This window comes from Mercenaria mercenaria, unplaced genomic scaffold, assembly GCF_021730395.1.
Source record: "Mercenaria mercenaria strain notata unplaced genomic scaffold, MADL_Memer_1 contig_561, whole genome shotgun sequence".
Classification (NCBI taxonomy): domain Eukaryota; kingdom Metazoa; phylum Mollusca; class Bivalvia; order Venerida; family Veneridae; genus Mercenaria; species Mercenaria mercenaria.
In genome coordinates this window covers 7,175-79,263 of record NW_026463443.1, presented here as the reverse complement: position 1 = coordinate 79,263, position 72,089 = coordinate 7,175, and the positions used below count along the sequence as shown (strand labels likewise).

General features: G+C 34.9%; 2 protein-coding genes across 2 annotated transcripts; one reads left to right on the top strand and one right to left on the bottom strand.

Moving 5' to 3' along the window:
* Positions 1-11,790: 11,790 nt before the first annotated feature.
* Positions 11,791-32,744, bottom strand: LOC128554601 (guanylate-binding protein 2-like; the record flags this gene model as incomplete). Its single annotated transcript, XM_053535871.1, has 4 exons — positions 32,616-32,744; positions 12,854-12,984; positions 12,535-12,722; positions 11,791-11,924 (listed from the first exon to the last, which is right to left on the bottom strand). Coding segments are annotated over exons 2-4 (405 nt in total), but the record flags the coding sequence as incomplete, so codon positions are not given.
* Positions 32,745-34,025: 1,281 nt separating this feature from the next.
* LOC128554600 (guanylate-binding protein 1-like) lies at positions 34,026-47,971 on the top strand (the record flags this gene model as incomplete). Its single annotated transcript, XM_053535870.1, has 12 exons — positions 34,026-34,148; positions 35,003-35,053; positions 36,016-36,203; positions 36,455-36,597; positions 40,548-40,657; positions 42,221-42,642; positions 42,988-43,268; positions 43,523-43,741; positions 44,439-44,529; positions 45,221-45,814; positions 47,300-47,463; positions 47,951-47,971. Coding segments are annotated over exons 1-12 (2,373 nt in total), but the record flags the coding sequence as incomplete, so codon positions are not given.
* Positions 47,972-72,089: the final 24,118 nt, after the last annotated feature.

Below are 72,089 nucleotides of genomic sequence, written 5' to 3'. Positions count from 1 at the left end.
TGTTCTTTCCTTTCGTCATCAAACACAAGTCCAGTTTTCAAAACTTCAATGGCTGCTTTCATGCTATCCTGTGGAATTTAAACGAGACAGTATCGGAGGAGTGTTATGTGCCGCAATACGTTTTTTCATCTCTGTGTTTAAACTTCAGGGCTTTTTCAACAGCACATGCATTTTCAACGTCAGCCATTGTTCCCATGGCCCCCACTGAGACACGGTAGTTTTTCCATCCTGAATTGAGTTGACGTAGCTTGTTAGAAGTGTTGCGAGCACTGTGGAATATGAACATGAATACTTTTACAAGAAAATAAAATTATCCAAATGAAATATTTAAGGATTCATTATGTTTATCAGCTGGTCTTTTATATTTCATCAGCTGGGAAATAAGTTTCTGTTTTGCGGGTTTTCTGAAGATAAAACATCGCCTTTTCTTGAAATATCTTCTGATAAGTTGTCTTGGCTCATTAAATTTCCGGATGTTGTCCGTCTTTCCGTGCTGTAACATTAGTTTATATTCTAAGTAAACGTCTGCCGCCTTTTCTGCTATGGTAAGAGTGAAATCCCTTAATGCAAGAACAAAGTTGGGAAAGAAGAAGTCTAGGAAAGAATCATCGGTTGTAGCACCAGTTACACTGATTGATGTCTTCATTTCTCTAAGAAATCTTTTGTTATGTTAAGGATATATGTTTACACATTATAGTGTTTTCCAGCTGTACATACAATATATTATGCCACGAATAGAGTTCTATAATTATCATTACTGTTGGTTTCAGGCATTTAGAGGTAGAATTTCATGATATGAGTGTCACAAATTGACATACGGGCCTTATTTTAGCTGTAGTGTAAATGCAGGTATTGCATCATCTTTTTGTAAATTTTTGAGTTATTGAGGTAAATGTCAGATTTCACGCATGAAATACCTCTCATGTTTTTCTGTATTTCATAACTTAAATTTCCATGTAAATTTCATTAAATTTTGTTCAGAAATTTAAGAAGTTGAATTTTTATAAATTCAGTAATTTATGTTTTTATCCCAAAACCACTATAATGGGGCCCCAAATTGTCAATTTATTCGCGCCAAAGTAGTTGATCCCCCCGGGTATATCGTGAATCCCGTGAAAATAGAAATAGTAAGAGTCCACGGCTTAGCGTGAAAACCCATGAAATTTAGTATTTGGCGGGACATTATCCTTTAAATAGACTGGACTAGATATGCCTTGCGCACACCACCTTACGACTTTATAGATGAATCTATGTCTGAATTATTTTCCCTTGCTAGAAATTTAAGCTCGATGAGGTAAGAAATTTATTTGTTAGATTTTGTATGATTTTTGCATTACGATTTTTATTTTGGTAAATTTTTTTTAATTCTACAGAATTTTGTAACATTTACTTTTCGGATATGATTTTTAGCTAGTTTTTGGTATGTCAGGATGATTTTTAAATTTTTCAGACTTTTGTAAATTATTTCGAAAGAGGAATCTAAAATGTTTCATTTATATAAGATGTAAAATTTGTACTGAAATTTGTAACATGATATTTATAAAGTACTTTGTTTCAAAAACTTACGTCAAACATTTTTGTTAATTATGGAACGCCATTACTGCATTGTTTGTTTGAAAAAATCTATTGGCAAAAATCAAATACCAAGTATGAAATTTTTTTTGTAATTTGTAATGTGTTCCAGTCTTTTAGCCATTAATTAAAGTCCCTTTAAATGGATTTGGATTTAAAATTTGGATGCCAATATGATATAACGTTTTTATTTTAAGGAAATTTTTTAATTTTTAATTTTTAAATAATAGGGCAGTTTACATTCCGTATCTAAATGTTTCAAAAATTCTTTTCATATCTGTTTCATAATTTTAAATTTAGTCTTTTTAAGGGAAGTAATCTTTGTAATTTAAAGGGAAGTAATAAGTGACGTTTTTTTAATTTATGGGGACGTTTGAACTTAGTAGCACATAAGTTTTGTATAAGTAGCAAAATTTTTTTTATGGGAGCCCACGGAGGTATGGTGTACCCAAAGGAGCAGTTTTTATGCCCCCGACTTATTTGTTTTGCTATGGTGCTTACCAAATGTTATATATTTTTGCTTTTCCCCCAGGGCGATTTTTTCCCGGTGATTTTCATTAAAACCCGGGAAATACAATGCCCGAGGTTTTTACTTGTTTTTCCCCTCGCCTGGATTGGATATTCCCCGCGCAGAGCTTTCCTTCCCCTGGTTGTTTCCGTTTTAAAACCCCAAAAACCCAAGAATTTTTTTTAAACCTTTTGAAGTCAGTCAGGGGGGGTGCAAACACCTACCCACCATAGGGGGCCCCCACGGAAACAACGTATTCCCCGGTTTAAAAGGGGCTGAAATTTTGAAGGGTATGTTTTGTTTGTGGGAAATTAAAGTTCCCATTTTAAAAAGGGCCCGTTCACGCCGTTAGAATGGACTAATTTTAAAAACCCTTTTTTTTCTAGAGTACTGAAAATTTTTTTTTTTTTCTTTCTTTTAATCATTTTTTTTTTTTTTCATATCTATTCTTTTTTAAAAATCATCTTATTAAATAAAATTTTTTATATTGTAAAAGGGGTTGATTTGTTTTGAAAGGTTACTTTTCCCGGTAAGGCCCTTTTGTCCAAAAGGTGTCAAAGTGGGAAATTTTTCGACCCGGGGGAAAAGTAGCATTCGAAAAAGTATTAACACCCCTTTTAAATGCAGCAATAATTTTTATAGATTCCTCTTGTTTGTTCTATTTGAACAAATAAATGTTTTTTCATTTTTCAGAGTGACGGGCAAACCCCAGACAAGAAAGGCAATCCCTAGCTTAAGGGTAAACCCGCTTTTTGGTACGAAGGGTAACAATTTCTTACGGCCCCCTTGGGGAATTTTGGGGGGAGTTCGTTCCTTTTTTTTTTTTTTTTGGATTTTTTTTGTGTCACTCCCAAGTTTTAAACCCCCATATACTGTGCTGAGAGTGACCGCCCCTTTAAAGGAGAGTTATCCTACTCAACCTTTAAAAATGCGCGCCCCCCTTTTCCCCGTGATCTAATTTTTTATTAAATGTACTGTTTCATACCCCAAAACGTATTTTTTTTTACTTTGTGTGTGTTAGCAAGCTTTTTTACTTGGGAAAAACTTTTAAACCCACTCTTTTGTTTTTTGTGCTAAAACGTTTTGTTATAAATATTCTTTATCTTTGGATAAAGCCCCTTTTGTTTAAATTTTTTTTTAAATTTTTTACATAAAGTGTTTTAAACCCGTTACAGTTAATTTATATTTGATAAGGCAAAGGGAATTTGTCCCGCCCACTGTCACTGTTCAATTTTTTGGGTTGTTGCCCCATGCAACCTTTTGAACTGTACTGTTTCGCCAAAAATTTTTGTGTATTATTTTAGTGAAGGGCGTTTTTTTGTGTATATCTAGGGGATAGTATTTTTTTTTGGCTTCAGTGGTAACTGTAGAGCCTTTGTGGGAAAATAGTTAGTCTATATTCCCCCCGATTGTTTTTTTTAGTGTCTTTAGGTTGTTACAGTAGGTTGTAAAATGTGGGGTTATATAGTGTTTTAAAGTAGGTAAACAAGACTAGTGTAGTAGAGTTAACGAAGGTAGGGGGAAAAGGGGTTAGGTTTTTGAAGGAGGGGGTTACGTAACAATTTAAAAGGGAAAGCCGGTAGGGGGAAAGTGGGAAAGGGCATAGTAGATTAGGGCCGAGAAAGAAAGGTTTGAAGCAGAGAGAAAAGGAAAAAAAAAAAAAAAAAAAAAAGGTTTGAAGCAGAAAAGATTAAAGATAGAAGCAGAAAAAGGGAGAAATTTGGGAAACAGATAGGGGAAAAATTTTGAAATTAAAGCTAGGTTTTCAGAAAGAAAAGATAGAAAATGAACGACGTAGGAGTTTAGAACTGAAAAGGAAAAATTAGAGTTTGAACGTAAGTTGAATTTTGAAAAAGTTGAAATGGAAAAGGAGAGTTTAATGTTAAACCCAGGGAAATTAGAAAAAGAGAAGGAGGAAGCAGGGAAAGTAGGAAATTAAAAAACAGAGCATAAGTTTTTAAACGACTTAAAAAGATGAGTAAGAAAAAAGGGAAAAAGGGTTTTGATGCTCCCCCGATGAGAAAATTGGGTTCCAAGGAAGCGTAAATTTAAAGTGTACGAAACGTACGTGTTGCGCCCGGTTTTGGGAAAAAAAGAGTATGGTCACTTAACTTACCGTTCCTTCTAAAGGGGTTTTAAAGGCAAGAGAGGGTTTTTTATAGGCTCCGTTGGAAGATTTGGAAGGATTTTGATAAAAAGGGAAAACCGTTTGCTACTCCCGTTCGAACTCACTGACGTGGCTATAAGAAAAAATTTAGAATGAGAGGCCCGGATAATGAGACCTATGGAAGTTTTACCCCGAAAAAATAGATTTTTTAGGGTTTGGCCTTTGAAGGAAAAATAGGAAAAAAAAGTTTTAAGGATTAAAAGATTTTATTTAGGGGACCAATTTTTTAAAGTATGTAATAGAGAAAAAACCAGAATTTTTAGTAGAAAAAGTTTGTTAAAGTAAAGGGTGTAGCAAGAAGATGCAGTTTTGGTTTGGGAAAGATCGTGGAGGGTCCCCAAATATGCGTGAATGAACCCCAAAAAGGACCCGGGGCTTAAACCATATAAATACCCCCAGAGAACTATCCCAGTAGTCCCCAATGTAGGGGCCTTTGTTAAAAAGAGGTTTGTGGGAATGTTGTAATAGAGGTAGGGTTTTTAAAATTTGGGGTAAGAAGTGTAAAAGTGTGGTCGAATTTGGGCCCTAGAATATTACTGTAGGGTGGAAAATACGGCGGTTTTGTGCCAAAGCAAACCAAACAGAGAATTTGAGGTTTTTAAGGGGGGGGGGGGGAAAAGGCCCGGAATTAGTAAAGGGGAGAATAGAAATTTGTAAGGAAAATAGAAATAGAGGGGAGGGCCCTGACCGAACTAGGAGTAAGGTTTAAGAGGGGAAAAAAAGGGGATAGAGAAGGAGTTTAAATCAAGAAAGGGCAAAAGAGGGAAAAAACAAAAATAGAACTAATATGTAAAAGGATTAGGTATGTTTGGTAATACATGGCCCTACAAAACCCCGGGAATTTTAATTTTAGGGTTTTAAACGCAGGGGAGGTACCGGTTTTAAAAAAGGGGTGATGTGAAACGGGGTTTGTAGAAGCAAGTCGTTTTTAGGAAAACCCGGGGAAAATGTAAGTACATAATGGGAGTGAACATAGGCTAGATGTAGCTAGAATTTGATAAAAAAATTTTCCGTATTTCAGGGGAGGTTGAGGCGTTGGTTGTAGATAATCCTACCAATGATGTTTTAATTTGGGAATTTTAAGGGAGCGTAGAAAACCCCAAAATTTGTGTTTTAAAAGGGCCGCATGAAAACTAGGGGCGCAAGCCCAAATTTAAGAAGCAAGTAAAAACTTTAAAGTTCCGTCCCCCGATTTTTGATGAAACTAAAAGAGGAATTCTTAAAAAAACAACCAAAAGATAAACACGGTTTAAACTGGTTTTGAAAAAAGGTGAGGGGTTTCGAAATTTAAACAGGAAAAAGGTAAAGGTTCAGTTAGGTTTGAGATTGGAAAAGAAAGAAAATTTTAAAAGTATACCGCCCGTTTTTGACAAAAGGAAACAGTTGATTGTCCTAAATGTCTTAAAGGGAAAATGTGATGAAAGTTGACATGCTCGGGTTTAAGGGGCCGGCCAATTTGGTATAAAGGGAAAAATAGTGAAAGGGTATTAGGCGGGAAAAATTTCTGGGAAAGGGGTAAAGGGAAGGTTAGAAGGTACTGTCGTCCCTGTAGGGATTTGTCAACCGGTTAATATAGCTAAAGGGGAGGGGTAAGTAAAAATTTCCCTTAGGAAAAAAGCCTTTTATTTTACTCCCTTTAAAAGAGTTTCCCCCGAAATCGTTGGTCCGATCGAAACCCATGACTGAAAGGAAAAAAAAGGTCATTTTTTCCCATGGAAAATTATGGCATAGATACCCGGGGCCCCTAGCCCACCTAGGGATTGAAATGAGAGAGTAGCAGAGGCAAAAGAATAAGTAAAGTAATTAGGGTGCCAGAGGAGAAAGTTTCCGTTTTTGGATGCAGGGTTTTCTCAGAATTTATGGCAGAAGTTAGTGGGGTTTTTGTAAATTAAAACAGTTAATTTAAACCCCGTATCACCCCATTGTAACCCGGTTTTTGTAGAGAAGTTTTAAAAAGGTAGTTTAAAAACAAAGTTTAAGCGTTTGTAGTGAGGAAACCCCGAGATTGGGATAGGTATTTGAATGCTAAGTTGTTTGCTTTCCTGAAGTTCCCCAAAAAAGGGTTTTGGGTTTTTTCCCTTTGAGTTACTTTTTCGGCGAACAATCCGTGGACCGATAAATGTGCCCAAAAAGTTTTTGGGTGGTAAAACGGGGAAGATGAGGTTAAAAACCCCCTTTCCCAAGTTTTTATGGAAATTTTCAAGGGAAAAAATTTTGGGGATATGTAAAAATAGCACAGCAACAGTTTGCAAAAAGTAGGTGCTAGATACAAGAATTAAATTTCAATTGGGGAAAGGGAAAAGATAGGGGGTTTTTTGGAGGGAGTAAGGGATTTTAAAATTTTTTACCAAAACATAATAATTGGGTTGAAAAATTGGAAGGGTCCTTACGTAGGTAAAAAAAAAGTTTTAATAGAATATTAAAAAGGATAGATGTAACGGGAAATTGCAAAAGTTTCCTGGCAAACCCGCGAAACAGTTTGAAAGGAAGGATTAGTAAATTCCCATACCCGATAAGGGTAAATTTAAAATAAGGTTTTGGGGAGCTATTGTAGGGAGGGTCAGAGAGAATTTTGACAGTTAGATCCGAATGAAAAAGTGAGATTTTTTGAGTGATTTGAAAAAGGGAAAAGTTTTGTGGTCCTTTAAAACAGGGACAGAAACTACAAAAATGTGGATAAATCCCGGGGTTACCAGGAGAAATTTAACGGGAAAAAAGTAGACTTGGTTTGAAAAATTTTTCCGAAGTACTTTACAGTATTCCCGGAAATACTAACTTTGTTGAAATGATATTCAGTTGTCAAAAAAAAAGAACCGATAAGATTAAAAGGGGAAACCCATTCCTTTCTTCCAGCCGTAGTGGAGGGGTAGATAAATGTTTGGGGTTGGGAGTAAATTTGAAAACCCTTCCCTCTATTTCCCCCAAAGTTCCTCATAAGGAAAAAAAAAATAAAGTATAAGGTTCTTTTAAAATTTTTCGTTAAAAGGGGGCAAAAAGACGGTTTTCGATGTGAAAAAATGCCAAAAAAGGAGGAGAGTTTTTCAAAACCAAACAAAATATTAAATTTTTCCTAAACCCAACTTTAGCAAAAGGGTTTCTGGCAGGTTCCCTTTTTTTTGAAAAAAGGCCAAAAACCCAATTTATGTTTTGAAACCCCGAAAGGGTTTTTTAAATTCCGAAAAAGGCCCCTTTGGGTTTAGTTTTCGCACCAGCAAATTTGTAGACGATGCGGGTTTTGAAAAACCAAAGGGGACTCGATGCTTTGTGATATCCTGGTGTATAAAAAATCCCGGCCTGCCTTTTTGTAGCACTTTTTGAGTTGTTAAACCCGAATAAGAGGGGGAAGTTAACCCCAAAAACCCCACTAAAATGTTTTAAAAGGTTTTCAGGTTGAAGTTTTGGGCAATGATAGGAAGGGTGTTCAGACCCTTTAAACCTTTTCCCCTTTTAAAGGAACCGGGGTATACAGGGTTTCCGAAAAAAAAACCGAAAAAACCAAAAAGGCAATACGTTCCTTCTTGGTTTTGTTTGGGTTTTACAGGGAAATTTTTTCCCCCAAATTTTTTCCCCCATTGCAAATTCCCCTCCCCGGGGGGGGTTTCGAAAAAGGGCCCGCCCAAATTTTTAGAGTGGGATGAAATTTTAAGGGAAAATGCCCTTTTCCCGACTTTGAGGCCTAGCTTAAAAGGGTCCCCCATTTTAAGTTGCCAGATTTTTGGGTCTATTTTAATGGGGAAATAGGGGCTTCAGATGAGGTTTAGGTCAGTTTACCTTTTGGAAAGTGATGGAGAAAAAAATTTCCCGTAGCGTTTCTAGTAGAAAATTTTCTAAACCCGGGGGGCAGAAGTATCAGTGATTTGAAAAAGGGGTTTTAGCGATAGTAAGGGGATTAAACTAAGTTTCACCCGGGATTTTTTTCGGGAAAGGAAATTTGGGATTAGAGACAGGTCATCAGCCCCTCCTTTTTTTTTGGGAAAAAAGCAAACCCTTTGCAACTCCAGGCTGATGAGAAGGGCAAATTTGGGATTTCCGCCATATGGATCAGTATTTGACAATTCCCGGGGGGGGGAAAATGTAGGGGGCAGATTATTTAAGTAAAAGTGTTGACAGGTGGTTATTATATGGTGAAACCGAAGTGAAGTGTGTTTTTTTTTTGCTGTGTTTTTCTTTTTCAGTATTCATTTTGTTTTTATTTAGGAAAAATAAAATTTTCTTTTTAAAGGGGGGGCCGTGTGTCAAAATTGAATACGGGCCTTATTTTTTGCTGATTTTAAAATGCAGGAATTTCACAATTTTTTTTTAAATTTTTGAGTTATTGAAGGGAAAAGTCGATTTCACGCATAAATACCTCAAGGTTTTTTTTGTATTTCATAACTTAAATTTTCCCTGTAAATTTCATTTAAAAATTCCCGTTCAGTAATAAAAAAGTTGAAAAATTTTTAAAAATTCCCGTAATTTTTTGTTTTTTTTCCCCCAAAAACCCCAAAAAAATGGGCCAAAAAGTCCCCTTTAAATTCGCGCCAAAGTATTAGATTTTCCCCGGGTAAAAACGGAATCCCGGAAAATAGAAATGTAAGAGTCCACGGCTTACCGGAAAACCCTGAAATTTAGTATTTGGGGGGACATTATCCTTTAAAAGATGGACTGATATGCCTTTCGCACACCATCTTTCCCACTTTATAGATGAAACTAAGTTTGAATATTTTCTTGCTAAAATTTTTTGCTAGTTTGAGGTAAGAAATTTATTTTTTGGTTTTTTGTATATTTTTGATACGATTTTATTGGAAATTTTTTTTTCATTCTACAAAATTTCTGTAACATTTACTTTTCGCATATGATTTTAGCTAGTTCGGATGTCAGGATGATTTTTTTAAAATTTTTCAGACTTTTGAAATTATTTCGAAAAGGAATCTAAAATGTTTCATTTATAAAAGATGAAAAATTTTGTACTGAAATTTGTAACTGATATTTATAAAGTATTTGTTTCAAAAACTTACGTCAAAATTTTGTTAATTAGGGAACCCATTACTGATTGATTGTTATGATAAATCTATAGGCAGTTAGTACCATGTATGTTATATTATTTAATTTTGAAATTGTGTGCCATCTATAGCACTCAAATTAATGCCCGTTGTAGTGTTTGGCATTTGATTTATAAGGAGCCAACATGATAAAACGTTTGTTTTTATATTAAATTTTTGTTAATTTGTAGTTGTAAATAAAGCGCAGTTTATCATGTCCGTACATAAGTTTCATCAATACTTTTCATATCTTTTTCATACTTTAATTTTAGTTTTTTAAGTAAGTAATCTTTGTAATATAATAAAAAGTGACGTATTTTAATCATGTGAGTTTGAACTTAGTAGCACATATGTTTTTTATAAGTAGCAGATTATTTATGGGGGCCTACGGGGGTATGGTGTCCCCAAAAAAACCGTTTTTAGCCCGACTTATTTGTTTTTCTATGGGCTTCCATATGAAATATTTTTGCTTCTCCCCCAGACATTTTTTCCCCGGTGATGTCATAACCGGGAAATACAATCCCGAGGTTTACTTTTCTTCACTCGCCTGGATGTGATATCCCAGCGCAGAGCTTTGCCCATGGTTTTTGCCCTAAACCGCAAAGACAGATTTTTGTTATCCCCTGAAGTCAGCTCAGGATGCAATCACCTACCACCATAGGGAGCCCAAAACGGAAACACGTATTCACGGTTTAAAGGACTGAATTTAGAAGCTATGTTTTGTTTTGCTCTTAAAATTCACAATTACATTAAAGACCCGTGTCACTCAGATTTGAATGGACTAAAGAACCTTTGTACTAAGATACTGAACTTTCTTTTTTTTTTTTCTTATAAACGTTTTTTTTTCTTTTAAAATTTTTTCATTGTTTAAAAATCATCTTATGTAAATAAATTTTTTAAATATTGTAAAGGGTGTTGATTTGTTTTTTGGTTTCTGTCGCCGGTACGGCCATTCCTGTCACAATGAGGAAGCTATAAGTTTGTTCAGCATGTGCTAAATGTGAATGCACACTCGCCCGTTTTAAGCTCACCAAGAGTAGTATCAGATATATTGCTATCTGTAATAAAATTGCCTGTCTGCTGTTTATTTTAATAATTAAAGACCTTATTGACTAAACATGTTATATTTGTATAGCAAAGATCGTTTTTAAATTTTACAATTAGAAAAATTAACCAAAAAATTATTAAATAACAATTGTTATGTTCCGCCGTTTTTTAGATTTATAAAACTCTCAAAGGATTTAAAATTTGTCAATAGTGGGTTGTCGAATTTTCCCCTTTATTGAAACCTTGTGCGCTAAGTAGGGTAACAAGATAAAAAGCCCCCTGGGCGTCTGTTTTTCAACCCGTAATAAAAAATAAATAGAAAATAAAAATTTTTGACTTTTTAAGCTTTTGGGGGAAAGGGAAAAAATTCGTAAATGCAATTTTAGATTAAAACATTTAAAGCGTCCAAAATAATGTTAAGTAGTGTTTAATTTTGTCAATGAAATGCATGCAGGTGTTATCAGTTTGCGTGCTGATGCAGTAAAAGGATTATTATGAAAGATATTAGGGTTAAAGGTCAAAACTCCTGTGGTTTTGACACAAGCTGAAAACGAATATCAAACTTTTCCACTACTTTTTTAGTTGTCTTTTGAAGGGACATGCCTCCAGAATTATTGTACATGTAAGCGAGTACTAGAAAATATTTGTTCTTTTGTTTAGTGTGTTTTTATTGGTTAAAACATTCATCTTGAAAAAGCATTTTTTGTAAACATTTTCATTAATGGCTTAAACTTAAATCATTAATGACTTTTAATTTCTACGGACTATCTACACGTGTATTTTAAACGTTAGGTAAAGGTAAAATTTATTTACTGTCACTTTATGAAACAATTAATATAAGTTCTGTAGAGCTTTTGAGCGACCCCATTTAAAGAACAGTTAAAACAAATTACACCTTACCCCCAGCTATTGATGGTACCAATTTACAGCTAGGTTGGCTGAGGCAATCGTACCTTGCCCAAGGACACACTGCAATAGGAGTAGCCAGGATTCCAACCAGGGGCCTTCACCTCCTTTTTCCTTAACGACTGTCTTTAGTTCTAGGTTGTATGTTTTATTACACGGCTCCTTAGTTTAGTTATCAAGAAACTACATTCTTCTATTAAGTAATAGTTTTTACCATTGACCTGTAAGTCTTGGCTATTGCTATTATCCGATTTATAGTACAGCACAACATTTGGCAAAGGTAAAATCTTGGAGACAAAATTATGAAAATTTAACTCTGGCGTCATGTAATAAAACATTCTTGAATGGCTAACAGGTCAATGGTCAAAACTGTTAGTTTATAGAAGAATGTAGTTTCTTGATAACTAATTGCTTCCAACATATTAAATATTACACGTGTTTATATCGATCTGTTAAACTTACACGTTACCCTAATTGGTCAATACTTTTAATACTGTATTGATATTAGTTTGAAAGTTTAATCGTTTCTAAATGAAAAAAATGCAACAAAATGAATTAAATGAATAAACCTTATCGGGATCATCAATGCCCTCTGTATCAAGGAGAACAAGAACTTGTTCCTCTTGTGTTGGATGTGGCCTGCACATTACCCAAATACCTTTGGTGACTGCTTTTGGAGTATGACCTGTCTCAAATCCATTATCTACAACAACAACAACAACAACAACTGCAAAACAATTTGAATTGTTACCATTTCTATATAGGTCTATCAAATCCATCCTGGAGTTATGAAAGTATTCTTCAATGTAATACTTGCAGACACTATCAAATATATATTAGCACTGGATATATATATATATATATATATATATATATATATACTCAATCAACTATGCAGAAATTGTATTACATGACAATGATGAAGTCGTATCCTTTGCATTCATTTCAACGCCAAGGAGTCTGTTTAACCAGGCACCAGGGTATCTTTTCAAACCCAGAATTTGGCGATTCTAATTGAATTGAAACGTCTGCCTAAATTTGATGGTAGTTTAGGGTTCAGGAGTAACAAGTGACAGAAACGTTAATACATGTGTGTTTTTTTAAATATGTATGTGCAATATAAGCTGTTCAAACTGGAAGCAATCGAATGTTTCTAAAATACAATTAAATATAATTACAAATAACTAAAAAAGATAGTAGCACTAAAGCTATGATTCTCCAGAATGTGCTCGAGAAAGTTATTGCACCAGTAGTGTTATACGTATATCTAAATCTGATATATGCAGTTTGTGATATTTGCTCTAAAATACAACCTGCTTCTGTGTTTGCCAGTTTGTTAAGCAAGAACGACTTCCCAGTTCTCAGACTTCCAACCATTGATACGACGTTTAGAGTTTTCTCAATTTTGCTGAGTTCAGCTAGAGTTTCGTGATTTAAAGTTGTCTTGCCGTCAGTGTTGACAACCAGTCTCATTGGTGTTTCGAAAATCGGAGATACAAGTCTGGAATTAAAGTAAAGTGTTTATAATATGTGCTTATATGAACACGTGGACTAAATGCAAAATATGGTAATTTGACACAAGCGTTGATCTCCCGTTTGAATACCATTATAAAATTATAAGAATAATCATACTGTTTCGTAGATGTTTGCGCAGGTTTGTTGATGACCAAAGATCGACTGTCTGTAAGCTTTCGAGGTCCCGCTGGTTCTGTCATATTTTCTTGTCTTTTGCAAACGGTCGTATTATACTTTCCTCAGATTGCCTTTAAATGAATGGGTTAAACCGTCAGTCGAAAATCGATTAACAGAAAAAAAACGGCTGCTGGAAAATGCATATGGCTTTTGTGCACATTTATATGCTAATGTCAGACAAAGTGAATCATAAATTGGTATTTCAACTAGTGTTAGGGTGAGAAAGAAGATCATAGCTCTCCTTGATTTCGTCCCGGTTAGGGCACTTTGATGGTTTCCATGAATTGCCAATAAAACACAGACCTACCCTTGACAAAAAAGGTACACATTCATACTTATTTGAGGGACACACTGAATGCATTGAAGTTAGTTCTAACTTTAATTTTAATCAAACCGTGCTGACATCGTAACGTCAGCTGCTGGACATAGGTAACGTTCTCGTACATTCAATAATTATACCGACAATAAAATCATTTGTTTGAAGACGTGCACGTCTTAAGCATAGTCATCCATTTATTTTGCCAACAATAAAATTGTCGGATTTTAGTCGTGCACTTATTGAGCATACGCATCCAATAATTATGTCAACAATAAAATCGACTGCTTTTAGACGTGCACGTCTTTAAAATAAGCATCTAAATGAACAATTATGCCAACAAAAAATCCTCTGTTTTGAGACGTGCACGTCTTGAGCATACGCATCCAATAACTATGTCAACAATAAAATCGACTGCTTTTAGACGTCCACGTCTTTAAAATAAGCATCTAAATGAACAATTATGCCAACAAAAAATCCTCTGTTTTGAGACGTGCACGTCTTAAACATAAGCATCTATTAATTATACCAACAATAAAATCGTCTGTTTTGAGACGTGCATACGCATCCAATGATTATATCAACAATATATCGTCTGTTTTTGAGACGTGCACATATTTAGCATACGCATCCAATAATTATATCACGTCTTCAGCATATGCATCCAATAACTATATCAACAATAAAATCGACTGCTTTTAGACGTCCACTTCATTAAAATAAGCATCTAAATGAAACAATATGCCAACGAAAAATCCTCTGTTTTGAGACGTGCACGTCTTAAGCATAAGCATCTAATAATTATACCAACAATAAAATCGTCTGTTTTGAGACGTGCACGTCTTAAAACAAACACAAACATCCAAGAATTATGTCAACAGCAAAATCGTCTGTTTCAAGATGATCGACATACTGTACCGCTGATGTAGAATGATTCAAATGATAATTCAACAAGTTTAAGCTTCGACACTATTCACTTTTCATAAATGCATTATCTTCTATAAAACAGAACCTACTCGAGGTTTAAAAGGTACTTCACACAGTTTAAGAGGTATTCATGACCTTCACCTTCAATGTATTTAAAATTGTCATTTTAATGTTGATATGCCACTGATTGAGGAAGGTCACGCTCCAAGAGCCTCGCCAAAACAAAAGCCTGCATCAACGCATTGTATGTATAGATAATTGTATAAAAACCTATTGTTGAACAAGAACAATAGAAATAGTGGGGTATGTGAATGTTATTAATGTCGCTGTACCCGCTATTTAAATATAAATGAATCTAACTGATATTCTAGAACCACCAATTCATCTTTTTATACTATAAGTCCTGATTTGTCACGCATTTCAATTGTATCTACACTTTTAATAACGTGTAATAATGTTTGAAACAGAACGTACCAGAAACAACTACAAATGTATATGAACATTTCTATTCTTAAGGAAATACTATCACGGATTTCTCTTTTATGCGTGTTGATGAAGTAACGAAGCCTTTAATAGAGAATTCCTGGATGTATTGTTTGGTATTGTGTCTCCACAAGGATTGAATTAAAAGACTGTGTATCAAGACCTTTCATAAATATCTGTTAAATGCTTTTATTATATACCTTTATAAATTTTGTAAAAAATCGGCTGGTATTTCACAATTAAATATGAACAGACAGACTTAAATTCCGTATTGTACCTTTTAAATTCCGTATTGTGCCTTCCGTATTGTATGCTGTCGGACTATTTTCATTAATATGCATGACCCGACACATTTCTATAATTAGCGCACATAAAAACTTCAGTTAGTTCCATTTAATATCGATAAACATTGAAGATTTATTTCAAGAACGAAACAAGAATCAAAATGGTAAAGGTATATAATAAAAGGGTCATTATAACAGTAGCTAGATCTGGGACTTTGTATTCGGCTCGAGTGGATTTTGCAAGGTCGGATCACACTCGGCTCTTGCATCCTATTATATATTAATGCTGTTTATGTTTCTCGGATTTTTCTGGTTCTTATCCATAACCATTTCAAGTATGATTTTTCAGCATTATTTATGTATCATACTATGACCTGTTAATGATTTTTTCGCAAATTACTGTTAAATTTGACGTCCACGTCATTGACGTCGTTTGACGCTGACATCATTTTCTTTATCATTGTTTATGTTCATTGTGTACCCTGGGGAAGGCGGCTAACGTAGTCGAAAAGTGACTTGATGTCATTTGTAGTTTTGACAGATATCTGTATCATACCTTAGCATTGATTTAAATGTTTACGCATTGACAGGCTTTTACAGAAGGATATCTACCGGGATTTGACAAAAATTGTCTAAACATTGATTTTGCTAGTGTAAAATATTATTTTATTTGTTTTAATTGTTATATAAGGTTAGACAGTACAGTACACAAGCTTGGACATAATTAAGATCAGTACATTCTATCAAATTGATATATGAGGCATTTATGTAATTGTTTATTATATCAAACCCTCACGTTTTATACGTCAAATTGTCAGACAGTGCATATAACTGATGTTAGAGAATTGCTATATATTGCTGTTTTAGATATCTCGGATGGTCAGAAAGGGTCTAAGACAGACCTGGCTTAGGCCGGTTGTCCGGACTGAGACCTAGGAAAAGGGTCTCGTAGATATTAAGATTAAGTTAGGTTTTAGATATGACACTTGTTAAAATCAGACTTAAGAAGTTACAAAATGAATTATGAAAGTTATGAAGCGACTCCTAAGGGTTTGTTTCTGCTTAACTCGGCCGAGACCCGCTAAGAACCACTCCTAAGCAGCGGACGTATCATAGACGCATATTTCTCCAAGATGGCGGGCTCACCAACCCCCCGAATACTCTACGTTAAAACCCGTTACCCGGCACGGTACCGTGTAACTCTCCTAAAAAGGTCAACAACCACTACACTCCCCCCACTTTATCCCAAAAGGAGTGTAGCCTACCCTATTGCTCAATATGCATCCAAATATTAGAATTTTGAACCCAATTGTCAATAAAAACTCCCAAAATACCCATCCCATGAATTTAAAAAATTTGTGGAAATTTTTGTACGCCATTATGTCAAAAGAAATCCAGAATCAATGGCGGTCAGTTCAACGCACTCCGTCCCTGGGCAGTTCCAGCCATTTGGAATTTTAAACCAGTACTAAAAATGCAAACACCCGCAAGCAACTGACAGCTTGCAAGTTGCCTATGAGGCAACTCCCTCCTTGATTCGACCTACAAGGCCAATCAACATCTCCTTCTCAGACTACCAACATGGCAGACAGCAACGTCTTCTTTGCCCAACCTACGAGGTAGCCCACAAATTCCTTCCTTCTTGAAAAATAGACACATCACCCGTTCCAGTCACATTCCGAATGTCGTCCTTACACAGAATTTACTGGCCTCCCACTTCAACAAACCTCTCTACATGTACTGTTGCTTCTTTAGCCATCACTACCTGTCGACTCAGATGCACAACTTCCTGACTTCTGCACGACTCAAAGACCCCGGCATTTGCCACCACTTGTCCTCCTGCTCTCCCCACTATACAAGATCTTAAGAGATACGTCATAGACTGCCCCACCAGTGACCACAGACTTAGTCTCTACACCTTGTGCACGCCCTGCTGCACCGCCAGAGACAATCATCCCTGTGGACTTCCCTCATCTATTCTAGCGCTCCAATACAACTTCCCGAGACATTCTCTCCTTGTCACCAACCATCTACCACGCTAAATCACCGCCAAAAGCTACCACCTAAGTTTCGTACTTAGCCACTTTTTGATCTTGTGACATGCGAACTGGCACTGCCATTAGAGTTGATTCAACCACTCAACTACGCATCTGCTGTGCTGCCACGGCTACTCCAGTGCATCCCTTAACCATTTCACTGCCTATACTTCCAAGAAAGTACATCAAGCAGTCCCAAACCGACATTTACAACAACATCCCTTGATTATCTTCACTGCTACCCAATGATTTTACTACTCCATGGCCTCTAATGCACCTTTTATTTAATGCTTTGCTTCTGATTTCCAGGTACCACCCCGATACTACCTTGCAACTACCATTCTTGTGTCATACTTTACTGGAACTATTTAGCTCTTGAAATTTCAGGTTCTTCGCTAACATCCGCGATATCATCACACAAGAGGCGTACGACGTCCCTTGTCGCGATCTCTGTGTTCCTGCTTAATACTGCTGAGGAGGGGCTCTGCCTCCTGAGCCGATCCTACTCCCTCAAAATCTCTGTTACTTCCCCGCACCTGGCGCTTCCTATCCTGGTCCTTCCTCCCAGCAATCCCACTCAGCTGACTTTTGACACACCTGTTTTTCAAACAGTCCACCTGGAATTGCCTTGTTCTACCGCCCCTGGCTGAGTACCTCTGCTGACCCCTTTCTAAATCCACAGCCTTTCTCGGTGTTTTAGCCTTCTTCTCCCGGCAAACTCCTTCAGACCACTTCTGCCCTTGACCAGCCAACTTTCCAGCGCCACTGCTTGCCCTGTTCTCCTGACATTTAATGCAGACTGCCAACTCTGAGAGCACGTTGTCCCTGCATACCGTAATTCCCGCTACGAGCGGATTTCCGGGAAACTTCTCCACCATTAGTGGTATAACTTCATCATCAAAAATCATCATTCGCTTGGGCATGTTAAGAACTGCTCTTTTGTACAACAAGTTGAGCCCCAACAACATGTCTTGTTCTATCGGTGCCACGTTCAGGTATTCTTTGTACACTTTGGAACCAATCTGCAGCCTGACTGGACCCACTATAAATCCACTCATGGACAGCTCCTTACCAGCAGTCAGCAACTTTACATCCTTAACCATCCTTGGTCGAATCTTCAGAGCCTTAAACACCTCCTCTGAAATAATCGTGACCTCCACCGCCGTATCCACCACTGCCTGAACGTCTATACTACCCACTTGGATGTTCACTTTAAACCTTGATGCTGATGACAGCTTACAGATCTCTGCTACCTCCATTTCACCATAATCATCTGACCGCCTGCAATTACCGGCATGAACATCTGCTTCCCTGGTGAATGCCACTTTAGTCATTCCAGCTGCAGCTTCATCACCTGACTGCCTTCTTTCACTTTCACTGACTGTCGCACACCTATCTGTTTGTGTTGCTTCTGACCGCATATGCTGCCTTCCCGTCACAGTCCTACGTGGACTGCCACAATTCATTTCTGGTTCTCCAACTGCCTCTTTTGCAACCCTTGGCCTTTCCACACAGCAAACCGCTCTGGTTCCGTCTGTATTATTGTTAGAACAAACCCTGTTTACAACACTCCTGCCATTCTGATGCTGACCTTGACCTTCTGGACAATTCCTCTTCAAATGTCCTTTTGCCTGACAACGGTAACATCTACGTTCTGGGCAAGTTCGTCTGAAATGGCCCGTTTTACCACACAGGTAGCAAACGTCAGGACCTAGTGACCGTCTATCACCATCGTTACGCTCCCTGGCCATTTCTGCTAACAACTTTTCCACCGTTTTCTTAACTATCGCCTCTACCTCTGCTCTAGTCAAACTTGATGCAGCACCACTAACTCTGGTCTCACAGATCCTTGGACCCTCCACTTCCAGTTCACGTGTAAGACACGTGATCTTTGTTTTCCCATAAACCAATTGATGCACGTGCTGGTACCATTTCACGTGCTCCAATGCCTCTTCCATTGACTCATACTTCCTCATGCCAACATCTAGACCTGCTGCCTTGTCGTACAATCCTTGACAGAACCGTAATACGGCCTGTTCATTTGTATACCACTTGGGCAAATCACGGAACGCACGAGTCGCTAGGGTCAGGACACGGTCCTCCCATTCCTCTAAACTTTCGTCTTCTTCTTGCACAGCCTGCTGGAAATGCAGCCGTGCTGTTTCCACAAGTTCTTTCGCCCCAAACCGCAGTTCCAATTTCTTCATGAGACACCTGTACGACAGGTGTTCATTTCTTTCTGTAATCTTTGCATAGTAATCTGCCGCCTTCCCTTTTAAACACAAACAAAGACAATCAGCACACTCTTCATCCGTCCGTTCACATGCTTTCGCAAACAACAATTTCTGTTTGAAGGCTCTCCAGTTGTCTTTACCACCAAACACCAGATTCTTTGGCAATGACTGCAAACCACGGTATTTCCTGCGCTTCTTACATCTGACCTCTTCTTCAGAACTGCTATCCCCATCCGAAGTGTCCGACACTGGCACACTACGCTTTGCCGCCTTCACACCCCTTCTCTTCGTTCTTTTCACTGATTTTCTATGCTCCGCATCACTATCACTACCTGACTCTCCATCAGAAACAACCGCCTTCTTCGATTTACTTGTATGTTTCTCCACTGCAGGTTTATCCCCCTTTAATAACATGGCCAACATTTCCCTCAGCTCACTTGCCTTCATCTCATCCAACAACAGTGACTTTGTATCCTCTGCCATACTACTACAAGCAATTATAATTGTCTTCCGCAATTACATACAATGCATAAAGATACACCGCCTGCCTGTGCACCATCACTACCAGTTGCAAAATCCAAACAAATTACTGACACATTGACTAAAGCCACGGGCTAAAGTCACTTCTGCACAGCTCTCAATAACAGTACCACGGCCACTGGAACAGAACAAGTACACCTAATATTAGTTACCCTCCTCTACAAAGACCAAGTCGTCACCTAAATGATGAACAGGGATGGGCCCAATGAAATCTGGACAAGCCTTGTCTGCATAGAACCCTGCCTGGTTGCTTTTACACCTCAGCAAAAATACAAAAAAACAATCCTACCTTGTCTGCAGGTCTTGTTACAACCCGTTTCTTACCGCTGTTCTATCTTGCACCGCCCCTGGACACTATCTTCAAAAGGTATCTTGAACCGCACCTGCCTCCTTCCAATCTGCACCTCAGTACCCTATATAACTCTTAACAGTCCACTATTCCTACGAGGAATTCAATGCAAAATACAGTCACTGTTTAAATAACTACCACCAATTTCACGCTACGCCCGTGAGATTAATAAAGTCCTGCAACACCGTTTAACAACTGAAGTCAGTTCCACCAGATCTTATCAATTATCACACAGACTGTCACAAATTCCTATAACAGTTCTGTTCACTATTAAATAAAACACTGAAAATACCCAAATCCACAGTTTCAAACAACAATTTTGACAGCTGCTGTCAATCTTAACGTTTGTTATTATTTTTCCGGAACCATGTGCTTCTACACGTCCGCGCGCATGCGCCGAAATCCGCCGGCTTCCGTCGTCGTTTCTGTTCTCAAAAACCTCTTTCCCGGCCGATCCTGAATGACTTACTAAGTCAAGACAGCTTCTTCTCTAACCCCTCAACCTTCCTCGCTTCGAAGATCGTTTTATCAGAAAGCACTGTTGACTTCCCGGTCACGACGTTACCCCACCACAGCGGTTCTCTACGCTCTACCAAACCGCTCACTAGAGCAACCTACCGACCGTCTCCGCCTCAACAGTGAATCTGACCCTGCTCGCAGCGCCAATGAAGCGACTCCTAAGGGTTTGTTTCTGCTTAACTCGGCCGAGACCCGCTAAGAACCACTCCTAAGCAGCGGACGTATCATAGACGCATATTTCTCCAAGATGGCGGGCTCACCAACCCCCCGAATACTCTACGTTAAAACCCGTTACCCGGCACGGTACCGTGTAACTCTCCTAAAAAGGTCAACGACCACTACAGTTATGTACGAAATGTTCTGCTGTGTTTATAGCATCAAAACCGTTCAGACTCGTGTTGTGTTACGTTACACTATATAGTTTCAAACAATGTGATATGTCTAAAGACTGATTTTACTATGTAGTTTCAAACAATGTGATGATTTGTCTAAAGATTGATTTTGCTTTGTAGTTTCAAACAATGTGATATGTCTAAAGACTGATTTAACTATGTAGTTTTAAACAAAGTGATACGTCTAAAGATTGATTTTACTGTGTAGTTTCAAACAATGTAATATGTCTAACGGTTGATTTTACTATGTAGTTAAAAAAGACAGCATAAACGTTCAAGAACTATCGAAGAATTATCTAAAGTACATATTACTTAGCATGAAGTTTTTTCCTGGAGAGGTTTAAAAAATTATGTCCATTCCCGTTTTTGCAATCAGATAGGGTTTCTTTAGTCTAAATATTAAGCGTTATAATTAGTGTCATTGTGTTTAAGCTTATGTTCATATAAACTGAAAAGTGCTTGCAATAATAAATTCGATATGTTGATAATAAATTAAGGTAGCTCTGCACGTTTGATAAACCGGAAGTGTTTGCGTAACGTCATTTATCTGGAAAACGTAGAATAAAGCCTGGATTCGGCGTACGGAAATGCAAATCATTTTATATATTAAGAATTATGCTATTTTGAAATTATGAATGAGGTGGGTGGGGTACATGTTATGATTTCTGAGGAATTTCGAAGTTACTGTAAAACAAACTTTTTTTCCAATGTGACAATACATTAAAACCATGAAGTGCTGAACTCTTACTTTAATTAAAAGACTAAAGTGGGAAAAGTTATCAGTATGTTCATGTCACAATTTTCGGTGACAGTATTCTATGTCAGCTTGCATAACTGCGAAAAACTATAACATACATAATAAAGCTGAACTATCCGTGTAAAATTAGCTGAGAGCTATTTTTCTATTTCCATTTATTTCTTTTCTAAAAAACACATTACAATTTAGTAGGTGTTGGCAAAATTTGTCATTTTGTGCACATCCCTTTACACATTAAAGAGGTCCGAACTATAGGTATGGTGTGCGGGAAGGGCCCGAGCGCTTACGCAGTGCGCATTTCAGGGACTGTACTGCTCAAACAGATATATATAACTTTATCATAAGTCCGCAAAGTGCAACAAAAGAAATATCGGTATTAATTATGTACTAATATTATTAATTTACACAGTATGTCTGACAATGACATCAAGAATTCTTACTGACCTTTCGGAAAGCTGCATTTTCAAGTACATGTACCTGATATTTTCCACTTTGGTTAAAAAGCATTTTTACAATAAATAACTGACTACAAAAGGTAATAAAAATACCCTTGATCTAGAAAATTCTACAACCTACTAAACTTCAAAGTTTAAAATTATATTGTACATGTTTGCTTTAATTTAAGGTAAAAATTAAACTAGAACTTTATGATAAAAATCGAATAGATCATTTCGGACATGTTAGACAGTGAGAAAGCAAACATATCGTACGTATTAATTAGCATGGATGATTTGCACTGTGAATACATATTATTTACACTTAACATATAATTTCACGTGTACATACTCATATACATATAAATAGGGGTGTTTGTCATGGTATTCGATCCGATAAGGCCGTTTCTTGAGCTGCGAGCTGAATGAATAGTTACCGACTTCTATCCGCATGGCGCCTGGCATAGTGGTAGGAGTTGGGAGCTAATTGGAAAGCACAATAACGGTATCTCATAAGCCGAATTCAATAAAAGTGGCACTCTAATAAACAAGACCTTTACCTTTTAAACACTAGGAATATGTTTGTTTTATATATAAGATCAAAGCATTAACACTCGTGAAAATATAATGCATGTGACGTTCACTGTTGATATATAATTTTAATTATGTATTTTCACATTACACTAAAACAAACAAATACATTTTTGCATATTCATTTATATAAAAAAATAAACAAACAAACAAACCAAAACGGGAATAATTTTTATTTTGTTTGATGAGTAACACCGAAATGACACAATGAACTTTTCCACCAAAGGTTTTGTTGGTGGGGAAGACTCCAAGTGTCCCTCCAGACATGTTTTGGGGCTTAGACTAGTACCTAGATCGAGACACTAACCTCAGCTGGATGGCTTCCTTACGTGAAAAGTTTTACACATCAAGTGAGGGTTCCATCCCACGTCGGTAATGGGCGGGGAATCCGAAGCCAGCGACCATGACCATCACGTTTTTTGAAAGTAATACTTAAATATTCAATTAAATTTCATGAACATAAATGATACTCAAAATGATATTTACGGTCAGAAATTACAAATGGTTTGCCGAATACACCATACTTTTAATTACAAAAGTTTACATACCATGTGGGTCGGAAAGCACGAAATTTACGTTCTTGAACGTATATGTGAATCGTCATGTTTGAAATGTAAACAAAGGAATAAAAGTTACTGTTTTCATGTTCGGGGAAAAGATCGATCTGTGATTGTCAATGTTCCCGATACGGAATATATATGAATGTATAAACATGAGCCGTTTCATCTTACAGGACTTACAAAAACATTGTAAGCGATTGTTTATTTATTGTATTTATGTTCTAGTAACCTTTGACATTTTACTCGAGGACAAGCCGGGTTTGTAACATATACGTGTCTGTTGTGATAGGTCCAAAATTTAAACTAAAAGCTATATTGCATAAATTCCTCGTTATTTATGTACATACTATTCGATTGTTTAAAGGTTAGAATATCAGAAAATTGCAGAAAATAAAACATATCTTTGAAAAAGTCCCGATCTTTCATCATTTGTTTGGTTGGCTCATGATTACAAATTTAAGGCACTTCCGCCATCTTGAATTTAGAGTGACCTTCATTTGAAGTGTGAAAATATAGTGAACAAAAGCTTTCAAATGCAGCTGTTCCAGAATACAAAAACAGCTCAGTTTTCAAGAAGTGAACTAAAAGTAGCTGTATAAAAAGTAAAACTAAAATTTGGAAATAAACAAAGAAGATATTTTACCTGTATTTTTCCAAATTTTTGGTTAGATTTATACATCCTTTCAAAATACTTTATTAAAAATTCATGAATGACAAAAGTTAGTTCAAAGTTTCAATTAGTGCATAGGAGAATTGTCTTACTGAATAGAACTAAACTTATTACAAAATCTGTTTTCAAATCTGAGCACCTCGTGTATTAAAATTAAAATAAATCTGTACATATTGCTATTTTCAGCATACATAAAAGTAGTGCAATGTGCGGACAATGACTTTTATACGTATGGTGTACCAAACTGCCTAAAATTGTAAGACAAGTCTCAGACTTAATGTGAACAAGATTTGGCAACGATCCGAAATTCTTTTCAAGGATTGTCAAGTATAAGAAAGGTTTAATTTATTATAGTGGAATTTATGTACTTACGCGCTGCTTATCTCACGGAAAATTTGATGGAAATGGAATTTTCGGCACTTCCTGCGGTAACTACCGAAATTACTTAACGTAACTTTCTCACTCATACGTGGTTGTATATTTATAAATTATAAAAACAATCGAAATATTTGCTTTATCACGATATATGCAAATACTTTTAGACAATCTTGAACCATTAGGCCACAGTATTTCCGCATACTGGTCCGGGACAAGTTCGATGTGTACAGTGATTCCTTATTAGATGTTTCATGCCTCGTAAACTAACCAATTTTGATCTATCGATTTTTTAAACAATATGAGAATAATGCAGCATGTTTTTGAAAACACAGTGAGAATAAATCGCAGAAAAATGTACAGCCAAATATGTTAGGAGGTAATACAATTTATATACAATTGTAGATAACTACGAAACATTTTACAAAATGCAATCAGTTGAACTTCTCACGCGAAAACCTGATGATTAAAATCAGCAATATCTCAAAAGTAACTTTTCTGCATCTTGGTTCTTCGTTAAACAATGATATTTTTTCACATTTTCATAGATTTAAACTGATAATAAATGTGCATTGAAATTCCGGCATATAAATGGACATTGACTTTACATTACTGCTGTGTTGACAGCATAGGCACAAGACCACAGTTATTTGCCCTTGGTTGACCACAATACGGAAGTATACGGAAGTGGTTACGCGGAAAATAGTTCCTCTGTTTGATGGTGAATATTGGTGATTTTTTGAGTGAAAGACCTGCAATAAATGGCATGATTTAATAGAGGAGATATGAAATAGAAGGTACATGTACAATTTGACAGAATGAGAATGTCAGAATATGCATAACATGACTTTTTGATAGGGCCTGTTTTGCCTGTTTGCGGCCATCTAGAGAGTATTCTTCATACGCATGTGATTTGGTTCAAAATGGTGGAAAAAAGAGCCGGTCAACCCAATGTTTACTGTGGCTGGATTTGTTTCTCTTGAATAGTTCTGTTGAGTCCAGGTATTTTTATAGGGGTTGGAATGCATGCAAAATTGTTATAGTGTCCAGTGCCTATATAAAACATATAGTAAAAATAACTGTGGTCTTAGGCCTAGCAGAAACAGCGGTCCAGTACTAAGACTGTCTACGAAACCAAGGATAACGAGTCCTTTTTCTGAAAATTACGAACATTGGGATCACTGTTCAGTATACACCTGAAAATGATAGACTTGCTATTTGCCGAGTGCACACTTGTTTTCTATCGTCGTTAATATAAAGTAGACTAGTAAATATTCGTACACATGCATAATCTCATTAACACTTCTTTAATGTATTTTCTCTGAAATAACAAATAACTGGCTCAACTGAGACACCATACTTTAAAGTAAATTCAGTTTATTCACCACGAGGTTCAAAATGCACGGGAGTCTCGTGATAATACATGCCTTTAATTTCACATGGTTGAAGTGTAAACAAAGAGTTAAATTTGCTTCGTTTTATTTCTCACGGAAAAGATCGGACGGTTTTTTATATTGGAATAATTACATCTATGCATTTAAAGTTGAAAGTTGATTATTTTCTACAGGACGTAAAACTGAAACAATTAAGCACTTTTACTTTTTCAGCAATGTTCCTCAGGTGAACTTTGACATTGTTTACGAAGAGAAATCAGTTTTGTGTCATCTTGAAATGCGTTGTTCGGCTGAAACGTATAGTTCCCGGAAAAGATCTAAAATGGTTTATTTTGGGGATTTTTGTTTTATTTATACATTCAACACAATGTGTAATATTTCCAGTTTTTGAAAATGATTGAAATTCAACTTTATTTTAGAAAAAGTTTCGATCTTTCAGTAATATTTTGTCAGCGGATGCTTACATATTTTAAGTGAAACGGCTTTCTTGTCCAAGAGAGGTGCGTAAAGCAAAAACCTATCATTACACATTGCGTTTATTCTTTAAATGTGATGGATCGGTAACAGATTAAGGAGATCGGACAGTGAAAAACTATACTAAATGGATATCTCTAACCATGAATAAGGAGACATACATATTTCAGTAAGGAATCTCAGGTAAAAGAACAATCATATATTTTATTCCTTGAAATAAACATGGCGGCGAAATATCTTAGGAAAACTGTGCACGTGTTTTGCGCATTAGAATGTTTAACGACATTTTCTTGAAAAAGTAACGCTCGTATGCACTATTTTGGCATTTCTTTGATTTGAAAATAAATGTTTTATAACAATTTAGGTTGCATACGATACCGAAATTTGCACCAAAAATGTTCACTCATTTTCTTCCAAAGCACTGTGGAGATAGGGTTCAGCGTAGCTTTCATGCTCGCAAGTTTACCTACAGATATATCTTTTCAATTTTTATCATATATTTTTTGTGTTCTTGCATTTTGAAAGCTGTTTCGAGGGTCCTGATTTTTCACATGGATTTCTAATTTCAATTTGCGGAAATACCTTAATGTTAGTAGGTCGTGATGTCCATGAAGCCGTGTAAGTGATAATTTTGATGTCACGTTGGATTTATTTTATAATTGTGAGTGATAGTTAAGGGGACGCATATTGCTACATTCACAATTCATACAGAAATGCGGAAGGGGTGCATATTCAAGAAATCGATGGTGGGAAAATAAAAACATATTCCTAAACTGATATAAAACTGATGGACACCTGTAATATTCAGTATTTTGTGGGTAAGGATGTGGTACTATGAATGTAATAGGAAAACAGAGGTCTTTGTGAAAGTACATTCAACACAAAATATTAAGCTTTTGTATAAGGAAAAAACAGGTTTTTTACAATAACAGTGTTCCAAATAATGTTGAAGGGATGAGATTTTCTTTCTAACACACCAGGTTTGCTTAAACATGTAAAAATTTAACGCCATGTCATTTCAGCTCGGGATGGACGCCATATTTCTCATTGATAAAAATGTAAACAAAAAAAATCAGAGTGGGGTTAGCATTGCAAGGGCATAACATGACATTCTACACAATGAATACCTTAGAACAGATATCTAAGATGCTACACAGGTCAGGCGGGTTAAATGCATAATGGCGATCACTTGAAATTCATCTTGAAAAGGTGGTTAATTTTAGTTTATTTACATGGTTTTTAATTTTCCCACGACTTCTCGGCGATTCACTGCAAATGTATTACTGCGCCGGACGAAAGGTAACTCTAATAAACAACGGGAGACAACTTAGGTGTCAGCACGTGTACGATTTTTAAAAAAACATGTCGATGATTATAATTTCTTATCAAATAATGAACCCTATTCAGATATTCGTCTTTAATATTAGAAAATTATTAATTTCTGTGGACATTTGTCAAAAAATATTACTTACATTGGACTACTTTGCGCATCAAACTGGTTTCCGCTTCAGTTGTGAGGCACTTCCGTTATACTTTTTGACAACAATAACAAAACATAAAATGAATCAATAGTCACTTATAAACCGACTGCTACTTAAATCAGTGAAAGTAAAGTTGTTGTTACAACATTATACATGTTTGTACGTTATGAGATAAAGTTTATCTTGAACTGCATAATCCATTAATTACGTTTAGATGATATTGCATTTACAACTTATTTGACCCCATTTTTTTACGTGAATGACAGCATTCTCGTGCAACTCGTGCAAACAGAATTATGAAAAGTATGGTGGAGAATTCAAGGACAAATTATAAATGACATTAAAGTGAGGATAACTGTATATTCGTCCAGTTTTGATCATTGACATGCCTGCTGTGTATTAGTAACTTTTGTGAACAAGATTAGAATGTTACTTTTGCACATATACACATTGATTGGACCTCTCAACCAAATTTCATACCTTATTTTAGGGATTTTTAAGACAATACATTTTCAAAAGTTTGTTGAATGTGTTTTGATATTTAAGTGCATTGTAGTTCATGAATACCAAGTTAAAAATTAATAATGGCAACATTTCTAGGCCCTTATTGTAAGCCACTAGACTTCTGTAACGATAAATGTTTAATGTATTAAGGGGAATATACTCTTTTAGTTTTGGAATGTGGCATTCCTTGACCACCGTATTTTCTTATGCACTACTTTGTAAACAAACTAAATAATGTGTTTTAGCTTACATATGCGAAATGAAAAGCAAGACAGTGACCATATTTCACATTCTTTCTTTAAATTAGAATCTGTAGGACATTGATAAATGTTTGGACAAGGTGAAGCACTATTATTTTCGCACCAAAAAGTCTTAATTGTTGACTTTGAATGTACACAAGAAGTCTTATGTAATTCAACAATAACTTTCTTGTTTCAGTTTTCTCATTTTTGTTTTAGTGAGCAATCCTTTGTGTACTTATAACAGTTGAAACAGTATCCATTTCATGTACCAAAACCTTGTACTTTTTTGCAGGTAAATTTTATCATACCCCACCCACTTTTTTCTAATTTCAAAGTATGCGTCCCCTTAAGTGATCAGCAAGATCGGACGGTGGGATGTTATAAAAAAAGTGATGCTGTATTTAGATTAGAAAGTGAATCGTACTATACAATAAGGAAATCCAAGGTAAAATACTACTTTTATTTAGTTCACTGAAGAAAACATGGCGGACATATTTTTGTAAAAAAAGCGGTGCACGTGTGATTTGTGTAACACAGCTTTACGACGATTTCTTAGAAAACTAACGCTCAGCTCATTTACACTGACATATCCTTGATTTATTAATATATATATTGTATAAATATGAGAGACTTACGGTACCAAATATTTGCACCGAAACTTTCTATGCATTTTCTTCTAGTACACTGTTAGAACATGCTTTTGAGTGTTTTTATACTTTATAATTTACTTGGAGATACATTTTCTCATTATGGTTAGTTTCTCTTTGATCCCCGTGCATTTCTCGTGTTGTTACAACAATTTCAGTTTTACATAGGAACTTTACATATGTCAAAATAGCATATGCCTTAATCGAAACCTGTGAGTAAATTTTATTATAATGGCACTGATGCTATATTTCTAAAGTCAAAATATGGTATTAAAACATATGACGCGTTGAATAAGTCAAAATAATGTCTAAAATTAGCATGAAATGTCCGGTTCACTTTAATCATGGTCAAATATTTTTAAACTAAGCACACAGACCTATACAATTTATTTCATCAAATGATAGACCATGTCTTTTTTCACAATTGTGAGAAGTTTCATCAAAATCCACATTATAGAAAAAATTTCGCGAAAATGTTATGAATGTTATTATTTTCCCATAGACTCCCATTATGAAATATTACGTGAGGTCCATATTTCTCATAACAGTCTAGCAAAACAAGCACACTACCCTATGTTTTGTTTGCTAAATTTTCTGGGTATAATCTGAAGTTTTGAAAAATCAAAGTTGAATCAAATTCTACGTTGTAGAAAATATTTCGATCCAAACGTGCAGAATTACCTTAATTAAGGTTCATGTAAAGTGTTTGGAGACCACCCCTCAGGTGAATTTTGATTTTGGAAATTTATTCTTCGAAGACCGTTTCTATTTATTATAAATACACTGAATTGTTAAGAGGAAGTAGGGAATAAATTATACAAAGGTAAGCTTCTTTGAGACTAAGTATTTTGTCTAAAATTACACGTACTTCGACCGTCACGGTTCTATTTTGTAGAAAATATCAAACTTTTTTTTTCAAAAGTATTTTTTCTTTAAATACGTTTTGTTTGTGTCTGTAACATATTTATCTAGGTACTCCTAGTATTAAAATACAGTTAACTTACATATTTTCTGAATTATAGGAGTATTTTGTCATTTTGACAGCTCTACTTTCACTTTCGTTTTGCAATTTTGGCAACTTTTTGAAATGTAGATGTATTGTAGCAATTTTAACGCTGGGAGTACCTGGAGAAATATGTTAGGCACACAATAAGTACAGACCTAATGTCAAAATATTTTTGAAAAACAAGTTTGATATTTTTTACAAAACAGAATGTGAACAAGCAAAGTACATGTCATATAAGAGAAATATATTATTGTACCGAACAAAACAACCTGTCTTGAATGACAGGTCTACTCTTTCTGAACAGTTTGGTATACAATGTATGAAAAACAAAAGCCTATGAGGTCTCAAAACATGAAACAAAAATTCAGTCGAGAGGCAGTCTCAAACACTTTACATGAACCTTAATTAAGGTGATTCCATTTTAGTTATGGTAAGGATTGGTAACTCTAAGGTAAATCTAAAAACAATACACAAATTGCTTTAATCAGATATTCTAAATTCGATGGAGGACCTTTGACCATGGTGTAAACTGTTTATACATTTAAACTCTAAACCGAGGCACAGATAGTAGATAAAATACCTGTTCACTATCACAATTACTTAACTAGTACAGCTGTTATTCCATGAACTGAATGTGGAAGTACTGATCGGTAGAGCTAGTTTACTACCGTCATGGATGAAATCTCATTATGCAAATAAGCAAGATATAGAGATTTAACTGGAACAACACACAAGGTAATCATTTATTAGGATTTATAAGTTTTATTCTGTATTTAAACATGTTTGTATTGCCGTATATTTAGAACTAACATTTTCAAATAGATAAATGACAAGATACTGTTCGCACAAAGCGGAGCTAATTATAAGGATAATTATCCTTAATGAGATTCGGCTTTCCTCCTCTATTTTAAGGCCGGTGTAATGAAGTATTTCGACCCCCATAGAATAATGACCCCCCGGTCATTATTTTATAGAAAAAGTGACCCCCCGGTCATAGTATTATGACCTCCGGATCATAGTACTATGACTCCCCCACGTGAAGTAAACTGAACCTCACGAAGAATATTGACTCCCATAAAAAACGAGCCCCGGTCATTTGGTCAAATTTAGTGATAACTCATGTTATCTAAGGCCTAATTGCTGCATTTTATGCCCCCACTCGGGGAAGGGGGACATACAGATTTGCCCTTGTTCGTCCGTCCGTCCGTCCTTCCGTTTGACCCTTAGCCCCGGATACCATCACTTGACACAGAAATCAGAGCATTCCGCAACGGGAAAAGGAATTCTATTTCTAGGCGCTGTATCTTGGTGTATACATTTTTTTTTCAGGAAAATAACAATTCACAATACGTTCACAAAACACACCAGTGTCAATAATCCCTGCAAACTTCGGTATGAAGTAATTCTTCAGAAGAAAACTGCACAAGAAACTGTTAGCATAGAACTTAGTATTAATAGAAGTTGCAATACTTAGCAGTGGCAGTAAAGTACGGTAGCGGCAACAATAGAAAGTAGTAGTAGTAGTAGTAGTAGTAGTAGTAGTAGTAGTGGCAGTGGCAGTGGTAGTGGCAGTTGCAGTAGCAGCAGCAGCAGCACCAGCAGCAAAGGAATAAGTGACAGCAACAACAGCAGCAGGAGAAGAAGAAGTAGATGTACAAGACGTATTAGTGGAATCAGGTATAGTAGTATCAGTAGTAGCAGTTGTAGTAGTAGTAGTAGTAGAAGTAGTAGTAGTAGTAGAAGAAGAAAAAGAAGTACATGCAGTAATAGCAATAGAAGTAGCGGCACCATGCAGTAGTAGTAGTACAATCAAAATGTTAACTATTGGCAATGGAGGGTATTAGAGTTGTAGATCTAGTAAAATTGTCCGTTAGGTTTGGTGGGGATCACTTTTTAATAGATATTATCGTCGAAAGTCTTTTTAGGAGCCGGTGTTTTACAAGGAAAGAGTAACTTTTTTAAATAGAATAATGTCCGGGAATCGATACTGTATGAGAGTTCGAATGTAGTAGTTTCGGCAGTGAGTATTTTACATGGAAGGAGTCACTTTTTCTATAGAATAATAACCGGGGTCGTTATTCTATGAGATTCGAAGGGAGTCATCTTTAGGGAGTCAGTATTTTACTTGGAGGGGTCAGTTTTTCTATAGAATAATGACCGGGGGGTCGTTATTCTATAGAGTTTTCAAAGGGAGTCAGTTTTTTATAAGGGGAGTCAATATTTTACAGGAAAGGAGTCACATTTCCTATAGAATAATGACCGGGGGGTCGTTATTCTATGGGGGTCGAAATACTTCATTACACCAGCATTGTTACGCATGTTTTATTGTTTACTACCACAGTTTTCAATAATAATTCTTAGAAAGAGCCGAAATAGCTTGCCTTCAGTTGACTCTTGTTCATAACTGTTTTTTAATGATAATGAATACAAAAAGAAGAAAAAGAACAAAAAGAAAAAAAATGACATAGAAAATTGTAAACAGTTTACCTTGAAGGATTTTCCGTATTTTGTCCGCTGCAGGCACTGTCCTTAATTAAGTACTTGATATTCTAAACGAACGTAAGCGTAGCGTATTTGGAGATGTACTTTAATCAGATTGCTATTTATCAGACAATGCAAAATCATTTACTATTTTTATGATTGCATGTTGGAAGTAATTACCTGAAAGGCTGCATGTATTAAACAATATCCATTACGTATTAGACATTCGGTAGTTATAATTCATGTTTGATCAATGTAAAACATTTAGATATCATAATCTAGTACAATCTATTTAACTTTGATTGAAACATTAAAGTATATTAAATGTAGTAGCAGTAGTATGTATAAATTTGTCGTAGTTATTTAACAGATATAGTACTATATTTAGTTTAAATACCAAGAAGAAGTTTCATTTCTGATAAAGTTATTATAGAGAAAGCAGGTAAGTCGAATTTAGCAAAATTATTAAGCGTGACAGCTGGTAAAATTTAATTGGGGTAGATAGTACACAACATTCGACATGATTTAGAAAAAAAGATCGAAATACGATAGACAAATTTTGCAGACTTAAAAAAAGATAAAGGGCTTAAAATAAATAAGGAGGTAAATACCTTTAGGTATAAAAAAAAAAGTCATTTGAGCTGAAAGTCATTATTTTCTACTTACTTAGTGCACAAAATCAGTAAAAAACGTGGCTTCTAAAATTAAGTGCTTCAATAAACCATTACTAACGAATTTCGTATTGCTCAACTATTCTATGTAGACAGGTACATTTCTTCCAAGTTTTTAAAAGTTAGTAGTGTCTAAGATGGAGTTTGTTTAAAGCTCTATTAACAAGTTTTTATTTGAGGCGACTCTCGAGGTGATTTTATGTCAAGGCTGCCTTTGTAATAAACAACTATATTAACCTATTAACCAATGTATAAAAAACTAGTCTGGGTACTTTCAGAACACCATATTACTTTTAACGAGGAATGCATCGAAACAGTACAATTTTTTAATGAAATCTGCATCTATTATGCTACCATATCATGTTGCAGTATCGCGCATGAATACAGGAAAAACTTCATCTGTGCAATATATGATAAGCAAGAGTTTCATTTCTGAAATAACACATAAAAACGGTTTTCATTTATTGAATACTTCAGTGACATTGTTGGTGGTGCACAAGTAGCTAAACGTTGAAAATAAATCACTGTCAATGTTTTGTTTACTTGTTTTGTTGCGTTTAACGTCGGTCCGACACAATTTTAGGTCATATTCCTTTACGATTTCATGCTTGAGAAAGACCCCAGGTGCCCCTTCAAGCATTATTCATCACGGGCGGACGCTTGGTAGAACCATCAACCTTCATGTGCTTGGTTAACATTTTTGTTTTTGTTTTCTAGAAAAGATTGTGTTACAATATGACGGAATAAAATATTGCTTAACCATTACAGACAAATAAAGGATGAGCAAAGAAAGTCCACCACAGCGGCGCAATACCGGAAAGCTGTCAGCAAGTAGACTAGGCAAATTTGATAATTTGCCTTTTCCACGGTAAGTTTGAAAATATGCTCAAGTTTTTAAATGTGACTTAGAAAAATTGGTAAACAATACATAAGGAATAATTGTATTGGTATCGTAATAAACCTGTGAAGAGCTACACGAGAAACTTTATTTTAAGGCATCAATTTACTGACTCAAATGTTTTGTTAATAAAAATAAAAAATAAAGTCAAAACTCAACAAATTTTATTACTGTGTGCTTTTGTTTAATTTTGAACGTTCACAAAAGATTAGAAGTGGTTCAGGTCTTAAAGAAAAAGTAAGTATTTCTTTGAACTAGATGATTTAAACTTGATTATATCAAAAGAAGTTTGAGTTTATCAAAAGCTGCTTTTTGTCCTAAATAATTGCAGCTAAATTATGTCAAAAGCTTACGCTTGTACCAGATTGTTTTAGCTTAATGATGCCGAAAGCTCGCGTTTGTACAAGATAGTTATAGCTTATGTCGAAAACTTGATTATGTCGAAAGCTTATTTTGGTAAAAGATTGTTGTAGCTTGATAATGTCGAAAAAGGTAAAGGTAAATCTTATGTTATTACAAACTTGTTCTCGCTTAATTACATCTAAAGCTTACAAACATTATTATAGCTTGATTATTGCGGAAGTGTAGCTCTGTACTAGGCTATTATAGCTGTAATATGTCGAAAGCTTAATTGTACTAGATTATTATAGCTTGATTATGTCGATAAAATAATTTTCAGTCTCTTCAGGCTTTTTTTTTGATGACAGAACATTAGTTTCACATGAGAGGTTGATAGATATCATACCAGCGAAGGTCGAATAAAGGCCTTAAGCAGTTATAACAAAAGTAATAAAAATTAATTTGGCATTATTTATTATTTACAGCTCGTCAGTTGGGAAAAAGAAAAGTCCAGACAAACCGACGACTATACCGCCGTACGTCTTTTACACTTAATACTTAACAAATATGAAACAAATATCAATTGTTAGAGTCATTAATTAGTACCTTTAGCGTATTTTAGTGTTATCCATAGTTGAACATATATAAAGGTTCCAGTTTTAAGTTTATCAGCAATAATAAGTGTTTGTATTCATATACTCGACTGATTTTCATTAACTCGACTATTTGAAAAATGATGCGAGCTATTCTACTCACCAGGCTCTGGCATTCAAGACGACAATTCTGAAGCCACTATATTTATATGATTAACCAACCTAATGTCATAATCAAGTTAGATAGGAAAACACTTGTTTCGTTTCAGGCATGTAATAGACCTTTTTCGACTTTGATAATTTGATTAAAGTTGTTTTTCCTGTAAACTTCACAGAAGGGTAATTGTGCCAATCAACACCGAAAACATAACATAATCTGAAATGAAATCTAGGCAGGGGCTTTTGAGAAGCGCGTGCACATTGATTCCCTGAATACCAGCCGAAGTTAAATAACTCTTGGTGGAATAATTTGCATTTTTATTTGACTTTTACCTCTTTAACGTATTTACAGGAAACCAGATTTTCCGACAGAAAGAATCACACGGCCAGTGTCAAAAGAGCCAACTCTGTACGTGTTTCCAATTTAGTAAATAGATATAAAAGAGGCACTCCTTTATTCAATCAATGACATCAACAGTTGCTGACTAATAATCAGAGCAAGGTTATAAGTCACTCTGGTAGATATTGATGCCATGTTGTTTTTCTTTTCTCCTCCTTTTCCATTGGTAAATGGAGTGAGTGAATACATCTTGTAGCTACTCTTTGTATGTAGTCTTTTATGTAAGGTTGCTTTATAAAATGTGTTTTATGCTACATAGATTCATTTTCCCCTTTCCAGATACAGTTCTGTGAAAGCAGTATGCAATACATGATAAGGTCTACAACATGTTTAACTTTTACCTTAGGCCTGGCAATTCAATATTTCATTCACCCATGATTCTGGTATCAACTGTTGATGGTAAACCGACATGCGACCAGTCGACCTTAACCAAACTGAGAGAAATAGAGAAACCACTGAACATAGTTTCTGTAGTTGGAACACTGAGAACTGGAAAGTCATTCATCTTGAATAAACTGGCCAGACACGGTTCAGGTATATACGATATCAATGCTTTTGCACATACTTGTATGTATATCGTATACACGTGTAATATCTCCTGTTGTAGATTTTTGCCGTCGTTATTTTTATTGAATAAGTTATTCAGATATAGCATTACGAAGAAAGCAATAACTGCTTTGTCCGAGAATGTTCCTTTATTTCCTAATGTTATTTCTTTTAAAATGTAAAAAATATATGTGCAGTAATGATCCTTAATACATTGTATTAGTATATTCTTTCTTCAGCCGATGCCAATTCTTGGTTCGAGATGGGTCACACAACGACAGCTGTGACAAAAGGTATATGGGTAATGTGTCGTCCACATCCAACACAGGAAGACCAAGTTCTTGTTTTACTAGATACAGAAGGGATTGATGATCCTGATAAGGTATGTTAGTAGAGTAAGTAATAAAGTAATCATACTAAAAGGTCCCAAGGTAATTCATGCTACAAAGCAATTATACTAAAATGTTATCAGGTATTTCAGGTAAAACAGCAGTCATGCTAAAAGATTATAGAAATATGTGTATCTTACATGCATGTATACATACTTTGGTAAACGAATATGTGTGATAGGGATGGAATGTATTTTAAATGAAATTCATAAACATAAGTCAGAGTTCTTTTAACGATACCTTTACTGATTTCTCTACCACATTTCAATGTTAAAGACCCACCACGACCTAGTGACCTCCTTTTTTCCTCCCACATGAACTTCGTGTAGATCAGTCTGATAATACTGGTATAATACAGCTATTCTACATGATGACAGGTGGACAATTTAGGCCCTCCCTGAATTAATGTGTTTTTACAACTTCATCTGCAAACTTATTCAGTCATTTTCTTTTCAGTATAGTTTTATAAACATAGAATAATAGCTTTCTTACACTGTAGAAACAAAGTGTGGTCTAAACTCACCTTAATACTTCAAGTACTGTGCATACTACTACATCAACTTAACAATATAATTAGACATTAAATACATTGTATTGGCCTTATATACTAGTATGTCACTATCATTTTGTAACTAAATACTTGTAATTTCTCATTTTCTTCATGCAAAGCATGTATATTTACCATCATGAAAATGCATTTATTTTGTGGTGCGTCTTTAACATAATTATGGTCAGATATGCGGCCTATTAAATAGTTTCACATGACTAACTTTAATGAGATTAAAGTCCCACCACTATATTCATTCAATGAAATACTTAGAAATTAAACAAATTGTCTTGGTCTAATATATGTCGCGTGAAATAAGTTTAATTACCATCTTGGAAATACAGAACAGAACATATAACAGAACATATAGTTTATTAAGACTTAAGCCTAACAGCCCGTCGTCATAAATAATACAATTTTACAAACATGCAAGCACAAAGAAATGGTAATACATGTCAATACAGTCAAAACTTGTCAAAACGTGTGAGAGTGTTCATTTACATCGCCCAATAAATGTATAACAATCGTGGCAAATGTACATCAACTTTAAACTACAGTCGGTACCTTGACATTATAGATAAAAATATCAACAACAAACTTTAATTTATGTTTACCTGGTTTCTAACCTCAAATGCATGGATACAAATTTTAGCTAGTTTTATTAATACTGATTTCCTATCCGAGTTTATAGGAGATATAAATTTAAAAACGCTCGGGTGTCTTACATAATATCTTGGAATAAACTGCTGTCTAAGATTACTATAATATGGACATTTTAAAACAAAGTGAAATTCGTCCTCTAAATCATTCAAATCACACATGGTACATTTTATTTGACTTCTATCTACTTGTCTATGTCTTCCCGTTTCAATAGCAAAATTGTGTGAACTTAATCTTAACTTTGCAATTACATTTCTGTATTTTTTATTTGTCTAAAATGTCTAAGTATTCAGATTTTACATATGACAACTTAATTTCTCTGTATTTGTATAACGATGTACACGCGTTCATATTTGTACGCCAGTTCTGAATATAAATATCTCTCAGTCTTAGCCTAAATTCTGGTATAAACATATTTATATTTACAGATTCCGGAAATAACCAAATTTCGTTTCCAGCATATGACGATCTATATTGCCTATTCAGTGCCCCACCCTTACGAAAAACTACTATTTTGGTATTTTGAACATTAACCGTTAACTTCCATTTATTACAATACTGCTCTAAGCTATTCAGCGAGTTATGTAATCCTTCCATAGTTTCGGATAACAATACCGCATCATATGCAAATAATATCAAAAAAAAATTGATATCTGCTCAACTGTTAAACATGCGTTTATATTTTGTTGTAAGTGCATTTCAATATCATTTAAGAATAACGAGAACATAATTGGTGAAGTAATTTCCCCTTGAAATAATCCGATTTCACATTTGAAAGAATCAGACAAAGTATTCATGTGCCTAACACATAATTTTACTTCATTGTACATAGACCTAAGAAGTGAAAGCATTTTTCCGTCTATTCCCAGTTTAATTAATTTAAACCATAAACGATTTCTGTCAGTTAAATCGTAAGCTTTCTGGTAATCCACAAAGCAGCAAAACAAATTATTTTTATTCTTGAACTGGTTCTCAATCAAAGAATGCAAAATAAAGACAGCATCCACTGTTCCATATCTATTTTTGAATCCAAACTGTGCATCGGTCAAAATGCCGTTTTGCTCAGCCCACTGTTTAAGCCGTTCATTAATAATAACAGTGAAAAGTTCCGCGAAACAGCTTATCAAAGTTATACCTCTAAAGTTATTTGAGTCCGTATTATCTCCTTTTTTATATAACGGTATAATAATGCCCGAAGACCAGCTTCGGGGGAATGTTATTGTATTAAGTATATGGTTAAAAAATAATTGTAACGACGGGACTATTACCTGTATAGTTTATTTTAAATATTCGTATTAAATATTGTCGAGCGAACAAGCTTTATTATTACCAAGCTTCTTTGACGCGCGTAATATCTCCGACGCCGTTATAGGGTTATCAAGTTCCTTGTACGAAGGGTTTGACAAATCAACGTCATTGTCGAAATTTTGCAAAAACTCTATATATTCTTCATTATTTTCATGTTCAGCTGCGGCCAATTGTTTAAAATGTTCATAAAATTGATCAAGAGTTATGTTTTCATTATTACCATTTTGTGTATTTCGTTTAAACATTTTCCAAAATTCGCGCGGCGTTTTTCTTCTCATGTCGTTCATTTTTTTACTCAACTCGCGATGGAAGTTTGACTTACTTTTCTTACATGTATTTTTGTAATCTCGCTTCTTATGTATAAGACATTGTCGAGTAACATCGTTAGTATTTAAATTGTATTGATACAATGCTTGTTTGTATAACTCACGTCTTTGCTGACACTCATCACTGAACCATTTTTTCTTATATCTGTCCGTATCTGTGAAATATGTACCACCGTACCTAACGGTATTTACAAAATATTTATCTGCCTTTACTTGAAAGAAATTAGTAAATATATTAGCTAACGAGTCTGAATCACAACCGTTATTTATGTTTTCCTGCAGATGTAACTCAAGATTTCTGCTACCCGTCATTACATCATTCACAAAATTTTCTTTGTATTTCGGGTTTTTGTGAAATCCCGTGTCGCTCGCGGTAAATATGCATCAATTAAAAGCGGGTCAGTATTGCCTAGCGCGTGATCATTATTGATAAAACAATACAGTTATTTTGTATTTCCATGATGGTGACTATACATGATTATGCATGATTTGCATATAGAAATTTGAGAAATTCAAGTATCAAGTTACAAATTGACGGTGACATATATAAGGCCAAGACGATGTGTTTAATGTCTAAATATAATTTGAAATTACTGTAGAAGTTTGCACTTTACTTGATGTATTAAGACGAGTTTACACCACACGTTTTACCTACAGTGTAAGGCAGGTATTATTCTATGTTTTAAAGCTTTACTGCAAAGAGATTGACTGAATAAGTTTGCAGATGAAGTTGTGAAAACACCTTAATTCAGGAGGAGCCTAAATTGTCCACCCGTCATGTTGTAGGATAACTGCATTAAACAAGTAAGATCAGAATGATTTGCACGAAGTTCATGTGGCAGGATGAAGTAGGTCACTAGGTTGTGAAAGGTCTTTAAAACGACTACGCGACGTCGTTTCCTGATCATAACCGTTTAAATATTGTACCAGATCGTCAATATTATCAAGCTCATTTATACATTTCATTGTTTCTGCTGGCGCTGACAGTCTTCTTAATTACGAGATGAAATGCCGATATTTGATTTGTACTTCTATAATGATTTGCATTAGCACCTGTTATATTGAATTCACAACATTATCAATACTATCAATGTATATCTAGGTCGATATAGAAGACGACAAAAACCTGTTTGTACTTGCCACGCTTTTATCCAGCACAATGGTTTACAATACAGTAGCGAATTTGGACAAAACTGTCTTTGAAAAATTTAAGTATCCTTTGTCTTTGTAATTATAACGTGAATGGATGCAATGACTAAGAATTCTATATCTTCTTATATCTGCACGCCTCCTTATTTGTTATCGTTTTAGTTTATTACAAATCATTCCCTAAAATAACCATGTTTCTTCATCCATGTTTACTTTCCATAATGCAACAAGGCTGTTACATATTCATGACTCTTTGCATGTATAATACCTACATCCACATTCCACTGCGTAGTATGAATGTAAATTAGATTATATTTTTATGCTTTTGTTATCTTAAATACCAATTAGAGCCGGCACTAGAATAATACGGATGTTCAGTCTGAACAGGGTATTAGTGTCAAGTGATAGAAACGATAGCAATTCTTATGTGATTCGGATGGTTTGTTTCTTTCGGTTGTTTTTTAACAGTGCTTCAGCTATGTAACGATGGACACAATTTATCCAGTTTTCTTGGTTTCTGTACTAACACGTTCTACTGAAGTAACTGATAACTTTACGGGAGTTGGAGGTACGTTACGGTGCATAATGCTTCGCCGAGGACTCACAGCATTGTGAGTCAGTATAATGTAACGGTGGAAAGTTAACCTAACCAGTGTTCTTGGATTCTGTACAAGTACTTACATGTTCTGGGCAAGTAACTTATAACTTAACGCGAATAAGAGGTGGAGATCGAGTGATTTCAAACTCAAATTTTTTTATGCGTTGCTTAATGCCTCGCCGAGGACTCAGCTATGTGTTCAGTAGATCTGCGCTCTCCCTATTGTGCTAAGCGAATAGGATGAATTTCTGTCAAATATTTTACTGTTTTAATTTAAGTTGTAAGCTATATTATAGAAGTCTCTTTACTAGATGGTAGAAATGACAGGTAAATTTTAATAAGACCATGAGTCATTTTTCAACAGTCAAATTTTGTCTCCAGTTTTCAACATCTAACAAATCAGATTTTCCTCTCCCTTCTTCATATGCATTTCGTTTGTACATATCTTGCTAGGATATTGTTGCGTAACAACACAACCTAGTAAATATAAAAAACTGTGTTTGAAATTGTTTTGTTCAGTACATTGAAATCACGTAAACATTTCTATTGTTTTAATTTATTGTTGATAGTAGCGGCACCAGAACTCGATCTAAGACATAAGAACGGTTCCTTTCTATTGGTCAAATTGGCTGGGGGTGGGGGTGGGGGGTGGGCTCCGTGGCCGAGCGGTTAAGGTCGCTGACTTGAAATCATTTGCACCTCATCGATGTGGGTTCGAGCCTCACTCGGGGCGTTAAATTCTTTATCCAGCTGGCTTACGGAAGGTCGCTGCCCGCTCGTGATGAAATAACGCACGGAGGGGCACCTGGGGTCTTCCTCCACCATCAAAGCTGGAAAGTTGCCATATGACCTATAATGTGTCGGTGCGACGTTAAACCCAACAAAATAAATAAATAAATTCATCGAAAATTCAAATTGTGGCACCGCCTTAACTCATGTGAATTTCGTCAAATTACTATAGAAAAAGAAAATTTAAATTAAGTACTGAATTACACACCAAAATGTCAATTTTCTTTGACCGCATACAGATTTTTAAACAGAATCAAGACATCAGTAAAAGTCAGCGGCTCAGAAGAAGACGATTCTATCCTTGATTTCTTTTTCCCAAATTTCGTTCTCACACTAAGGGATGTTACTCTTAAAACTGAGGACGATGATACCTATCTGGAAGATAAGTTAAAGCTTAAACGACGCGAAAAGGACGAAAATATCAGAGAAGACTTCTTAAAAGAATATAATCTTCCAAGAATTCTCGTCCGAAGATATTTCAAAAACAGAAAATGCTTCCGGTTTAGGAAACCAGTAAAGACAGATCTTCTGGAAAAATTGATGACGCTACCAGAGAATACATTGAAGTCAGAATTTCAGGAAACACTAAACAAGTTCCGAAAGTACATATTTTCTTGTGAGCCAAAGTTAATGAAATCAGGAAAAGCAATAAATGGCAGGAGTAAGTACAGCTTATACGTGATCAGTTTCTTACAATACTGGATTCATAAGTGAACTTGTATTAATTGTTGTTTCAAGCATTCAAACTTAATATAAACTGAAATGTCGTAAAATGGCGAACTTAAAAAAAAGTGATGTTGCAGATGTCGTTTCATTGATAATCATCACATCCAAACATCCAGAAATATCTTTAATGTTCTGAACTGATTTATGTTGTAGTTGTGTTTTGTTCATAAATATACTTACTGTTTAAAACTGCGCTATGGTTTCTATTTTTTTTATTAATGTGTTAAGTATTTAAAGAAGCTTTTTGTTATTAACATGGCATATATTGTTGTATTTATAGTGTTGAGTTCCCTATTGCTGAATTATGTCCATTCCATACAAGTTGGAGAATCTCCGTGTTTGACAAGCGCAATGATATCGATGTCGGCAGTGGAAAATACACATGTAGTCCAGAAAGCATCGGAAATTTATAAACGTGAAATGCAAAGACGTCTAGCTTCCCATTCACCGAGCGAAAACGGTCTTGTTAACTATCACAAGGACAGTATGAAAGCTGCTCTTGAAGTTTTGAAGTCTGGACTAATTATTGACGATGAACAAATTTATGAAGAACAGGCAATGGTAAATAAAAGTCTTAAGAATTTGAGAAGTTTATGATAATAAACGTTATAAGAAAATTAAACTTTAGTAGTTTAAGTTTGATGTTGTCATCGTGCAACATGGATATAAGATATCGATACGAATGTGAAGTTGTCCCTTTCTTCCTGTGAGAAAATATATCCTACATACTCATCGCTTGTTATACCACAATTAGCGTCTTCTTTTGACCAATAATAACTTTATACTTTTCAATTAATTTCAATTGATACTTTTAGATTTGCTTCAAAAACCAGTTTGAAAAATTCAAGAATATTGTCAAGGAAGATTTAAAAGCAAAATGTTTGCATACACTTGGGAGGCTGGATACAACGAAAATACAAGTGAAGATAAAAAATCGCAAATACTGTACACCAACAGGCTATGATGATTATATGAAAGATATAGACTTGTTGATACAGCAGTTCAATAGAGAAGCAGGTTACATGGGATCTGTGGTAAGCTATATCTCTGAAGTTTCGTTTAGCATTTAGTGCATTGATTCAAGTTTCTGTTCGGCTAAGTTTTAAAGATTTATCATACGTTTCAATAAGTTGGTTAATACTTGCTTATGAGTTTTGTCTTTTGGCAGTTTTCGATATTCTATTTTGTTTGGTTCAGCCCATTGTTTTCTTGTTGAGGGCAATCCCTTTATTTTTAACAGGTACCATACGCCGCTTTTCATTGAATTGAACTCTGCGTTTAATTGACTGTTCGTTGTCTTTTGCTGTATGAACACATCTGTGGTTGTCTCAAAATTATATGTTCTACTTGCAATATTTGGAAATCTTGAGCTCTGCTTAACCTGGGGCTAGAGAGCGTGAACGGTAGCTTGCATTTCTACTACCGTCCATGAACAGGCTTAAACAAACCGAGCCTGCAACATTATCATATTTGTCTTGCTGGGCGACCTATGGAGCTTCCACTTCTTCTATTTATTTCAATATATAGAATAATGTATGTATATTATTCGTACCTGAAATGTCTAATCATAAGAAATGACATACTCTCCCAGCTACGATACTGAAATTGCAGTTTGGAAGGCTTCTCGGTCATTTTTTAAGCAAACAAATGCATCCAAGCAAATCACAACAGAGTTTGATTTTGATTAAATGTAAATTTATTGAACTGATCTGTATTTTTATTTTTTTAAAGGCGAGATTCGTTCTTCAAGAGTTTCTTGATAAAAAGGTAGAAGAAGAGGAAATTGTGTACAAAATGATTCTACAGGCACTTGATGGGCAAGGTAAGAGTTTTTATGTCTGTCAAAAGATATCAGAATATTCAGCAAATGAAAGGCTATATAGAATTCTGAACACAGGCAAATGTACATTGTTTCATTTATGTGAAATAAGGACACAAGTTTTCCAATATTTTTTCGTCAGACCTTATATTCATGGTATTGAACGCATGCTAATGCATTATTTCTGGACAAAATGTGCCACAATACATAAATTTCGGAATTGTGCTATTTTAAGTACATGATCTGATGCAATATTTAGTAATAAATGCCACAGGTTATTTCATAAAATACGAATGAAAATTTAGTCATATTACCCTAATAATAAACCAAACGTGTTGGAATAACTCGGAATGATTTTAAATATATATTCATTTCAAGTTTAATGCATGTTTCGATATTGAGTTTCTTTTTAATTTATTTCATTTAAAAGAGTAGTACACTGTATATTTCCTATATAGAACCTTAAATATACATGAATCTAGATCTCTCTCCGTACATATGGCTTAACATGCTGTAATATGGTATCTCTTACTCGTCTGTCTGAGCCTTCTTGTCAAAAATAGAAAATTCATGTGTGTTTTCTATTTTAGATGTATGCCTATTAAAGAAGTAGAATAGCTTCATTGTAAAACAAACATTCAGATTGATTTCTTTAAGACAGTTCACTGAATGACATTCATTTACTTATTTGCAGAAGGGTCAGCAAGGAGAAGGATCAAGCGCCCGAGTTTGTTCAGAGAAGAAGATGCTAACATTTTAAAGGAAGAAGAAGAAGTTGAAGAAGCAATTAGAGCTGATATTGAAATGTTACAAGTCAATGGCTTACAGAGCATTGGTACACAATACCTTGGTATGCTTAGGACAAAAATTGAAGAAGTAGACAGAGTGAAGAAAGAACTCACTCAGAGAAGCTCATACTACCATAAATTATGTAAAGAAACGGCACATTGGAAAGGCATTTTTGACAAGGCCACATTTAATCTTTCCCACTATAGGAAGCAGCTAAAATCAGTAACTGAGCAAAAAGAAACGGATATGCAAGGCACAACTTACAATGAGCCTTGGGAAGATGTTATAGGACCGCTTTGGAAGAAAGCGCTGGAGAAGGATGAATCCATAGACGAAGATGATGTCACGTCACAATGTTCTTTTGATGAGGAGGATTTCAAACCTGCAAAAGAAGAGTCAGCAAGTGGAGACGGTTTAACAGTTCTCCCTGACAGAATTTCGCCGGAGGGAATGTCTGATGACCCTGTTCCTGTTAAAGAACGGAGAAATTCTGATAAATGTAACATCCTATAAAAGCAACTGCTATAGGGCAATTGTGCTTGGCAGTGACGTGCGGATTGAAATTAGAATTAAGATTTTATGGGCTAATGTTTCATTTTCAGAAAAACATGATGTGCCCGAATGTGGCTAATGGAAAATTACCAGAACGGTTGTTGGTATATGCTTATACATGTACTGTGCAACTACATGTATGCATCATTTTCATTTCAGATACGTTGCATTATCCTGTCACTTGCAGTATTTTCGACCCGATATCAGGGTGCCGTATATCTTTTTTGATATACCGTCAGTTGACACGTGACCAGTGATATACGGTTGATCGATATTGTTGTCATAAGAAATTTTGTATTGAAACCATCACCATTGCGTTGGAAATGTCCGAACTAAGAAAATGAGTGGTCAAATAATGAGTTTTTATTCAAAAACGAAGAAGTTATTACGATTTTGTCGGTGATTACCTCATTTTATAAGTAACGTCATTACGAATATGACGTCATTAAAACGGTTGTCGCACACTTATTTTTGTAACATAAATTGCCAAATATCGGAAAATGAAGTAGTTACAAGATAAATAGAATAATAGGTTAGTGCCTAAGATGGAGAAAGTTTATCTGGCTCGGCTCCGGACGTTATCAGGTTCGCCTTCGGCTCACCTGATAACCTCCTCCACCTCGCCAGATAAACTTTCTCATATACGGCACTAACCTATTATTCTCTATTTACACTGTATAAATATATTATATTCTTGAAAATTACAAATCTTCAGAACCATGATTGAAAGCAAAATTTGAACAACGATTACATCTCGGTGCATCCGGACAAAGTACAGTAAACTGCAAATATATAATTTGACGCCCTGACGTATGCGTATTTCATACAAGAAAATCATATTTTACGACTGGTTGTTTTGTTCTCCTATAATGTATCTATATCTATGAAACTTTTATAATGAATTTGACTATGAATTGCCGTTAAAGAAATTGTTTTACAGAATGAAATATAGCCAAATTTCTATTGATATAAATTACACTACACAGAAACACAAATTGAAACACAATTGACAGATAAATATAAAATTTCTCGTTTCATAGCAAAAAATTTGTTAGACAAGTGATTATGTAGGAAACTATATGTATTATTTCACAAGGAGGGTGTGATGCATATGTTGTTCATGCTTTGGACTTGGTGTTTGGCATACTTGGGCATTTCGTCTTGATAGAGGAATGTTCTGTTGTCGGTTAGATGTTTTGACTTTCCGGACAGATTTTTCCTGGGTGTGTGAACACTGGTTTGGGGTGTTTGATGGTGTGTGTATTTCACCTTCCTTGTGAAGAGTTTAATGTTTGCATTCTTTTTGTTGTATTTTTAACGTTTTTTTGTGGTAAAGGCATGGTTATACACTGATATCTTTTGTAAAAAAGTATGATTAGTACTAGTATCTGTTTTGCTGCATATTGTTTTTATTTTAATTTTATTCTTACAGACGTGCGTCGTGTTTGCATAATAGGGGATTCCATGATTAAACATCTCCCTTCCATTGAAGGTGTTACAGTATATGCGTTTCCGGGGGCAACGATTGGAAACTTGTCTTTTTTGGTTACCTCAAAGGCGGTTCCACTAACAGACTTCAGTTTTGTGATTATTCACGTTGGTACAAACAACATTGCAAATGGTCATTCATTAGAAAGTATGGTTTCAGATTTTGCAAATTTAATAGCTACCATTCGTAAAATTAATAGGGATATTTCTATTATAGTCTCTTCAGTGTTACCCAGGCCCGTTGATAATATGCATACACAATCTGCAGTACGTCAATTTAATTTTTATCTGGGGGATGTTTTGGCTGCTGATTTAAATTTCAAATTTATACGTTCTTATAGGCCATTTTGTTTCAAAGGTGGTATCAAAAGATATTTATTTGCCAAGCTTGACGGTGGTCTTCATCTAAATACGGAAGGTTCAAATCGTTTAAGGTTCTTTTTCTTAAGAGTGATTTCAACCTTACCCTGAGCATTTGTGTTTTAGTTTTGAAACTATAACTTTATACAAGGAGACTTATTTAAAACAGCAGTCATTACTGGAATACTGTTAATATGTATCTGCATTGTGAGCATTTGTATTTCTTTAATTACAGAGTAGTGAAGTTGTTGCTTCGGTAAGTTAGGAAATTTAATGTTGTATATATATTTATTTGCTCGTTTGCCTTTTTTTTTTTTTTTTTTTTTTTTAGTTTATGCTTATTTTGGCTGTGGGTTGGCGGGTATTTCAGTTGTCAACTGGATTTATACTTAGTTTCTACCACATATTTAAAGTTGATTTTGTTTGATGTGATTACATGCATTACGTGACACATATGCTGACATTAAATAATATTTATATTACATTCATCGTTAATTCATTCTTTTCTTTAAATCTAAACATTGGGCTTTAATTGGTTTATTTTAAATTCGTTTAAAATATTTAATTCAAGCACACCTACTTTAGCCCAGTACATAATCATATTCCTTAGAATTGAACCGGTAACCAGTTTTTTATATTAATAGGTGTCATTGGTTATTGATTATCGATAATACAGGTATTTTGATTGGATTGCTTATTTCTTTATATTGAAAACCCGCGAAATTTAGCGTCACTTGGTTCTTAGTTTTTGATGTGTCACGTCATTTGAATTACCCGCCCTCCCGATTACAAATACCCTTTTCTATTATTGCTAGTTTTTAGTAATTTCCTGATTTGCTTTGCATATGTTGATGTGCATTATGATTTGCTTTTATTAATGCATGATGTTCTGTTGTATACAGCAGATAATTGCAAGTTTTATGTAATTTCTTGATTTGCTTTGCATATGTTGTTTTGCATAATGACTAGCTTTTATTTATGCATGATGTTTGTGGCTTCTGTCAGTTCGTATATCATAGCTTTATAAACCTAAGTTTAATACTAAGTTATTGATATTTATGAACGGTAGAACCGTATTTATGAACGGTAGATTGACATAGTTAGATTTGCATATTTGCTTACTGATATTTGCATGTCTTATAGTGTCTTAAGGTAAAATTACTTAGAAGATGTTCGGATACAGACGGTATATGATTGAAATATTTGCTATGAATAAGAGGAACAGGGATGTGATAAACACTTATTTAAAATAGTAATGAGTTTATCAGAAGTGACGGTTTTATATAGTTATTGTGTATATATCATATATAGAGACACATACTGACATTTTTAAATAATTATGTCGGAGATTATGTTGAAAGCCCTGATGGTGTTGAATTATGCGTTATTAATCAGTTTTTTTGTATTGTATATTTATAGTGATGCATAGTATAAGCATGTAATTGATTGGGATTTAATGAAAGTTTAATTTGTAATATGTTGGTTTTCATTTGTCAACTGGCTATGTTTAGTTTATACCACGTATTGCGGGTATTTCAGTTGTCAACTGGATTTATTCTTAGTTGCTACCACATATTTAAAGTTGATTTTGTTTGATGTGATTACATGCATTACGTGACACATATGCTGACAAAATTTGTACTTTTGTGAGTGAATTTTGCAGCAGTGTCCTACTTCAGTCTTCGTTTTGAGAGAAGCGCTATCATACACGAATTCACCAAACCCAATCATTATAACAATTAAAGGTAATGAACAAACATTTATAAATATTCAACAGATCAGTCGCAACATGTTACACAGATGGACAGAATAGCCTCTTTGATCCTAAAGGAGAGGCCGTCCTGTACGAAAATAGGACCTGTTTTACAGCTGTGAAACGTCTGTAAAAGACCTGTATTTTGAAATTATAGCTGTAAGTGGACATTATGGCCAGAAATACTGTTGAAATCTAAAGGTGTAAAACATGCAGGTCTCAAAAATACAGCTGTAAAAATACTGTTGAAAGTTACAGCTGTAAAATGGTCATGGCTCAAAATAGAGGGAAATATGTGTACGGTCAGCTATCTTTATTGCATTTTGGCGGGATATAACTGAAATTCACAGAGACACGACATAATCTAAAATATTGGAATTGTAACCGTATGGAGTAAGTGCAAATGTTTAATTATCTAATAGTATTATTATTGTAAAAAGTTATGTTTAAGTACATATATTAACTATTTACACTATATTTGAACCTTATAAATTTACAAGTCATAATGATATGATTGTCATATGTTTTCATGACAAAGAAAGTTTTATAAACCCGATCTGATGCATAGTGTCTACCTGTTATCATACTCTTGAATTTTGAATTTGCTAAAATGTATACATATTTCATATCGTTCTTTATTTACTACATCATTTACTTTTCCATTTTTATAGTAATTGGTAACATGTTTAGAGAATTACAATTCATCCTAAAAGGTTTCCTACCTCATTTTCAACTCGTGTAATATTTCTACAGCTGTAACTTTTATGCATATTTACAGTTGTAACTTTTTTCATTTTCATTAAAAAAACTTACAGCTGTATCTCATTTGCATAATTCGACCTGTTTTAAAGTCGTTTTACAGCTGTAAATTGAAATCTACACTTGTAAAATCAATGTGGTTATATAAAATCTACAGGTGTAAATTTGAAATAATCATGACTGTGATTTTGAACAAAAATACAGGTTTTTTTTTTTTTTACAGCTGTGAAGTTTCGTACAGGTTACCAGAGCTCTTCGCATATTTCGAATTTTCAAAAATGCTGGTTTTTAAACCGGTTACGATTAAAAATGTAAACAACAGACTCTGTATATGAATCATTGACAGTCGATTTTAGTCATAATACTGATTGACATTAAATGCAAATGACTTCATGTGTTGCAGAAAGGTATTTAGTTTGTACCTGTAATTTCTTATCAATTGAAATCTTCTCGAAACTGGTGAAATGATTGCTTAAATAAGGACAAAATTCACTGTCTTTGCCGTTCACCAGCTGCTAAAAGGCCAAATATTAAAGATTCAGTGTAAGTAATATTTCACTGGTACTACCAGTTATTTAGTTCATACTCTAAGAAACATGTCCGATAAATTTAGGCAGCTTTGACCGACAAAATTGTTGGCAAAATTAGATTATATTTTTTCTTTGCACGAAAATTGCCGTTAGGTAACAAAGCGAATACGCCGATAATCCGGAGAACACCGGACATGTTATTGTCACAAAATTGTTCCAGTTCACGTAATCTAGCGGGGAAGAAAAAAGGGGTGCACTTAAATGACCAGCTATAGCTACTGCTGTTGTAGGGAAGTGGTAGAGTGTCGTCTGCCTTAGGTGTGAGAGGTCCTGGGTTCGAGTCCCGGTCCAACCTTAATATTTGCATTCTGCTACCACATGCTTTTGCTGTTATCAGACTGTTCCCAGATGTTCTATATTTTTAGCGAACAATATAATGGATCATTTGTCAGCAATCCAGATCACAGCTGAATGTTAAATCAAATGCACCCAAATAGAAATTATGCCCCTTTGATGTTTCTGCTCTCCATTTTCAAGAAGAGTAACATTTCCTATACCGCCTCGGTAGCCTAGTGGTAGAGCGTCCGCTTCGAGAGCGGGAGGTCGTGGGTTCGATCCTCGATCGCGTCATACCAAAGACGTAAAAAATGGTACAAGTAGCTTCCTCGCTTGGCGCTCAGCATTAAGAGGGTAGTGCTAGGACTGGTCAGCCCGGTGTCAGTATAATGTGACTGGGTGGGGTATCATGTCATGTGTCTACGTCGTGATATTCCAGTGATGCAGCACTATAAAGTTGGGCATTGTGCTCACTGCTACAAGTAGACACTGTCGTTTATATGACAGAAAAATTGTTGAAAAAGACGTTAAACCCCAAAACACACACACACTTGGTCAGAAAATTGTCTTATATATGAAAATATGAAATGCTCATAACTCTACGCTTCTGCTTAAAAATATTGTTGATTAATATATGGATATCTGCCTTCATTTCAAAGCTTTTTAAATTCATGCCTATTATTTGAAAAACTTAGGTACTATCTCTACAATATAACAACACTGAATCTCAGTACGGGGAGATCTTTTACAGCTGCCATGCGGCTCTTTTTGATTGCTGTTGAAACACAACTAAAAATCTGTGAGTCTGTTCTTGAGAGGTAATGGAAAGTACATTATCCCTCACGCCCCATTAGCACAGAAGTAAGCAAACTCTATTACATAGGTATTGAATTGACTCTATGGTTACCGTTCCACAGGGCCAGATAACATAACAGCACTGAATACAAATACAGGGAGACATTTTACAATGCGACACATAAAGATTGTCGTTGTGATAGTTTATAAGTGAGTAGATCCTTTTTACGCATAAAATGCAACCAAGCGAGATATAAGCAAACTTCTTGAGATGTAATGGAAAGTGCAAGACCTCTCATGCCTTCTATAGCTAGCCAAGTATTTAGTGGATGTGTACACAGGTAATGAATGGACTCCATGGTCCAAAATGACACTGATTCCAAGTACGGGAAACCTTTTACAGCCGCTACACGGCTTGCTGATGTGATAGTTAATAAAATCAAGTTGTCTGCCGTTATCGTTGAAAATCAGTCTCACAGATGTTTTAAAAAAGATACTGGTCTTGAATTAAAGAAAAGCGACTATTGTTTGTGCAAAAGTGAAAACGTAGTACATTTTATGAGGACTAGTCATCAATGCGACTTTTGTATACTAGTATGAATAATAAAGAGCATAGAATTATTCTCTGTATGAATCCCGTTAGAAATAACCACACGTTTCGCGATAGTAATATTCTTTCCTCAAATAATCTTAAAAGAAGGGTTAAAATACCCGGCCAACAAACAAAGTAATTAAAGCAGAAAACATAATAATAATAAATTCTCTGCTGCGGACCATATACAGAAATGAAAATACTCGGTTTTATTTGTGTATATATATATTCTAATATCATGCATAGTGAAATAGAATAAGTGGAAACTCCACAGGTCGCTCAATACGACAGAAACGAAAATGTTGCAGGCTCTGTTTAATGGAGCCTGTTTAAGAAGGTAGTGACTAATGCTACAGTCCGCGCCCTGTAGATCCGGGTTGAGGAGAGCTCAACATTTACACATGCTACATGTACAAAAAGCAATCTAGGAACATCCGCAGATTATTCCTAAATGAAGATTATAATTGTAAATGTAGCAAAAGCGTTGAAAAGGTTAACGGTCATGCCAAGGCAGTGAGTATGAGGAATTCTATTAACTGCTATTGTCCACTTAGACTGTAGTGTCTTCTGTTGTAAAAAGTTTTAAAGCTGAAATGTTTGCTCAGTTGGTCCAGAGACATGTAAAGTGTACAACAGGTAATATTATCGCAACAATGATGACACTAACGTCCAAATATGACAGGTAACGTGTTCGCTGATCAATAATCAACTATAGAACCATGATCTTGCAGGGAAAGCAACACTCCAAGAAACGTATCTCATTCAAATCAAAATCCTACAATAGTGTATATACATTGTATTTATACATATGCCAGACATGCATACATAATACATAGACAAAGTAAAATGAACAGACAATGAAGACAAAACAAACAAATATATATATTTTTTTGATTGGGTTTAACGTCGTACCGACACAAATTTAGGTCATAAGGCGACTTTCCTGCTTTGATGATGGAGGAAGACCCCAGGTGCCCCTCCGTGCGGGAACCTGTGTAGAACCACCGACCTTCCGTAAGCCATCTGGATGGCTTCCTCACATGAAGAACTCAACGCCCCGAGTGAGACTCGAACCCACATCGATGAGGGGCAAGTGATTTGAAGTCCGCGACCTTAACCACACGGAGGCCCCTTCAAACAAATATAGCAAACAAAGAGGGACATGGATTGAAATGTTTAGCAGCAAAAACATCACATGACAGCTTAAACCAGTTACAATCTTTTACTTCCCACAATGTCAATAAGTTGCTAGACAGTATAAATACTATTTATTCCCGTTAAGAAAATTAACTAAGTGCAGGTTCTTTTATCTAACGTGAGTAATAATATTTCAGAGTCCATATTTTAATACTTTTGTTTTCAAGGGGAATAATTGCAACAAAGCTTATACTTTTCGAATAGGTATATAACTCAATGATATCTGTTCTTTTGTTCCTTAAATGAATATATGTAACTTTAGTAAGATTGAATCATTAAGTCAATTCAATATCTATGTAGTAAAATAACGCTAAAGCAGGTGTTAGGGGGCACGAGGAGTGTTGCGCATTCCATTACCTCCCTGAACAAACTAGTCAAACCGAGTATGCTATTACTTTGCTTGGTTACATTCTATGCTTCCAAAGAATCTTCTTTATTTTATTTATTGTCCAAAATTACTAACTATACACAGACTGTTTCGTAATATGAAATACGATTATGTCCATACAGCCTGGTTACATTTTACATCTAACATAAAATCTCGCTGCCAGTAAAAAAATACATACTCAGTCCAGTATAAACTGACATTAACCAAAAAGCGATATCACAAAGCCTTAAGACCTGCATAATGTCTTTACTGGATGAAAAATGTAAAAGACAAGAAAATCTTTAATTGATAAACTACGGTTAAAGGGATTAAAGGTATCTAAGTTATATAAAATAAATGCAAATACACGATAACAGAGTCAGTATCATAAAATACATCGTAAATTACCTACTAGTAGTAGTTAGATGTCACAATTTCTCACCATAAAAGATATTCAAACATGAGCTGTCACTAATGGTGACAAATGTCCCCGCAGCACCTTGACCTATGACCTGGTGACCTTGACCTTCGACCTGGTGACCCCAAAGTCAGAAGGGGTGGTGTACTCAATAAGTACTATCAGCATGTGAAGTTTAAAGGTCCTGGGTGCAGCTGTTCGCGCGTAAAATGCCTTCATGCAAAAAGTTAACGTTGGCCCCTGTGACCGTGACGTTTGACCTGGTGACCCCAAAGTCAGTAGTGGTGGTGTACTCAGTAAGTACTATCAGCATGTGAACTGTGAAGGTCCTGGGTGCAGCGGTTTGCGAGTAAAGTGTCTTCTTGCGAAAAGATAACGTTGGCCCCTGTGACCTTGATCTTTGATCTGGTGACCCCAAAGTCTGTAGGGGTGGTATACTCAATAAGTACTATAAGCATGTGGAGTTTAACGGCCTGGGTGCAGTGGTTTGCGAGTAAAGTGCCTTCATGCAAAAAGTTAGCGTTGGCCCCTGTGACCTTGACCTTTGAACTGGTAACTCCAAAGTCAGTAGGAGTAGTGTACTGAATAAGTACTATCTGCATGTAAAGTTTGAAGATTTTGGGTGCAGTGGTTCGCGAGTAAAGTGCCTTTATGCAAAAAGTTAACGTTGGTCTCTGTGACCTTGACCTTTAATCTGGTGACCCTAAAGTCAGTAGAGATGGTGTACTCAACAAGTACTATTAGCATGTGAAGTTTGAAGTTCCTGGGTGCAGTGGTTCGCGAGTAAAGTGCCTTCATGCAAAAAGTTAACGTTGCCCCCTGTGACCTTGAGCTTTGACCTGGTTACCCCAAAATCAGTAGAAGAAGTGTACTCAACAAGTTCTATCAGCATGTGAAGTTTGAAGGTTCTGGGTGTAGTGGTTAACGTTGTGACGAACAAACGAACGAACGAACTAATGAACGGACGGACAGTTGAAAACTAATATGCCTCCCTTGGGGAGCATAAAAAAAGGATACATGATTATTTACAAACGTAAGTACTGATAAGAGAATTTGAAAATTCACAACAAAACTATTTATCTACTGTTATGGACTCATTATGAAAATGAATTTCAGCATAAACCAGCAGGGTGGGCGTTTGTACGAAGCAATTGTCAACGTTTATTGAAACTATTTCATATTTGCACATCGCCGTTTCAATATAAACATGTTATAAGTATGTTTGCTTGTGATAAGTGGCAATATATAGAGATTTGGCTGGAATAAAACGAAATGTAATATTTGACTTAATTTAGATAACTTGTAAATATTTCAAATACAGTAAATTTTGAACTGTATTTACATACCTTACGGTAAATTAGCTGGATGCTCGATAATCAGGAACAAGTTTTCGGTGTGTACCGTTTTCAATAACCGGACATCAATATAGACCACGGTGCACAATCACGTGGTCTATGACGTCATACTGTAGGTATCGCGCCAAGCAATTTTTGTCAACAAAGCGTCGATTCAAGAAGAAAATTCGTCGTAACTATTTTTTTATGAATGTCTGTAAATTGTCTTTAGTATGTTGCAAGTCCGTTTATAAATGCGTACCTCCGATCATACTGCATTTGTCCGTGTCTGCTTTAGTTTGGCTGGAAAACGGGACAAACTGACCAAAATCTCAAAATCGCTCTTGCTATTGCTTCAAGCTGATTCAAGAACCGCATTAAAACCAGCTTTCTCTTGCTTAATTCTCCAGATGGCCGTTTTGGTTTGTTACTTTTTGTCACAAAACAGTCGCTGATAGATTATTTTTCACGTTAAAAGTGTTATTTTCAGGTAAAACCAAAGATAAAATAGTATGCTATTGCGGCAAGTTCTGGAAGATAATTGATATCGCAACAAGCGTAATAAGTATGCTCTAGCAGGTAGTTCTAAAAGATAAATTCTATGATAGTATCGCAACAAACTGGAGCATTTATGTGCGACGACGGCTTGAAAGGTTTGAACGTGATTTTCAGGATAAATCAAAGGCTTTGAAACAAAATAAATATGTTTATGTGTTAAAGTAGAGCGGTATATTCGCGGGGCTATTATAATCATGTTACAAGATTAAAGGTTAGTCGTCAAAGAAGACTAATAAAACATATACAGTTCTTATGTTTGTAATTTTATATGTGATTTACACCGATTTGATTAATGCCAGTATTTTATAGTTCAAAGTCTAAGTTTTGTTGCAGTTTGTTTTTGTTTGTTTTGGGTTTAACGCCGTTTTTCAACAGTATTTCAGTCATGTAACGGCGGGCAGTTAACCTAACCAGTTTTCCTGGATTCTGTACCAGTACTTACCTGTTCTCCGCAAGTAACTGCCAACTTCCCCACGTGAATCAGAGGTGGAGGACTAATGATTTCAGACACAATGTCGTTTATCAAATAGTCACGGAGAACATACGCCCCGCCCGAGGATCGAACTCACGACCCTGCGATCCGTAGACCAACGCTCTACCTACTGAGCTAAGCGGGCGGGCTTTGTTGCAGTAGTCATTAAATCCAGGCGTCAACAATCCGTCTAATACATCGCCCACTCACAAGCACGTTTGAACACACACGCGCTTGAAAAATCACCCATGTACTTGCACAACCTCCCTCCTAAAATGGCCAAAATAATCAAAACTTCTAAAAACTGGATTGGATCTTTTACGTGATGTGAAAAAAAACAACAACAGAAAATTAAATATTTAAATATAAGTATATCCTTTTAGACCATCAGTGCAGTTTATTTCCGGGTGTATAATAACGTAAATGTCCATAAGTGTAAGCAATATATGATGGAATTCATTGGTTGAAATTTACTTTACTCAGCCTTCTTTAACAAACAAACAAATTGACGTCATACTTCTTTTAATGCAAAATCAGAATTACGCGATTGAGAAGTATTGACGAAGTCTTTCGATTTTCAGAAAAGAAACGTACTCTTGATATATTAAGCCTTGTTCACTTTATATACAGATAAACATTGGGTCTTTAAGAAAAACAAGCTAAAGTGATCAATTGCTAAACAATTATGGCATTATTTTGCAAAGTAAATATAAAATAAATGTTCAGAAAATTCATTCCACTTTTTCAGTAGCTAAAATATAGTGGCTATATATATATAGCCTTTAAAATTGTAGGAATTGTAATACAGAGGAAACAGTTTGCAACTGATACAACTATGCTTCGACATGTGGAACAGTTACTGGAAAAAATATTTCGAAGTTTCGAAATATAAAATTTTAATATCGTATGTTACATTCACAGTCATTGGCAAAACTGGTGTAAGCGTCTAATTTTATCCGAAATCCATCATTACAGAAATAATACACATATTTTTGATACTATGAACACAAATGTAAACGTTCTTTTAGCCCATTATGAACTATTGTTTCAGAAAAATAGAATTTCTTACTTTCAATGTAGAGATAAGGTAAATGTAAACCAAATATTCATAGGAACGAATTTTCTGGAATTGATACATTATTTTACAATCAAATGATAAGTCTGATGACTTTTATCTTGTTTAGTATGATTGATTATACATGAAGTTATATGTCTATAAAAATAATAAAAATGAAGCTGAAAGTTCTGGAATGTGTTAGTATTACAACTGTTTAAACGACCTGATTCAGGACAAGTTCAGTCTACATCATAATACATAGCCTTAAAGGCTAACGAGAGTTAACTGTGTAATAACTAAAATTTCCAACATACAAAGTTCTTCAAACTTGTTCTATTGACTCATGACAATGTCTAAAATAGAATTTTGAAAGAAACGTTCTATGTCAGCACCCTTGAATTTTTAGTCCAAAGGCAGCCAAATAACACACAAACATGCTGTGTATCATCAGTTGCCGAGTCTAATTCTAACACTCGGAGGGATCACAGTTTGCTTTCGTTCTGCCTTGCACTGCTGTCCCATCGAACACAAAGGGATTCCCTTTAACTGCATTCTGGCCTAGGCTCACTTTAGCTACCTTTTTCATGCACAAGACCCTAGTTCTCTTTGAGCGATCAAAGTCGTGGTCCCTGTAACAAGCAAAAAGACAAAAACTGGTAAAGTCTTAATATAAGATCAAAGATGACGTATTGTAAATGCAGATGTGACATGTCGTGTGCCTTCTATAACATGTCGCTACGTATTTAATCCCAAAACAAACGAATACATACATAAACTGCTTACGGCGTTGCCAAGGGCGTTGATAGTTTTGTTTTACTCATAGTTCGTTATGAACTGACTCAAATCGATTTTTTTCTTTGTCTTTTTTTCTACGGATCTCTTCAGAGTTTATTCAAATATTTTGTAACACGACGGTGTTTACTATGAAGTTTGTTTGTTTTGCCGGTATAAAGGTTATTTCAGTGAGTTTACAGACTAGAATTTCCCCTAATTATTATTGATAATAGGTTATTACCTGTCTTCCAATGTACAATGCACGTTGTATGAATCTGCTCGTTGCTCATATTTGCTACCAGATCGCAAACAGTCTTCCCACTAGTTCGATAGTAAAATGACCTGTAAAATAAGAAGAGCATGTATAATCCAATGTCTTATTTTCTCAAAATAAAAGTATCAAATATTTCATTTAGCATTTGCATTATCATTTGACCAGTTTTGGTTTAGGTGAAATAATGATATGCGTTGATTTAAGTATAAATACCGATGGTAAAACTGACTTAAAATAAGAATATCATTTCAGCTTGTTGCGATATCATTTATCTTGCAGAACTTGCCGTAATAGCATACTTTTTATCTTTAGTTTTACCTTAAAATAACACTTTTAACGTGAACAATAATCTGTCAGCGGTTGTTTTGAGACAAAAAAGTAACAAACCAAAACGGCCATCTGGAGAATTCAGCAAGAGAAAGCTGGTTTAATGCAGTTCTAGAATTAGCTTGGAACAATAGCAAGAGCGATTTTGAGATTTTGGTCAGTTTGTCCAGTTTTCCAGCCGAACTAAAGCATACATGGACAGATGTTGTGTGATCGGAGGTACGTATTTATAAACGGACTTGCAACATACTAAAGACATTTTACAAAACTTCGTAACAAAGTACTTACGACGAATTTTCTTCTTGAATCGACGCTTTGTTGACAAAAAATGCTTGGCGCGATACCTACGGCGTGACATCATAGACCACGTGATTGTGCACCGTGATAGACGCTATCTGTGTTTTTTTTAGTGAATTGAAGGACGAGTAAAATTGTAGCGCACGTGTGTATGTGTGTTTATTTGTGGTTCTTTGGTATCGTGGAGTCCATTCCACACCACCAGCACTGGCTTGGGCTGAGTTCTGTTCTAACAAAGTTAAATGGACTCCATGGTGACTCCATGGTACCGAAGGGCCATAACTATTGATATAAACACACATATATATATATAGATGAACATTGTAAATTTGTGACCAAGAATGAGCACTACTATCGTTTATCTACTCTTTTAGATAAAGAGCATATTAGAATCGAAATAATTTATACCAAAATCGTATTTAAACACTATTTATACACTTGGGCGGTAATAAGTCGTACAAATAATTTATTATTACCGCCAATCGTTCATAAATGTGTTAAAACAGTCTTTTGCTATGAATTATTTATTAATTTTGAAACTATTGAAACTGATAAAATATTTCATAATTATATAACAGATATAATACTATATTTAGTTTAAAAACCAACAAGAAGTTTCAGTTTATAATATAGATATATACTCAAACTACATAAGCAGGCGAGGAATAACCAAAACACGGGTAATTCTAACTAATTTATTTGGTAAAACTGGCTTGATACACCATGATTAAAACAATATGTTAAATTTCATTGCAGGTAACATGAATTGAAGTAATTGAAAGTATAAGTCTGATGTTATCGAGCCAGTCTACTGCAATCTTTCTTGGGGACGAGGCTACAACGAGGAATTTGATAATTTGAATTAACCATAACAACTTCAGACGCGGATGTAAGTTAGTATGGGAAATTAATTTCGAACAATTTATTCTAAGAAAGACAAAAAAGCCGATAACGACTGACTATACAAAAGACATATTCGAAAGGATGATCAGCTTGGTGGACTCACAAAAACGTTGACAAGGGTCTCAAGTATTTAGGAGATACAAAAAAATGGCATCTGCAGATGTTAAAATGTGTTTCCATGCATATTGAATATAAAACATTGATATTAAATGTAGCATTTTTCTACTATTATTCAACTGGTACAAAGGAAGCTGCATAGTTCTAAAAATAAAACAATTCTGGACAGAAGCTGTTAAATCTACGTTCTGTTAACAAGTAATGCCTTGAGGAGACGGTGTATCCCCACCCCTGTTCAGTGGCGGATGCATAAATAATGGTGTAAATAATAGTGTTCATTTTTTTCAGTATCTATGTAACACTTAAAGCATAAAAAATATAAGCGAGTGCAGTATTCACTTTCACACTGTTTATGCAAATATTCTCAGCTTGAGTTAATTTGGTTACCTTAGAACCAACACATTTCGTTTAATATTATATCAAGGGTACCTCCGTAACACACATATTTCTACATAAAGCAGTCCTTTGAAAATACCTGCTTTATTTTACGAATCAAAAATTTTATATACCACATTACTTTCAACGGTTCTTTATCAAAACATGCAATATTTTCACGGAAGTACTGCGTCGTCTACTTGCGCCTATAATGCAAACATATCATGGAGATGCATAAAAACTCCACTGACTGAACGGAAATAAAATCTATACACCCCTTTACAGAATAATAGTTAAAAGATTTTTTAGTAATATAAACATGAGCGATTAAGGAGAGGATCACCTAAAGCTAACATAGCTTTCTGTCCAATTCCTTAACCACTGTTTTGTATATGTTTCATGAATTTCAGTAATAAAGAAATTTTAAGATGTATTTGACAAAAAATTTATATTTGAAATTATGGACAAATACTACATATAGTTTATGTTGACATAATATTAGTAAGTTTATGTGTTAACAGTACTATGCATTAGGTAAAAAATGATACACACGGTATACACTGCTGTACACTGTAAATATGTGTAATATAACTAAAGAAATTTTTTAAAAATATCAAATAAAGACATATAAAAAACATAAATCTTAAAAAATAGACTATACATTTTGAAAAATACATCTAAACATTACGAACCGTGCAATATTCCCTTCAAGTCAAAACATCTGTAGAGAAACGAATGACATATTTTGTATTTTCTTAGACTGACATGGGTGGTCAATTTGTCCTACTTTCGTGTTAATCGTTTTTCCGTAATCGATAGGAAATTCTTCGGGATCACGTGATTTTATAATTAATTCAAACGAATGTCCGTTTAAAGACGTGCCACAAAATAACTGTTTTTTTCTATTTCCATGATAGTAATTATACATGATTTGCATGAAAAAATATGAGATATACAAGCTTTTAGTTTTAAATTGACAGTGACATATATTAAGGTATTAGATCACTAATAGAGAACCTCCTTTTTGAAGAGTATTTAATTCTTACCATAAACCTACTTTTACTGCAATTCTTAGGGGGCGTAGGTTCAAGCCCTACTGGGACCAAATTTTTTTTCCCCCTTATTTTCCTTTTTTACTAGTAAGTTTTTACTTCTTTCAAGACTTATTATTGATGTTTTGTACAAAAATGGAAAAAGATGAATCTTATAAGCAATTTCTTGGTGTTTAAAGAGAATTTACTACTTAAACAGAAGGGGTAGAGTTACAAATCTTTAAAAATATTGTGTTACCCACGGTGAAAGTTCTCTATTTTGCTTTCACTCTTAGATTATATATAGTGGAAGAAATTTAGGTAGGTTTTACGTCTTCCCTAAGGTTATTTTTAAAGGGAGAAAGCAAAATTCAAAACAGAAACACATCATTCGACCTTATGTTTTCTATGTTGAAGTATTAATTCTGTCTCACTAAATCTGTTTACTTCAGGCACCATAGAAAAAATAATATTGACATTTTTATATTGTGTTTTATAATTGTTTACCAATAGTTTGATGTTTCTTCTATTGAAATTAATGGTAAAATGAGTTCTCTGCAAACGTTTTGGTAAATGGCTATCACTTTGAAATTTGTCTCTACTTGAGCTTGAGGAGATATCATAAGTTATTCAAAAAATTTAAAAAACGGCACAGTAAAAGTTGTTTAAAATTTGCAAAATAGTGCAAAACACAGTAACCTTTCAGAATATACCAAGCAAAGGCCATTTTGTAAATATTACTATTAGTGGCCTAATACCTTAAGCCAAGACAATGTGTTTAATGTATAATTTTTTATTGAATTAATGAAGCAACATGTACATAAATCAGTGTATGTCGGTAAATTTCAATCACATTTTGTTTCTACAGTGCAAGATAGCTATTCATCTATTTTCTTAAAACTATTCTTAAAAGAGATTGACTAAATAAGTTTGCAGATCAAGTTGTGAAAACACATCTATTCAGGAATGGCCTAAATTGTCCACTAAAAAACTTGTAATATTATTCAACTTTACAATATTACACACTGTATTAGATCAATTGCGAACATCATATCGAACAGACAGAGCTAATACAAAACATAACTGAGCCAATATGAGAAAAAACAGGGCCAATATCCAAAAAAAACAGGGCCAATACGGAATTCAAGCATTTTGATTGGTTCAAAAGAGAGGACCAATACGGAGAAGTCACTTCCGTTAGATTTTTAAATGATGCCATTTTGTTTTACATCAGAGTTATAGATTACTTTTTTTTCACATTTTGACAAAAAATCATCCAACATGTTCATGTAATAACCAAGTATGACTGAGCGGGATGCACGTCTTCAAAGATTACAACGATAAATCCAACAACAGTGCATGTATATACGTATGGCAAAAAATGAAATACATAGACAAAGCAAATGTACATGAAACGAACAAATATAGTGGATCATGGATTGAAACGGCCAGTAGCAAAAACATTGCGTGGCAGTTAAAACCGTTTACAATCGCTTTCTCATCATCATATCTAAAAGTTACAAGGTAAAATAAAATTTATTGCCGCTAAACAAATTAACTAAATACACTTCATCTTAACCAACTTGAGAATAACATTTCTAAAGACAGGAGTTTAGTTCACCATATTCTTCTCAATGTACTGATTTAAAGGTCATATGGAGTATCTTTCAGATTGAATTTATTAAACGAGTTGAACAAAATGATAAAAGAGTTTAATAAATTCAATGTGGAAAGTCACAAATGTAATATTTTTTTTATCACATGTTAGCTTTTCCTGTCGGAAACATCAAAAAATTTATTTTCTTTTATTATTTGACCAACGTCACCTACATTATAAACGGGAGTATAATAAAGCCTTTGGGATATGTTTGTGACCTCGACCTTCGGTCTCGGTCTCGATCTCGGTCACAAACATATCCAAAGAGCTTCTGCAGACGTTAATACACAAAAACCGTGTATTATCCCTACATTGTTAATTTTTCACTTTATCAAAATCTAATTAACCACCTTAAGATTGTTTATAAAATGATAATTAAGATTCATACTTACAATGCCCAATAAATTACATGCACAGTTTTTACGCCATATAACCTATACTGTGTTGGCGCGCCGTAAAACCAAAATAAATAAATAAATAAATAAATAAATATTTTACATGACAAAAGTATCATGACATATATATTTTCATGATAAAAATCAAGCGCATCGCATTACAGATAAAATTAATAATATAAATAATTATGTCGAAAAAGAATCACAGTAATTCTTCGCTAGATAAGGTATCCTTAAACATGCCCAAAATGATGCATAATTGAAACTTAGGTTTTATATCTGAAACATGTTTGAACAAATATACAAACAATTCCTACGTCTGAATGCAATAGAGGTTGATGCACAGCTCTGGTCGAAATGAGCCTTCATCAGATTTGGATGCAAAAAATCAAAATTTCCCCAATATATGGGCATTTCTTATCTATTCTCAAGGAAATACTATACAGGATTTATCTTTTATGCTTGTTGATTAAATAATGAATCCTCTGTAAAGGCCTTTAAAAACGACTTCCTGGATGTATCATTTTGGTATTGTGTTTCCACAAGGAATGAATTAAAAGAACGTGTATCATTACCTTTCATAAATATCAGTTAAATGCTTATAATTATATTAATATTATGTATGTTTCTCGGTTTTTGCTGGTTCTTATCCATAACCATTTCAATTATGTTTTTTTCATCAGTATAAATATACCATACCATGATCCTTTCAATAATCTTTTCGCCATTTACTTTTTAATTTGACGTCGTTTGACGCTGACGTCATTTTCTTTATCATGTGCATGTTCATTGTGTACCCTGAGGAAAGCTAATGTAGTCGAAACGTTTGAAATAAACGGAGGGCCGGTGGTCTAGTGGTAACACTAGTGGTAACATACTTGACTGTTAATCCAGAGGTCCGGGGTTCGAGTCCCGGTCCAGGCACTGGAAGTTTCTGAGATGCTCTTTTGTGTCTCCCACCTAATTTTAGAGGCCTGTACTGGTTCTTCCCAGGAAAGACGGCTTTGCGTGTGTTGATGCTATACATCGGGCACGTTAAAGAACCAGATTGTCTTTTCGCAAAGAACTAGACTAAGTTACCGGACAAGTTTGTATCTAAAACTGATTTCTTTCTGTTCCGGGGGCTTTATCTCACTCTGTCCCTCGGGTCAGATCGCTCTTGTCTGTACTAGTAGATGATGAATTTTGCGCCCTGTGTGGCTGCGTTTGCTTTATGTAAAGCGCCATTGAATGTGTTTAACATAAAAAAGGCGCTATATATATCTGGTATAATAATAATAATAATAATAATAATAATAATAGTAACTAAAAGTGACTTTATGTCATTTTGTAGTTATAACTGATTTCAATACTTGTATGATCGTAATCATATCTTAGCAGTATTTCAAATGTTTACTCATTGGAAGTCTTTTACTGAAAAATATCTACAGAGTTTTGACAATGCGACACGTTTAAAGATTCATTTTAATATGTAGTTTCAAACAATGTGATATTTCTCAGTATTGACATTAATATGTAGTTTCAAAAAAAACAGCATCAACGTTAGAACTACCGAAGAATGATCTTAAGTATAATAAATATTTATGTAGCATTAACTTGTTTCTTGGACAGGTTTAAAAAGTATGTGTTCATTTCTGTTCGTGCAATCAGATAGGGCTTTTAATAGGCTAAATAATAACCATAATAATGAGTGTGTAAGCTTAAATATACATATACAATAAGGTTTTTGCTTAATTACAAAAAATCAACGTTCATCAGAACTGAAAAGTGCTTCCAATATTAAATTATAAGGGAAGAAATGGAAATGTTGATATTCAATTAAGGTGATTCCTTTTTAGTCAAGGTAAGGATTGGCAACTCTAAGGTAAATCTAAAAACAATACAAAAGTTGCTTCAACCAGACTGGCGACCTTTGACAATGATGTAAAGTGTCCTCCATTTTCTTAAAATGTACTCTTAACCGAGGCCAGAAAGTGGCTTTAGTAAAGGTACAAAAAGAGGACTTGAATTTGCATATTCACGATAAATGTAATTAACTCTTACCTTGGTAAATGTCTACAATGAACTTGTCCATCTGCCAATTTGGACAGTACCATTAACTGTTAATAGAGGTGCTTACAAAAAAAGATACTGGCTGAATAGCGAACAAGGATGTGCAGGCTGATCAAGATCTACACTGGTATCAAAGGCAGAATCATTTGTGTCCAGCATGATAAGGATTAGCGAGCGAAAAGAGAGGATTATGCCTTTCAAACCATCTGATAACTCATTTGAATCTCAGACAATCCACATCCCTATCAAGTGTATTAGTTCACATGTATGTCTCACCAATTTATACACAGTCTGTTCCACGGATTGTCTTAGCGATACAGATCGAGTCGTTAATATGTAGTAAAAGGTAGCTGGATACACTTGAAATTTTGGCCCCCGTCAATATTTGTTATAATTAGAACTCCGTGATTTTGGATGTCTGTAAATTACAATGGGAGATAATGGTTGTTAATTTTTTGGAAAATTTAACTAATGTCAGTTGTAAAACTAAGTACTGCTAGCTTTTTATGAATCGATGAGTCATTTTGGCGCGGGAAATTCAAATCATAGAAGGGTTCCATGCTTGTTGATTGACACACAAGTATATTTTTGCTATTTTGTGAAAAATACGAGATGGCTAGGCCGACATTCCATTAATATCCTGTAGTTCAGCAGAGACTATTAAATTGAGAAAGGCAAATCAATAGGATATTGTTCCTGCAACAGGGTCATTGCAGGCTGTCCAAAAAGTGCAAAATTGATGATTTTGGCATGTTATTTTAATGGATGGTATAAAATTTTTGTTTTGATAACTTTCTGTATTCTTGTATGAGAGTCCTGATTTTGTCATTAGTTAAAAGCACAAACATGCACACAATTTATAAAATGGACACCCTGATTCTGCACATTAGGGAAGTGCAATATTACGACTCGCTACATGTATGTCGGGCCGTACCCAAAATGTTCGAATCCAAGTGTACCCTGCTACGTAAACACGTGGAAGAGTCTTATTTATACACGGAGACCTGATACTGCATACAGGTATACGTAAACATATACACATAGAAAATACATGAGCGGAATCAAATTAAGTAAATACAAGTAAAACGGGATAGTCTATTCAAGGTATCAAAGTTATGCATGTACATTATAATCACTTCTACTGTGTAAACGCAAGATAGCAAATTCAGTATAATCTATTAGTATCTGTTAACTTTTACATTTATTTATTCCATGAACTGAATGTTTATTTTGAAACAGAAAGTACTGATAAAGCTAGTTTGCTACCGTTACGGGTAAAATCTCATTATGTTCATGGATGTCACCTTTGAGGGGAACCAAAGTCGAAGCAATAATCAGTGTTTCGTTGAAACTTGCTTATTTGCATATAGCTGTCACATGTTTTGTAGTTTTATTCTTTACCCAGCTCTCATCATTGTACTAGCTTGTGTACGTCGGTGAAAAGTGTTAGTATATACAGATTTAACTGGAACAACATGCAAGGTAATTTTTGACTTTTATTTACTTGACGTAAACATTTGTAAGGATTTATAAATCTCATTCTGTATCTAAACAATTTTGTATTGCCGTGTATTTAGAACTAACATTTCCAAATAGATAGATGACAAGATACTGTTAGAACAAAGCGGAGCCCATTATAAGTATAATTATACTTAATAAGATTCGGCTTTCGTCCTCTACTTGAAGACCGGCATTGTTACGTATGTTTTATTGTTTACTATAACAATTTTCAATAATTACAACATATTTAAAAAATAATAATTCATTTTTTCTAAAAAAGAAAGTATAAAAGCTACTTTAAAGAAAGGGGCTTAGAAGTTGAATTTTATAACCAAAAGATAAAAGGTAAGGGTAGATTTCTCGATAGCACAGAGCACCACAAACACAGCCTCAGAGCCACGCGTTTGGAAAGTAGGCTATAACAAAAAGAATCTGTAACGGAAAAACATTATAGTCGGGTTGCTTCAAAAATCCATCAAGTTCAATATAATATTAGGCAAAATATAGAAAAAGGGTGGAAGAAGGGGTTGGGGTAGAAAATTGGGAGGAGGAGGTGTAGGGGAAAGTGGAACAAGGATGAATATTCATAATTGGAATGCTACGTTCTTTAATCACAGTTAGCCTACAACGTAAACCACAGCAGCTCAGACACTCATGTACAAAAGACAAACACACACGCACGCAAGCACATACAATAACGTACATAGATAAAGAGACAAGTAAGATAAAACAACACTGTAGGACACCGTCGAAGACACACAGACGCACAAGCACACAATCGCACTAACATTAGCAGGGAAAACAACTATCGGGCTCCGCCTTAGGATTCCGGCAGCCAAACTTAGGGATGGCACGATAACTTGCTGATAGTAAAACGGGAGGGAGGGGATGCCAGACCAAAGGAGCGTAAACGCAAGGGGAAAGGATGGAGGCACGACGATAGAGGGAATGGGGAGAAAGAGGAGAAAGAGGATATAAACTGTAACAACAAATAAGACAACATACGCAACACGAAGTACAAGACAGACAGAAAACAAGTTAAAAATAGGGGGTGTCAGTAACCTATACAAAAGAAACTGAGGGTTTAAACGCGTTTAGGGCATGTCATCCTTTCACTTACCCTATTTTAAACAAGTTAGAAAACCTCTTATAGAACCTGAAATCATCTTTTTAACCAGAAATCTGAATAATAAGAGTAATTTTGCATACTATAAATATTACACAAAATGCACTAAATGTTATACATAGTGAGGTCAGAACTATATTGTTTAAAAGGATTTAATATTTTTCATATACAGCTTGAATTCGGTTGACTCTTATGTTTGATATTAAACGACCTTTCATGATAATGATACAAAAAGAAAAAGAAGAAAAAGAAGAAGAAGAAGAAATAGAAGAAGAAGGAATTTCCGTGTTTCTATCCGCTGCAGCAAATATTCAATATATTAAACATTGCAAAATCATTTGCTATTATTTATGAATACATATTGGAAGTAATTAGCCCTAAGATTGCATGTATTTAAACAATGTACTTTACATATAAGACGTTCGGTAGTTATACATAATGTTTGAACAATGTAAAACATTGAGATAATCTAGTAAAATTTATTTAACTCTTATTGAAAGATAATTTGCTTGTTAAGTACATAATGTAGTAGTAGTAACAATGTATAAAAGTTGATAAAATTGATAAAACATGCCGTAGTTATTCAACAGATATAGCACTATATTTAGTGTAAGGAGGTAGTTACCTTGTTATCCGGGTGAATTAAAATTAGTTGACCCGCATTAATTTTTTGTATTACGTGTAATTTAATGTTTTAACTGCTACAATCTCAATTTCGTTTATCTCTGTCCCTTCAAGTAAAATTTTTATCCAGGTTTGAAATACATGACCCTCCAAAGATATTTTATATTGAAAGAAGGAGGAAAATACGGATATTTAACACTTTTCATTGTATTGTGATTTCATTGTTATCCGTAGAAGCCTTCATTAAAATGTAAAATATTTACAGCGGTACCCCTCATCTGACATCGTTATGCATGCTGCTATTATTCTCATGGATATTGTTGAAATACAAATAAAAAGCTGAAGTTGTGTTACTTAAATAGACCAGTGTCAACGCTTTTGAATGTTACCTTTAGATATATAGGTCACGGTCTTCGTTTCCATGGTAACATCATTTTTACTCAAGAAACCACATTTTTCTACTGAAATTTGAACAATTTTACAACTTAGTTTTAGTATATAAGTAACAAATTATCAATAGAAACTGAAACACAGGTATAACAAATCAATCTGTCCCATTTCTAATTGAAAAATGGACGTAATAAGTAACCTTTCATCCAACTATATAACGCAAAAATAAATCCCTTGATACATTCAAAAGAAATCTTAAGACACGGTATTTCTGAGACTTCATGGCATTTATTTTAATTTTCTTGATAATTGTTTTATATGCGATAACAACAGGATCCGATTAACAGCAGGTGTTTTGTGAGTTTTTAAGTTTCATCATTTATATTTTTTAGGTTTTAGACGCTGTTGAACATGGAATTGTATAGAAATAGGCCTTTAACCAAATTAATCAGTTTCAGTTTCAGAATAGCTGCTGATATAACCTTTCATAATAAGAGCTACTCTCTTATGTTGGTCTGTAGCGATGTTATTAAACGTCTGCTGTTTTGTTCAGCCTTCTCACCACTGCGTCACTGATTCCCTATAATATGGCTCAAAACAATTTCAATGGGACAGTCCAGCGTTACTTTTCAGTATAGTTAAATATATATAAGCATGAGCAAACCTGTCTTAGTCAAATATTCTCGTTTTACGATTTTGAGACAATAAAAATGACTGATGCTGTTTGATCGCCTTTTTTCCAGTGTACATCATAATCATTATACATTTCAACTTCAGAGTCAATATATACTTGTGCAGACGTAAAACAGGTGTATGCCTAGAGATATTTCAGAATGTGTCTTCATGTTTAATACCTCTAACGACATGCAAATATAATCAATAAATATCGTTATGTGACACGAAACTGTACTTTGCACCTTCATAAGGTGTGTATGATATTATCGATCGTGAAACGTTGCTTAAACCCTTTGAAAGGACTTCAGGATCATTGACAAAATACTACAGTGAATGACTTCATTCACTGTAGTGAAAAAACTTCGAAAAACTATATTATGTACACAAAACCTGTTGGTTCAATCTGCAGAAGCCAATGACTTTTATGCAGATGACTCACAACTATACGTGTCGTATAAGTCGAGCAATATTTCCTGCTAACATGAAGCCCTATCTCGAATTGAAATCTGTCTCAACGACATATTCTCGTGGATGCATCAGAACATGCTGAAGCTCAATACTGACAAAACTGAGGTCATTTTGTTTCACACAAATCACACAAAAATACTCAAAGATATCTGCATGAAAGTAGGACCCTCTTAGATTTAACCATTAATTTGTGTGACGAATCCCGGTGCTAGAATGGACTCAAACGCAGTCATGACACATCACGTTAACTCTCTTTGTAGAGCTAGTTATGCACAACTTAGGCAAATAGGCCACATTACATCACAGCTGATGCTACCAAGTCTCTTGTGAATTCTCTGGTTACATCGAAAGTACACTACTGTAACTCACTACTATATGAAATTTTCCAAGGACACACTGCAAAAACTTCAATGTGTACAAAACACAGCGGACCGCATCATAACCGATAATCATACCATCAAATCTCACCGGTCTTGAAGGAGTTGCATTGGCTTCCGGTTCTGCACCGCACTGAGTTCAAAATCTTGACACTTACATACAAAGCCATGCACAATGAATTTCCGAAGTACATTGTACCAGCCACGTAGAGACTTAAGGTCGGCAAATGGCCCGGTATCTTTGGTTGTACCGAGGAGCCAAACAGTAAAGTATGGTGACAGAAGTTTCAAGCAAACAGCTCCAAAGATTTGGAATGCCCTGCCCTCCCACCAAGCATTAGAGATTTAAGCTCACTGTCTGCATTTCAAAAATCTTTGAAAACGCATCTCTTTCAAACATGTTATATAAAATAACAAAATTTGAAATACTGTTGAAATGGCGTTAAGGTATATTCTATAGCCAAAATATCGACATTTTAGTGCTTTTCTTTAGTGCCATTTTGCGAGTTTTTACTGAAGAATAACACAATATGAAGCGCCTATTGAAATTGATTAAGCTCTGAAAATCTGAACCTGAAAATCCGGACAGAAGTCGGTAAAAAATTATTTTGGAGGTAATGTTTTTTATCGGCGTGAAGTTGGCAGTACAGCAGTAGGAGCAGTTAACTGCTGTAACTGCTGGCAGTAGGAGCAGTTAACTGCTGTACTGCCAACTTACGTTTTTTTTTCAAAATCGACAGCTACTACACGCAAGCAGTATTCTGTCTAAAATTGTGACCAAACCTACCTAAATGAAAGATCTACTTCCTGCGAGCAATCATTTTTCAAATACATTTGATGAAAA